The sequence below is a fragment of the Cupressus sempervirens genome, unplaced genomic scaffold, assembly GCF_028749045.1.
Source record: "Cupressus sempervirens isolate cs-2001-9-10 unplaced genomic scaffold, ASM2874904v1 CseChr00s100013_2_01, whole genome shotgun sequence".
Taxonomy (NCBI): domain Eukaryota; kingdom Viridiplantae; phylum Streptophyta; class Pinopsida; order Cupressales; family Cupressaceae; genus Cupressus; species Cupressus sempervirens.
Window position 1 is genome coordinate 1,929,429 of NW_028322208.1, and position 72,089 is coordinate 2,001,517.

Sequence of the window (72,089 nt, forward strand, 5' to 3'; positions counted from 1 at the left end):
TGCACACCACAACCAAGCTTTGAATTTTGGATGATGTAATAAATTGGATAGCACATTCTTAAAACTTCCCTTGCCAACTCTTCATATGATAATATTTTTACTTTTAAATTGCTAGAATTTTCTATTTGTTTCTTAATAATAGTTAAAGCTAGAGGATTTTCCACGGGCCTCCAATGCAACAAATAATGTGCCACACACATCCTCTTCTTTCCATGTTTTTGGATGATTCATACCTGATTCACACAAGTGGATTCTTTTTAGCATACTAGCTTATGCTTGGACAGATGTGCAGAGAGTTTAAACTACTTCATTTCTGAGGATATGTGTATGTCCTGAATGAAAAGAGATTTGGGAGTCAAACTAAACGGGTCAGAACTAGTTGAATTTACCTTTCGGGTTGATATTGTTCTTTTAATTATAGAAGGAATGATGTATTACTCCTAGAGATGATGTACTTTTGCGATAGGAAGCCTGACAAGAGAATTTTCAAACTAATCAGTCATTCGTTTGCTGAGATTCCAAATTGGTTGTGTTTGATTCATGGGTATCTTTGAAGGATTTTCTTGACTATTTATTGGAAATGAATCACTTAGCACTGCAGTATTGTGCTAATCTCAGCAAGGAAGATATCATGCAAGCTTCCTCCATAGTCTATATAGAGAAAGAAGACCACTTTATTCGGTAGTTCTAACAACATCAATACAAGTATTATCTCCATATTTCTAGAACTAAATGCAACAAACAACAGAGTAGTCTCCATTGCATGCCGCAGAGCTGAGGTCATGTTATATAGATATGGAATTTCTTTTAGGAGGAGAGGATAAAATTAGAACATTTTCTAATATATGTTTTGGTTAGCAAGATAAAACATATTTTGTAGCTCACATTTGTATGGCTTGGGTCTCTATTTTTTCTGTGATTCCTTGTTCACTATAGCACATAAACCTCCCGGCATAGCGCCTCACTTACCCTCACCTGCATCAAAGTTTCTAATTTTATTTATGTATTTAGTGTGTGCATGCATGCCCACCTATCTTTCCCTTTCTTCATGTGTGAACATGTGTTTCTATATGACTATTTTTGTACCTGTTGCTGAGTTCCCAAATCCTAAATTTTGCAGCATGTACATCTTGCCCCTTAGACGGTGGAATCTAAGCCAAAAGAAACGGTTTTATTTGTGCAGCCATGATGGACTTGTTCCATGTTGCTTTCCTAAGAACAATGTTAGAGACCCCTGCCCCAATCATATTTGACATAACTTAGTCTCCATTTAGCTTCAGAAGGTGGTAATCCCAGAAAGATAGGGGACGAACTAAATATAAAGTTGTTACATACGACATCTCTTATTCATTTTAAAAATCAAGGAATTTATCCTAATATCCAATAAGGATAGTATGTATAGGCAAGATAGGTATTGAAATGAGGGACACCTTCACATTTGGGTATTTGCTGAGGTTAAATATTGTTGTTAAACTACATATAAAAGAAATGAGTGAAACTTGGAGTTGTTCAGTGTTAAACATGCATCTCCATGGTCACCTAGAGAGCAGTTGAAGCCAATGCAAATCTGGACAATCAATCTCCATAGAGATCACAAGCTCTCCTATTATAAAATAGTTTAAACCCTCTTTGTTAAACCCGGTGTGGAGAATATCAAGCCCTAGACATCCAAGAAAGTACAATAAATTTTGAATTGAATTGCATTTAAGCTAATGAGAAAGATCAGAGACAATTGGAATCAGTGGTCCTTACACAAAAATCGCTCTATTATAAGACTTTATGGGTCAATAGTAATACTCACAGACTGCTATAAGATTGTTTCCAATAGAATTTCTTTGTGAAAGCTATATGCATGTCGTAAACCAAAAATTGCAAAGAACAACTATGTGGAGTAGCATTCTCCATAGAATTGCATATTCTAAAACATTCTTGTCTTAAACTCAGAGAAATCGTTAATGACAGGAGAAAGTGCCCCTGGCCACAAAAGAGTAGAAGCCCAATAACCTGCAGCGTGGGTTTTAAAGGTTGCCCACCTTGTTTTTACTTCTTTTAAAAGCTGCCCACCTTGATTTTTTTGTCATTGAAGCATATGCCCATGTCGTTCTACTGAAGCAGCGAAAACAGAAAAGGATAAATGGAAACCCTAGAATTAAATTCCAAATTTCTTAGCCTTCAAATTGAAGTTCGGAATTCAGAACTCGAAAACTAGAAAACTAGGCTTCGTGTGACACGTATGTTTTGGTCGTATGTGCTCATGTATTTAAGGGTGCGCTATCAATTTTGTTTTAGTGGAATTATGAAATGAGATAAGAAAATTTGTAATATTGGATATCAATAATTCATTCCGCGGTGGATTTTAGGGCAATTTTAGGGTAGAGGTATATTTCTGTGCAATTAAATCTCTTCAATGTCGATAAAAATGATTTATACTCTACTTGTTTAGAAAACTGTTGTATGAGATGCTTAGAGAATGGAGACATTGTGCATTTGCATGTTTCCATGGCATGTGGCTTAGGGTTAGAGGATATACTAAATGAAAATATGAATGCCATGGAATGGGCATTTTGTACACACGAGCTAAGGGGTTTCATTTGTGTTGCAACTTAGTGCTGAGAGGAAGTCATCTTGAAAAGATTGGTGCCACAAATTGTGCTGCTCAAATGTAAGAAGGGTTATAGTGTTCTTAAGGCATAATTGATAGTGTATTTTCACAGATTTTTTTGTGGTTTAAGGGGTATGCATACTATTTCTGCAGAGATTTTCTTTCAAGCCTCAATAACAATGGGTTGATTGTGTGAGAGGAAAGAGAATATTGTACCTCCGGACAGGTAAAATGCTAACAACGAGATAAAATGCTAACAACGAGCTAGCATATGCATATTAGCATATGTATGTATTTGGAAAAGCCCTAAGTTTGAATTTTTTCAAAAGAAGAGAAGACATTTCTACCAGCACAAGTATTTGGAAAAGCCCCAAATTTGAAGCTGTCACTTTTCCAGTTTTACAGCATCAGTGAAAGGTTAAAGTGTCAGTGTGGAGAGAAATTAATATATAATCATAAGATTTGAAATGGGGAAGAAATGCTCTTTCGGCAATAAAGCAATGAAAGAAATCATTACCTGTCAAACATCATTTACAAATTCTTCTCTTTGAGACACAACTATAAGTCTAACAACACCAATAGAATGTTCACTGCTAGTCCTTTTAGTGGTTGGTTCTGCAGGTTGGTTCTGAGACAATGGTTGAATATTATAATTTATTAATTCTTTGAAATTTACAAAATAGTCAATTTATAATTTAAATTTAATATTAAGTTATTAATTAATACAAATTAGACGCTCAATAGTTGCAACCAAAAACACCATTTACAAAGATTATGTACGAGTGTGAAGTTTGGGGCAGCAATATGTCCGAACAGAAATAGCGACAGGTAGAAAGAATTCAAAAACACTTCATTACGTGCAATCTCAAAGTCAAAACTACAGTACCCTATGAGATCGTATTGGCCGATGTGGGTTCTTTTCATTAGAAGTCATCACATTTGTAACAACCGGTTTTCCCGAGTGTAAATTAACATCTATCATACTAAAGGAATACAGTTACTACTTCGTCATAAGAAGACAGTTATATCATTCATGTTTATGTGAATAAGATTTACCGTTAAAAATAGTTATACAAAATTTCTTAATTTAAAACTTGAATTACCATCAAATGAAATTACTACAGAAATTTGAAAACCACATACCTCGGAAAACTGAGTTCGAATCAAACTAGGGATGCTTCTGCAACCACCCGGGTTAGTCCACAAATACATTATAACAATTTCATATGATAACTATCATCTAAAAACCGCTATCTTAAAATGAAATTAAATACTTCTATTATTCTAAATTAGGGCATCACATAACACTGTATCAATTAGGGCATTGTTTACCTTCGGTTCATTTAGGGCTTCTGATACCGCTATCTCACTTAGGGCTTCCAATACTACGGATTCAATTTCAGGCTTCCGCGATGATGGATTTAATCTAGGGCTTCCGCGACAACGGAATCAATTAGGCTTCAAATCTCTTGTCCTTCCGACTACTTAACTATGACAGTATCTCAAGGTTAGAAATATACTTATAATCGATATTCATTTAAATGAAGAACAAACTATGAATCTATCTCTTAGATCTAGATGTAAATAACAATAAGAATGAAATCCATTCAATTTAATCTTACCTCTTCATAAATAATAATGATTATACATGTTTCTAATAAACATAAGAATGCATAGCTTATCTCTATCTAACGCATGTCTGACATTGTGAGAGGTGAAACATTGTCAGGGGTTTTAACCACCCAACCTCGGACCACAACATATCCCCACACGATCTCTAACGAGAAAGGCCCTCCCTACCAAGAATTGGCAGGGGTCATCTTGCCATCCACTGGGCCTCCAGATAATTAACTCACTATACGACTTGACAGCAGGGGAACACAATACAGGAATATGCATGAGCTATTAATTGATTCATAATAAATGATAAATATTGAAATGTCATAACTGATACTGATTCATAATAATGATGATTACTTTCTCACACCTCTTCACCCATCTTCTTGACTACACAGCCGAGTGAGTCCCAGGTATCCGGAATTCTCAGAGCGAATGGCTCTTTTAGTTATTCATCCATCATTTCATATTCTATGATTATGTTCTTAAGAGTTCTCAAAATGTCAACATTCTTGTATTTCTTTTTAATAGGTTCATCTACACCTCCTCACCATAATCAAGCCATCAGGCCAGTGACTCCTTGGTGCCTGAACAATTATCCTTACTGTTATGTCTTGTACCTTATTCACCTTATTCTGGCTCTTAGCCTGGTGAATTTCCTTGTTACTCCATTTTTTATATTCAATTCAGATTTAAACAATATTCCATACTATATTATAACTTTTATCATAGAAGGTCGTCATTCAAAGATTTACTGATTATTACATGTTCTGTTATTATGATGATAACAGTCTTATATCTAAACAATATTATGGCAATTGATTAAACTTGAAAGATTAAGATAATCTTGAAGACTACAGTCGACGTCATCCAATAATCATGCATCAATTATAAGTATAAATTCAAACTGAAAGAATTATGTATGGCTCTATTTACTGATTTAAACAATATCTCATCTCTGTTGGATCATTAATTCCATATTTCATAGTAAATGCTATCAAGAAATTAACTCCTCCTTAAGAAAAATTCAGGGTGATTGTCCATTCAGTTATCAATCCAATTATCTGATTTGAATAACAATTAAGACTAAAGTGTTTGACTGACCTTCATCAATTTATAATGATTTTTGAAAGATTTAATATGGACATCCTCATTCTGGTTTTACAACAACAAAACAAGTCAATCTAGAAATGAAAGGATAAGTTGGAAATGAAAAGACTAACTGGTAATGAAATACGATGGGTTTATGTACAATTTGATGATGCAAAAAGACAAAAATAATTGCCAAGACGTATATGAAATCCTATACCTCTACCTACAGAGATAACTGCATATTTTAATTCAAATAAGAAAAGGAAAAGTAATCGTTGCTTTTATGGAATCCTAATGCTATCTTACGTGACTTAATTCTGTGATGATGTGGCACGGGTTCTTGAGAGAACTCTTCAACCAGCAGCAATATCCTAGCTGTATGCTCCTTATTTACTTGATGCTTCCTCTGCGACTGATTTTGGATGCTTGGTTGAAGGTTTCAAAATGAAAATATGGTTCACAGGGCTGAAAGCAATAACGAACGCCAAGGCTTGGAAAAGGACAAGGTGTCAAGTTACGTTTGAAATTCTAATAATATAGGCGTAAGCTTGTCTATACAGCTTCCATCGGTTACAAGAAAACCATCCGAATACCAATCAATCAAATTATAAAAAGAAGGAAAATAATTAAAAGATTGGAAAAGTTGAACGATTATACGATCCAAATCGCCAAATATTAAATTGATTTGCTATGCCAAGAGTTATCATTTAAGAGCAAAGAATATTAAATTGAAAAGGAATAAATTGGAAATTTGTACTTTGAAAATTATAATAGTTTTAAAGTTATTATAATTCGAATACTATTAAAATCTTATATGCACTTATAAACATCACTTAATTGATTATTAAATTATAATGGTGCTAAATGATTTTATATTTAAATGTATGTTTATAATTATTTATTAAAAACAATATAACGAAAAATAAATTAAAATACTTTAAAAAATTAAAGTCCTTAAGATACGTTTTATATTTTAACTCAATTATTTTATTTAAATTATTTATTTAAATAACTTATGCAATTCCACAAATGTATCATGTTTCAAATCGCTAGGTCCTTTACCCATCTACTAGTGATGGTGATGCCCCGCCTAATTCTTTTCTGACAATGCTTTCACCCCTTTGACAAGCTCCCTGCAAAGAATTTCTCTATAATTAAATTATAAATTATAAATAATCATATCAATTAACCTTTCACCTTAATTCCATGAATTCGCGATTAATGATTAACTAACATGTCATCTTCACTTGAAATCATAACGACTATCTATCTTACCATTTCACCAGATTATATCAAATTAAACTACCAACTGACGTCATGTGAACCTCAATGTCTATATTTCAAGCTAGGTCAAAAATTGGGATGTAACAGCATTGGTCCAGTTGCTAAGTTATTTGAAAAAAACCCCAAGGTCTAGAAGAACATTGTTGGCCCAAGCTAGTCATGCATGAAAAACTTGTTAAGCGAAAAGGCACATGGATGAAGCAAAATGACAAGTGGATGCGAAAATGGGATGTTAACATCCATACTTGTCCAGACAGTAATAAGGAAATAAAGAAGTATGTCATGGAAAAAATTTGCAATATCATATGGACAAGACACAAGGGGCGGAAAAAATCTTACTACACTAAAGAATTTAATCTCACTTCTAGTCATGATGAAAAGGTCTATATAAGGCCACCTATTAATTGGAGAGAAAGAATGTTGATAGCTCAAATCAAAACTAGTTCACACCAGCTAAGATGTGAAACAGATAGAATTTGTTTATTCTGTAGTATGGGGGTGGTAGAGACGGAGCACCACTTTGTCAAGGAATGTCCGACATATAGTGATATCAAATCGGGGTATGCAGAGTTATTAGAGAACAAAGACGAAAACTACTTATTTGAGGACAATCAAGTGAAGAGAACAGCAACTTTGACTATCAAAATTCAACGACGAAGAGACAAGTTAACCAAAAGTGTATAGCTAGATTAGTTTCTCCCCTAACTTGGAGGGTTTCTAGTGTGGGTCCCATAGGCTGCCTTAGCCTCGTGGACATTATTAAAATCTTTCATTTCATTTCATTTCAAGAGTTAAATTTAATATTTTACGTAATAACATTAATGACATACTGTCCGACAATTATGACAAGTAGACATATTTATATCTTTAGAAATTTATTGCTTTTTTTAAACAAAATATAATTTTTTCATTGTCTTTTTCCCTTTTAGCCAATAAAATTTTCAATAAATTACATTTTCTAAATTTTTTTAATATGTTAAAATATGAGAAATTTCAAAAAATTCCAAATCTTACTAGTGCCTTCAAAAAAATTATTGGGACAAGAACTAAAAATATATCATGTATTAGTAAATAATTAAGATTTACTTTTTATTTTTAAATAATTTTTAGTTTAAGTTACTTTTAAATTTAAAAATTAAAATTAATAAAGAAAAAAAAAATTTAATATCTAATATTTAATAGTTTATTTATTTTTCTAAATCATATAGTTTTAAACAACTACTAGATTATTATATATTATAGTTTTTAAAAAAGATTTTTCATGTAAATAATTCAATTAGATTAAAAATATAGTATCTTATAAATTGCAATATAAAAAGATATATTACTTAATGAAAAAAAAAGAAAATATTTTGTTACTTCTAAAATAATTTTTACACTTTTATTGTAATAAATAATTTAGATTTACAAAGGAGGGTATGTAATTCAAATAAAGTCTAATATTGACCAAGATTAAAAACAACACAGTAGCCACCCATTAACATAAAAAATAAGTACCTATCAGAGCAACAAAACAAAATAAACTAACAGTTTTAGAGTTCATAAAATAAGTTTTAATATTGGCTACGTAGAATCAGAGCTTAACCATCATAGAAACAACAAAAAGTTAACACAAAATGAGGCCAAGCCATCATTCTTTCTTTTCATTAGGAGGAGTCGGTTTCCCTAACAGAACATCCAAACAATCATTTGACAAGAACCTATAGAGTCTCTTGGCACTCTCATCATCCTCCTTGGCCTTACCTCTCGTCTTCTCTTGCTAAAGAAGTTGGAGAGTGGTTGTTGCAGAATGCATGACCTGTACAACAAACTTCGCCAAAGTAATGAACCTCTAGTTCAAATCTATTAGTAGGTTCTTCTATTTTTCTAGCTTGATCCACAGATTCTTCAATTCAGCTTCGACATATTTGAAAGTAGTTTTATCCAAATTGGGGGGTGGGAGGGGTCCTGAACAAGGGGTACACATGAGGAGTAAAAGTGGTTGAAGGGATGAACAGGGGTTTTCTCTGGGGGAGGGGGAATAGGGGAATCCTCCTTAGAGGGGGGAAGTAGCAGGCATGGGAGAGTTATCATTGGTACCCAAATTAACTTCCTTGGTTGTAAGATCAATCGTGCCCATACTAAAGCTAGTTGAAACATGGGTGTCTTTTTCCTCAAAGGTTTCTTCAATTCCATGGGAGGTCCTCCTCTTCCTCAATGTAAAGGTTCCTCCTAACTTTCTGCTTGTGCCTAACATGGGTTCTTTTTTGTCCACTCCCCTTAGGCTCAAAATCTGAATCTCTCTCTGTAATGGGCACCCCTGGATGTCCCAAAAAACTAAACCAAATTGCTGAAAGGAATTATGTCAAACAGTTTGCATTCAACTTCTTATTTCTCCGTTTAATGTTTTAAACCCCTTATAATTCCGGAAATCAAACATTTATTGTTTGTTGTGTTTCGTGCATGGAATTGGTATCATACAACATAAACAAGAAAGCAACTACAATGATATGCAAAGTGGAAATGAACTGCTGCTAATAAAATGTTATTTTCAGAATTCATAAAATCAAATACATAGCAGATTTATCAACTCACTAATTACTTCAGCAATATTGTCATAATACTCCAGCCCATGCTTACGAACTTGCTGCTACAATACTTTGTCCTCCAATCAGTCCACTACCTTCATAATACCATTCCCTCCAAGCGGCATAAGCGTCGGACAAGTAGTGAAGAAGATATGAGCAAAATATCAAATCTGCCTGTAGCCGAAAATGCAACTAAACTGCCTGATAATGAAGCCAATAAGAAAGAATTCCAAAGGCCAAACCCCAAGGGAATGACGTCTAGAATGTTACAAGAGAGGATAGACGTCCTCAAATGCCAAAAACAAAGCTGCAACTCACACACCAATTTCTTCTCATATTCAACCTACCTAATGAAGCCACAGATGCTTCCTTTTATTCTATTCCCACGGGTCCGCTCAACTCATATGGGCAATGTGGGATAAAAGATGTGTAATATAAAACATATATTAAAATACCCCTTATGTCTCCCTTGGGTACACATCACCATAAAATAAATATTAAAGTAACACTTTAATATTTTACAATTAAATTAGACATTACTTTAATAAAACTTCAGGCATTAAAATGTATTAGCAATCGAACTCCGAATAATGCGAGTGATAGCTCATCGGAAAGCTCTCACCGAGGAGTATCGAATCCAATCACCAAAATTGACCTGCACTGTGTCCTACCGACTTACTAAAAATACTAAGTATGCCTAAAACTGAGTAAATCAACTTCGTTTTGGCCCAAACTGGAAATGACTAGGCCAAAACACTCCAAGATCCCATTAAACCCTTCGTTAGCCCTCGGGACCATGTAGAACAAGGCTAACGCACACACACTTGGTCAACTGCTAAAATGGGGACATTACACTCTCTCTCAGGTTGTCATTTTTGTCCTTGCATTTTTATTTTATTTTATAAAATTCCTAATTACTTTTTACAAAATACTTTTTTTTGAATATATTAAAAGGTTTACAATTATTTTGAATTCTATCATATTATAAAATTTAACAAATAAAAAAGATATCTTTTACATAAAATTTATCAATTTTTCATTTAAGATTCAATGAAAATAAAATTGAAATGTTTTAATATACTAATAGAAAAAATAAATTAAGACATAGATTAAATAGGGGAAAAAAAAATAAGACATAGATTGTCAATCTTTTAGAAAATTGAAATCCTAAATTATAAATGTAAATTCTACATATTTCTATAAGTATGCATCTATATTCTAATATATCAGTAAATTGTATATTTATTTGAAATTAAATTATAATAATACAACAAATCTATAATAAATAAATTTTATATATATAATAGGTCGAAACTAAGATTAATTATTATTTATTATGATTAATTATTATTATTATTAGTTAAGATCAAGTAGACTCGAACCCAAGATCTCCTAGACAAGAAGCTTACAATTTACCATTATGTTGTAGGCTCTTGCCTTAATATATTTATATTATTAATAATAGACATAATAATTATAAAATATTACATGTATATTAGTAAACCTTATTTATTTGCTAACACATTGTATATATTTTTTCATTCTTGTTTCTATTAGTTTTATTTTTTCCATTTTTATTTCTATTTATTAATATTAAATTTGATTGAATCCTTTTTTTTCACTCTAGTTAAGTCCTCTTGAAGTAAACCTTATTTAAATTAAATTAGTGTAATACTTGACAAACATTACTTACAACTGTCTTGTTGGTTGCAGATGTACAATGGTATTGAAGCAGTGATGGACATAGCCCTATAACATGGGCATGGTCCAAGGCGCATATTTTTGGCTCAATAGCACATTCGCCCCCTCTAGAGGCTGAGGTTGCACAATAGTCAAATTCCTTCAAAGAGTGCTCTTGCGGTCTCGAGTACATTTTTTGATGGAGTGTTCTCTACATTATGCATTAATCTCTCTAATGGAAACTCTCATATGTTTGTCACACCTTGAGCCCCTCCATGTGCAGAGCATTATCCACTCATTGTGTGTTGTGTGATCTTGGTATCTTGTCAACTTGCGCCCCTAAGCTTGTTGCATTTGTTGAAGCTATGGGTTGTCTTGATGATTTCCACCCACCCATTTCTTTCCACATACTTCCATCTTCTTTAGACCCTTCTAGTTCTTGTCCTCTAGAAGGGATTGTCGAGGTGGAGTCGTTGACTTCTCTCCCTACTTCACCCTCTCCCACCTTGGATTCCTTGGTGCATGATCCCATTAACCCATCATCTCATGGGGTGGACCTATCTATTGATCGCCCGGACTCCCCTCCTTTGCTTTATGTGCACAATTGGGATGGCAAATTGGTGGTCAACTTATCCAATGCCACCCTTGACTCCCATTCTTTTAACTTCTAAAGTAGGCTATTAATTTTTTTGTGGCACTTCATACAATCATGTTGGTTGACTTCATCATCAAGATTGAGAGTTCTATTCACTCTCTTCCTAATGATGTTGTTGAAGAAATTAGGCAAGATTGTGTGATCGCTCTCAAGTGTGCCAAATTGCCTAGGCGCCCCTAAAGTGGAAATTCTTGCCTTCCACATTTTGATGCATCATAACGACTTAGCAATCACCAAAGATGACAAAAGTAACGATATTGTCATTATGAACAAGCAAGACTATTCGTATCAAGAAACCTGATGGCTCCCTTGGTCATCATGTGTTTCTAAAGGCTACCCATATAGACTTGTACATCCAGTCTTCCTCCCATTGCCATCCTAGCCAAAAAGTTGCCATTTGAAGACTCTTGCTTTGAGAGACCATTAAATTTTTTATGATGAAAACTTAAGCCTTGAGCTTCACAATCTCCGCTAGGTCTTCAAGCTAAATGGTTATTCTCCCAAGAAAATATCCAAAGCCATCGACGTAGCCAAGTCCCTCCACCTTTCCTTCTCTAATCCCAAACCTTCTCTATCCCCACATGTTTTGAATGCCTCCCTCCCTTTTGTAGAAGGCATTTCCCCGAAAAATCTCCAAGATCTTGTTCAAAAAAGGTCCGCGCGTAGCTTTCAAACCCCTTTCTAGGCTAAGGAATCATGTCCTTTCTATTAAAAACTCCAAAGATGTTTATGCTAACTCGAAAGTCTACAAGGTGGTTTGTTCCTATAGCACTCCTTATATTGGTGAAATGGGTTGTTCTTTCCACACCCAAATCAAAGAGCATGGTGTTGATATTAGATATGGTAGGATTTAGGAATTTGCCTTAGCAAAGCACTTGTTTTCTACTAAACATTGTATTTGTTTGGAAAACACATATAGATCCAATCTACTAAGGAAAACTATATTAAAAGAGGTTTGGAGAAGTCGAAATTAATAACCACCCCATCAACCTCAATCATGATGATGCTTGGCTATTAAGCCCCTCATGGCAACCTTTGTTAGCCACTCTTGAAAAACACCATGGTCTTGAGGGTTTACCTCTTTATCCCACTTTCCTTCTTGCTTGATTGTTCCCTGCCTGCTTGTCTTAGCCTTCATTCCCTCTTCCTCACCTCTCTGTCCCATTGTGTGCTTTTCCACTAGAATGTTAATTTTGATAGCATTAGTTTGATCATTTTTCTCTCGTGGTTTAATTCTCTTTCTTTTTCTTCTGAGTTGGGGTTGTCTCTTATGATTTTTTGGTCATTGTGCTCTAGTACACAACTTTTTGGGTGGCCTTGTTATCATTTGTGTTGCTCTTTAGTGGTCATTGTGTGGTTGGTCCTAGTTGCTTGTGTGTGATGTGCTTGTTGATGTATAGATTTTCCTTTGATGCATATATGTATATACATGTAGGCATATTTTTCACTTTTTTTTGTTCTTGGTGTTTTTTGTGTATTTGTTTTAATTCTCTTTTCTTTTGTATTTCATTTCTTAGGCTTAATAATTTTTTAAGCCATATTTCTTATTTTTAAAATTTTCCTTAAGTTACATTCGTTGATCTATTTTTATATTTCTCTATGTGCCAATTAGTTGTTTAGTCTTATAGAGTTTCTTGATTAGTTTTTTCGGGTTGTTTTGCATTTGTATTTGTCATTTACTATTTTTTGTTCTCTTATTATTTCCTTATTTTATAGTTTTTTGTTTTTTATTTATTTCTCAGCTAATGTGCTCTCTCCTTCCTTTTTTTCCCATCTTTTGAGTTGGTCCCTATTTGTAACCACTCTGGTTTGCATCTCTTGCTCTCGTTCATCTTGATAATGGATCATAAGAGTGTGATTTGAAATGTTGATCCTGAAAATAAAAACACAATCTATATCCAAAAGCTAATCAGTGTAATTATTGAGGTTATCAAGAAGGGATATTCCTTTTAACTTTTGCTGGGAGATGAAATTTGCAAAAGAGAATCAAAACCCTCAACAACTATCACAGAGAGAGGATGCAAGAGACCTAATAGACTTGAACAATCTGGACTACTCAAACTAGATACCATTACTATTTAAAGAAAGTGAAGGAAAAGACATAAACAAAGAAAATTCTGACAAACTGGATAAAGCTGAATTCAGAGCAAGTGTTTGAGTATGGCAAGAATAAAATGTTATTCAAATGCCTTCCCAAAGAAAGCTTTGCTTAAAAGAACTTCCTGGTTTGATGTACATGCTCATTCCATACCATCCTAAAGAATAATGGCGTTGCCAAAACATATCTTGCTAGGATAAACCAACTTTGTTCAGATCAAGTCACAGTTGGAAGGAGATGATTGATTCGGTTAAGCCTTTGGCTGCCATCTTGTGAAAGCTATTCAACAAGGTGATATATCTCCAATTTGCTAACCTAATGGTCTAGAATGGTAAGCTTCTACGAACAATTTTGTAAACTCCTCAAGAAAACAATTGCAACCAGAGGCTTGGTAAACTTCATTTTTTTATTATGCTTGTTAACAAAGTTTGATATCGCAATCAACCATTCAAGACAACATTTAAAGTACATACAGAGAATAACCTCTCTTAGTGCAATCTTCACATTGTCTCCAATAATGAACGAACTGTACTTAAATAGCTTACATTGAAGCCAGTGGAAAGAGATTTGCGGATATCGAAATATAGGTAAAGCATTTTGCGTATGCCAAATGTCACAACTGTAACTCCTATCAACACCTATAAGGTTTTCAATTCTAAGCCTTCAGACACACAATTACAGTTCCAAGTAATTCAGAAGACCAAGAAACAGCACTGTATCGTCTCATCCCTAGAAAACACACAATGTAACTTTCTCATTGGTCTGATATGCCATGTTGAGACCACATCACCTCGTGCAACAACAGTATTTGGCTTCTTGTGCTCTGTTATAGTTGGTCATTAAATTATCTATCCTTTCATAAAGTGCTCGAAACACATAAAACAATTATTACAACAATGCTTCACCTATAGAACCTATTGTCAGACTCGTAAATACATAAAAGATTTTTTGCCATCTCATCTGGAAAAACTGCAGCCCACATCCAAATTTTGTTTAGTTGCATCCAGATGGTCTTCTAAACTTTGGCCAGTGATAATATTTTTACAAGAAAGATTTTAATCTGATTAGCTTAAACTTATTTTATTAGAAGTTCCTAGGAGTCTTGGTTTCTATAACCAAATGAATAGATACCCTTTGCCTGCAACATAAATGTACAAGTCAATAGAAAGTGCCCTATTTGCATGCAGCTTAAAGGTACTAGTCAAAAGAATATATCCCCTCGACATGGCCTGTGACTATCCAACAAACTAAACCTCAACCTCGTATAAAGATTTACTACTAAATCTCATCTAAAGACAACCTTTAAAAAACACAAAATGACCCCTTGGTAAGGCATGTGTTTTAGTTTGCCGTTTAGATGTTTCCTTTGCATGAGTTTCCCCTTCATAAGGCATGCATTTAAATTTTCTCTTTAGATGTTTCCATTTACATGCACCTTAAAAGCATGTGTAGCAAAACTTGTTGCATACAACAGTTATAGTTTGTGCACCTGCAAGTTCAGACAGCTATAAATTCAGCTATAAATTGTTGCCACTTCAAGTTATAATATACTATTTCTTGGTACCAATAAACAGGTGCTAGTTGAAGGAAGCAGTTCCCCTCTTGATTTCAAAAGGGAACAAAATCTACTTAAGTCGAACAATGTTGGGCTTTTCAAGGATTCAAATGGCCAGAATCGGAATATAGAAAACTTGGGACGGAAACTAAATGTCACATTTCCTTCAAGTCCTCTCTCACAACACAAAGGAACTTCCTGAGCAACACAAAAAGCTTACTACATCCACACCATTTAACACATTACATGAATCTAGTTATTATTCAATATAAATGAAGAAATAAAATCATTCATGTACCGTGAGCCTAATCCCACACAAGTCGCAGTTCTAATTAAAATGCCAGTGAAATATATCAAAGCTAAGTGAAACTATTTAACATCTTGTAAAGATAACACAATTTTTTTATAATCATTCCAGAAAAACACATTTTGAGGGTCACTCACAAAATATTTATGCAAGATTGAAAATTATTTTGAAACACTTGCATGCATAAAGGCTTGCAGCCCCAATCAAAAACTTTTATTCTGTACAAATGTTTTCAATTCCTGATATTAACAAACACTTGGTTGATGCTAGCAATCCTGCATCAATTGCTTTGTCTAATATCATTGTTAGCCCTCACAATGCACAAGAGTGCTACTCATCTAAATATAGTTCCGAACTCCTGCCCATCTTTTAAACATCTTGAACCTTCTTTTTCTCTTTGATTGGTTCAGTATACTTCTTGACTGGATAAGCAACCCTGATTGGCCTGTCATATAATTCCGCATTATCTTTTTTCATGGCATTTTCCAGGGATTCATCATCAGCAAAGACTACATGTCCAAAACCACGACAGCGGTGGAGCCCTGTTTTATATGATGCTAAACTTACTGACTCTATTTTAGAGTCCTTGAAGAACTGTCTGATATCATCTTCCTTAACAACTCGAGGAAGGTTACCAATATATGCAATTTTGCATCCACTAATTTTAACTGGACTTTTTTTCTTTGGTCTAACCTTGGACAACTCAATTTTCATGGATATGTCCCTCCTGAATACAAAAGTAGAAACAAATAAGTTTTCTTTTGCATTCATTTAGTGAAAATATTTTAAACTAGATTGAACTAATAATGGTTATATTCAACTCAAAGCAAAACCCTTACAATTTTGTTCCATCAAAGCCCAAAGCTCGTTTAGCAGCATCCTCTGCCTAAAACAACAACGGAAGGTCAATATCAATTACTGCACCCTTAAGTAACTACAACGGTCAAATTATTACACTACGCATTAAAATCGGCCAAAAGCTGAATTGTTACCAGAAGAATGTGAGAAAAGGTTAATTACATTGGATTTGACAAATATAAGATGAGCTGAATATTGCATAAGCATAATCACACTGGTTTGATAAGACTTTACTAGCAAAACTCCTTTCATTGTTCATGGATGCCGAAAGATAAAAATGTGTAGAGCGCTGCTGCACCCATTACAATCAATCAAACAGACATTGATCTTCAATACTGTACCTACATAATGTATGACACCCACAGAACTAGGAATAATAAAATCTATCTTCGATTTGGCAGCAAAAAGAAAACCAGGGCCTAGCATGTGGGGAGATCTTTCAAAGATGATAGGACAGACAAACAGCTACACATTCTGTTAGGGGGATTGATACCAACAGCAAAACTTAAGCATCGGCTTTATTTCAGAGTCTGCTGATTGCTGACAGGCTGGAAAAACATCATTGTTAAAGAAGCTTTCAATCTTATGGATCCAATGAAAATACGAGGCTGTGCAGTGTGTTAAAAATTATGGCACGGGGAGGGATGCAAACCATGCATAAGCTTGAATAATCTCGCTAGTTTTCAGGAGTACCCCGTCCAATACAGTAGAGGGCAGCATCTTGAACTGGGGAGTATTTCTGCCTTGGATCCAATGAAAATATGAGGCTGTACAGTGTGTTAAACATTATGGCACGCATAAGCTTGAATATATCTCACTAGTTTTGAGGAGTACCCCATGCAATACAGTAGTGGGCAGTATTTCTGCCTTGCACCCATGATGTTAAAGAGGACTCAATCACAGGCATCGCAAAGTCTAAGGATTGAAAAGAAATTCATGTCTAGTTGGGAGATGCAGTATACAGTTGGTGCTGTTCCCTTGGTTTTATTTCTCACTCTATTGTTTTTGAGGACCTGAGGAAACATGCAGTTGCATATTAAAAAATTACCTTTCCATGCACTTGCAGATGTTTAGCCCTCTGGCAGGACTTGAGGGGATCTGTATGCAAAAGGGCCTTGTCTGGCCACATCCTAAATCAGCTGTTTACTCTCTCCTGAATTAGCTATCAACTGTCCAGCCAGTGACGGATAGGAAATATGTAGTAATATGCAAGAAACTGGGTTACACGGTCTATGTGCATATTAATCAAGAAGTCATGGATACAGTTGTTTGATCTTTGATTTATTTCGAGTTTTTAAGTAAGCTCCGTACTCTGTTCGAGCTAGATCCCTTTTGGGCACATACTTGAAAGATCCTGGCAAAGACTCGAAACTAAAAAATTGTGTTTATAAAAGTACAGTTAGAATTAGGGAACTTAGCATAGTACAATTTGTAGGTCTACATATTTGTGTAATATTTCCTTAATATTGTAAATAATGTGTCTACATTGAAAAGGGCATATTACTTGGATAATCAGAATAGTACACAAGATATATATATATATATATATATATATATATATATATATATATATATATATATATAATGAAATCGGAATTAATCATATTATATAATAATAATTGAAATCTATATGAATGTTATATTTCATATATGATTATACATATACATAATAATGATGAGAAGGATTCTTACGAATAAATATAAAATAAAAGATTTATCAAAATAAATGGTACAATACATATATATATATAATGTCCATATTCAGATAAGTTACTATTTAGTACCTGAAGAGGGGACTGAAGTGTTTCAGAGGCTTGTTTAAATCCAGCTAATAGGTTGATTCCCAAGATAAAGTGGGGAACAGCGTCCCTTTAAAACCCTGACAGCATAGTCCAAAGACAGAGTAAGGGCTTGGATCTGTAAACTTTGGGGGAACATGTTGAGATTGGTATCTAAACACAACTTGGTTTCTTGGACTGAAATGCTAATAAGGGTAGTATGGAAAATAAGGATTATAAGTAGGAAGATTGCTTAACATGTTTGGTGAATGTATAAATTTCCTTACTCTGGATAAAGGAATAGCGTAGTTGGAATCAATGTCTTCATTAATTCTATTTACGCCACAGCATATGTATAACAGCCCTAAGCATGGTAGGGGGCATTACAGAATAGAGGACATTGTGGTTAGTACCGCAATCCTATCTTTGTTCCTGAAATATTTTTCTGGTTAGTAGGCCTAGCCAATTATAGCCAGAAATCATTGTCCATTTCAATTATTTTGCCCCTTTAGCTTCTTACTTGATTGCTAGATATGAACACATCTTGGAACATTTAGGGATGTTAGTATCCCATGTGTATTTTATGTTGTATCATCTTGGGATCCATGCTCTTGACAGTGAGGCCAATAGAGCATGCTTGTACACAATCTCATTGACTTGATTTCTTGGCTTTAGTTATGTTTGCTTTGAATTTATCAATGCATTCTTGAGATGACATTCTTGAGCATAGTTGAGCTACACCTACTTGACAGGATCTCTCTAGCCCTGTACTCTTCGTCCGTGACCAATTGAGAACTTAAATTTCAATGGAAGCTTGATTTTGAGCCTTTTGTGGTCATATGGTTATTGCTGTTGATTTTGCCCTCTTGTGTTGGCATGCACCATGCTTGCGTTGAACTCTAGGGATATAGGGTAGTTGAGTTATGCGCCCAAGCCCAGGTCAGAGTGACATGTGCTCTTGGTTTGAGACCAATCATCTAGATGTATAATCAGTGATTAAAGAATTGAAGAAGATGACCAAGTTGTTTGTGGTTAAGAACCAAAGGACCTACTAATGTTAGAGGCAGTTCTAGGAGGAGAAGGTCGTCATATTCCATGGCAAGGGCATCTCAAAAATCACAAACTCTGGGATACAAATACAGATAGAAACCAAACAACAATACTCAAAGGAGACAAAACCAAGAACATCTCAAACTTGGACAACAGGTTTAAAAGAGAATATTCATATAAATACAAGACAAAAATTCATATATAACAATGAAGAATGGACCTAAGGATTGTTACGAATAAATATGAAATAAAAGGTTTATCAGGAATTGTGCCTTAAAGTGTGTAAAAGAAGGGAAATATATGTGAAAGTGTGGAGTAAATAAAATATGTGTGTAGATTTATTAATCTGTTATATATATTAAAAGGGGAAAACATGAGAAAAAAGGATAGAAATATACATATACACACATATTGAAAATCAAAACTAGATAAATTAACACATAAGGCGGATTGCTTTGCAAAGAAATTATATTCAAATTTATGAAGAGACATGTTGTGATCCATCATCAATTGAGATAGCAACGGTATCAAGGTGGAATTTTAGACTTGAGTAGGAGTTGGTGCCTACAAATTGTGGGAGTTGGAGCTTCCAATAAGTTGGTGCTCATAAACTAAGGCGTAAGTGCCTCTACTAAGTTGGTACCTACAACTATTGTAAAAAGAATTAAATAAAAGCAACTATTTGTTGTGGTATTCTTCTGCATTGGGTGTCCATGTAAAACATTCTGTTCTCATGTGCATAATTGTTAAATTCTCAAATACTGATACTTAGACAGTGGAGGCGGAAGCGGATGCATATGGGAGGCGGACGGTTGCCCTGAGTGCCACCCGGATGCATCCGGATGCCTAGCGAATGCCACCCACAGACACCCAGATGCATCTGGATGCCTGACAGGCACTCAGACACATCTGGGTGCATGTGGTTGGCACCCGCACGGCACCTGGGCACAGTTTTGAAATTCTTATATATATATATATATATGAAGAACACAAGAAATGCGAGTAAAAATAAGTTAGGCACAGTGGTAGGGATTGTATCGAAAAGAAGCAGGGAATGTTTTATCTGCTTGCCTTAGGGAATTGGTACAGGCAGAGAGATTGGAAGAAATGCAAGTGCTTTTTGAAATTCTGATTCATTGTTTGAAGTTATTGTGTCGTTGCCTTTTTATACTTGTAGTTCGGGTTCTGTGTGTAAAACTGCTAGGACTGGCTGCTTTATCTAGGCACCTGATTATTTTCTGCACCAAGAGGTTCCTTTCAATGTATATAAATTAAAATCTCCTTAGGGCCTAGGTTGACATCTTAATATTACAGCTTGATATCATCAGATATGGATTTATAAACAAAATATCTAATTAGGCCTATTATAAATAAAAATAACACTAATACCAAACTTGATAGATAAAAAGATTATCTAAGGTAATTCAGGGGATCTTTTTCTAATATTCAAATCAACAACTCTAGTAATGACTACACTGTAGATATAGAAGGCAGCACTATATGCAATAAATGTAATATCTCCCAACATAAGACTAATTTTGAATATTATGTGTCAATATCTAATCTTAAAATATAAAATAATTCAAAATTTGATCTAATCTAAAATCAATATAAAACACTATTCCCTATAGAAGGCATCTAAAATCTATAAACTGGTAGTATAAGGAAGATATCAGAGAGGAAACAAAGATTACTAGCCTATAGGCTACCTAGGTGGAGACTTTGCATGAAAAATCGTGATGTCTCACCCAAAAATAAAACTCCCACAAGCCAATTGTTTTACAATTGCTGGAATAGATACATGGTTCTTCTCACTGATAAAATGTTTTCGTTATACATACGCTGCACATTAAATGTGCTCAGCACCGCCCTCATATCCATATCCATATATATATATTTCATATTGAAATCTGAAATATCTTGAATCTTAAATCTTGATCAATGGTGAAGTACCATATGATACTATCAAATGATGTATGTTTGTATATTTCTAAGTTTCTAACTCTAAGTTCTTGTATTTATTCTTAAATTCTTTGCATCTATATAATATATATATATATATAGATGGTTCCAAACACATCCGTATCCAAGAAAAAAATCCCGCATCCTGCATCCACTTCCGAATCGGCAACTTAGGCTAAATTCAGTAATTGATGCTATTGTGATGGTTAAAGTTTAAATCGGTAAAAGAATTGTTTGAGACTTTTTCATCTGACTTTTACCAGTCAGACTCTACCTGCTTTTGTATCTACGCCCAGTTTCATTTTCCAGTCCAGCTTGCATGTCGTATGACTTGCTTATGTTTATGAGATGGTTATCTGATTATTCTCTACTGGTTTATTGATGGTTTCTTGCTGGTTTATTGATAATTAAAAGGTAAACTATCTTGTATGTATAATCATCTAGGAACATATATCTTTGGAATAAATCTATGTTACCCGGGGACGCGTTTCCACCCCTAAACCTGAAGTTTTGGAAACAGGGACGGTTTCGGGGACAGGGGGACGGCAGGGGACATTTCCCAGATGTCCCCACTTGGAGAAGAAAATAGGAAACGCATCCCCGAAACTTCGGAAACGGTCAACGAGTTTCCGAACCACGTTGACCGTTTCGGGGACTGTTTTTCCGTTTCCTAACGTCTTGGGGACTGCATAAAAGGTTTCCTATTAAAATTTATTAAACTCAAAAAAATCATTAAAAAGATGATTTTCCAGTCATCTGCAGGCCCGGACATGTAGAAGTCAATTTTTTTATAAAATATATTATAAAATGAATGATTAGGGGCAACTATCATACCATCTTTGTTTTCATTTTGAAGCTCGGGATGATACTGATAGTGACTTTGATATGGATGATTAGGGGCAGCTGCCTTAGTATCTTTTGTTTTCATTTTGACTTTGATGTTTCAGACTTGGAGTGTTCTGTCTTGACATTATAATATTATATGAATCATTGATACACTATAGTTGATACTTCAAAAGTTTAAAACTTTAAAGTTTGAGTCTTTATCTATTCAATGTTTCCATTTTATTGAGAGTTGATGTTTTTCATTCTCTTATTTGAACTCATTTCATTATGTGCTAATGGTATCTTAAGTACTTAAATGATGATGATTGAAAATGATGCTATTTAGAATTTTCTACGATAATTCAATTAGATGCTGATTGCTATGCTGTATGATCATTGATGAATCATTATTTGATGAATGAAATTGATAATTTTAAACTATGTTGCTATGATGAATATAGAATTGATGGATATATTTGAAAATTCAGATATGTATATATATATATATATATATATAGCCGTCCCCTGTTTCAGCCAAAAAAAAACCGTCCCGAAAACCCGTTTCCCCGTCCCCCCCGTCCCAGAAACTTGAGGTAACATAGGAATAAATTGAATCTCTAAGAGATGGATTGTGAGGATGGACTAGTCTCTCTATGTTTAGCCATTGGTTATTGTCGGCTTAGCCTCTTGAGATTCATGGATGTTGTTAGAATCCTTGTAAGGCAGTCTCTCAAACGTGTTCCGAATGTGTTACTGGATTGCCATGGAACCCTTGGAAGTACTTGTTTGTCTTTTGTTTGCACAATCGTAGAATGATTGATCATTGTTCTTATATTCTTGTTTATACATTATGTTTGGTATTCATGATGTTTATTCCATGTTCAAAAAAAATATTGTTATTTGAAACTTTGTTCTATGAGTTCCCTGGTGGTGTATTACAATATCAGTGTCCTAAAAAGTAAAATATCAATCACTATTGGCAGTCACATTTGACGCATACAATTCATATCTAAGTATTTGATATTTGCAATTTCTCTCTTTTACCAATTTGTCAAAGTTTCATTTAAAATGCAATTCTCATACATTTTTTTGTAACTACTTCAAGTTGTGATATTGCTATCAAAATTCAACTGTGTAGTTTTTTGAGTCAAACTCAAGTGCTATATATAGATCAGCTTTGCCATCCCCCCACAACCTCCCCAGCCATCCCCAGACTTAGGCCCTTTATCCCTCAAACCTGTCCCTATCCCCAAATGGCAGTGGAACATTGTTTCTAACATGTTGGGTATCTGCATTGATTGTGCTCCCACACTTGAATTTTATTTTTATAGGAATTGTAGCCGTTGTTGTATGTCAACAGGGTCTAAACCTAAAAAATATTGTGTTTATAATTTTATTTACCGCAGTTTGATCCAGAGATTTTATTTAACCAAAACTATCAATCCTAAACACCAAAGCCAATTGAGAAACTTAAAAAAGACACTTAAAAGGAAAATGAATAAAAACTACAAAAAATTATCACAAGTTATGTGAAATGGACAAACCCCAGGGCTGTCACCTCAATTAACTGTAACCGTAATCTCTCCATAACAATCATATTCCCTGTCTCTCATGAAGAGAGCCAAAACTTCAATAAAATTTACAGGTTGCAGACCACCCATTAAGAGACCCAACTGGACATTGTGGATAAGGACTTACAGCATAGAGTTGAATTCCCTTCATCTAATTCCCTTACAGATTTATGGGCTATGACTAACACATGTAATCATTAAAAACATGGTCAGAAAATCGGCTGGACTCGCCATGAACTAGGAATAACTTGTGAGTTTACGAGTGTGTTAAGCCAACTCACAAGTCTGTGGCGAGTCTTAAACTTGTAATGGCAAATCTTAAACTTGCACTGACGAGTCCATGGTGAGACTTAGACTTGCAATCTTAAGTCTTCAACTTGCTCTCATGAGTTTTATACTAGGAGGAGGTTGAGTTTTGATCGAGACTCCCATGTTTTCTGCAGGGACTCTAGCTACAGGTTTGTAATGCCACATGACATTAAAAGCTAATTTTATTTTTTTCATGTTTCTTATCATGTGTTGTTTGTTAGTGCTCAAAACAGGGATATAGGGTGTGGAAAAGGTAAGGAAACAACATAAAAGAAGCAAAAGAATTTTAGGCAACGGTTTTTTTTTCATTTCCATCTAATTATAAATCAAAAAATCTTGAAAAACAATGGGATATGCTGGCAAAAAAAATTATATTTCCCTTTCTTACTAGTTTCCTTGTATCTTTATCTTGTTTATTATACTATTTTTTCAAATGATCCATTATCAATCTTTTATTGATTTTCCACAAAACCCTTTTTTAATGTTAAAACAGCAATTAAAGTTCAACTCCAAGGACAGCCCAAAGGCCAAAAGCAATATCAGAAGAAAAAAAAAGCCTGGAAGTATGGGATAAACGGAAATACGAAGGGAAAGGTGACTTCCGCCGAATGTGGCAAATGGATGACAGGCAGAGTCAATAGATTAAAATACCGCCAAGCAAAAAAACTTGGACAAAATGTGCAAGGTCGCCTCAATGCAACTCCTAAGATATTCAACACACGAAAGCCCTTCTTGTTGAGTATGAATTGCAAATGGAAGAAAAGAGAAAAAACAAAAGAATTTGTGTCGGTTGCAATGATCTAAAGAGTCCACATTGGCTCCCTTTGGTCACACTTGCAAAAGTCCAAGCATCCATCAACTAAATTCATCTATTGAGGTTGAGGCTATTGAGACTCAAACTCCTCTTACATCATAACTAATTTACCTTGTTCCATGCAATGTTCCAAGAGCACAATCTTCACTTGAATTTATTAAATGGAATAGAGAAAAAAATGAACAAGCAAAGTGATGAACAATAGAGAAAGAAAAGTGATGAACCCTAGAATCAAAGGTCTAGTTGCACAAAGGATTAACAAGATCAAGGATGATGGCTAAAAGAGACAGATAATGTAAACATAATAAAGGAACAAAGAAGACACACAGGTGACATCAAGCACAAAATTGAGGAAAGAAGAAGAGCGATTTAACAAATCTAACAAGCTTAGACTGAAGCAATATCAGGTCAAGTTATCTTGTATGAATCCCTAATCAGTTTTCTACAAGGTGCATGAAATCCTTTAACAATGTAGTCTCTGAAAGAACTGTTAAGTTCATATAGGAACATTTGTAAATCCTTTAATAGGATGAATGCCATATAGGCATGATGAAATCTCTTAACAAAGTAGTCTTAATAGGCTGAAGATACAATTTGCATTGTATTAGTCACTCCTTACCGAGCGAGTCACACAGAAAGTGACAAAGCTATAAGCCCTAATCGGTAACCTTTTTCTACTACAGCAAAGAAGTCATCCCCACTGCAGTTTTTCCCTCTAACCATGGGTTTTCTACGATACCAAAAATCTTGTGTTATGGTTATCTAATTGATTGTGCATTTCTATTATTTACTTTATGCATTTGATTTTCAACATATTGGTAATATTGAGACAACTTTCAGTAAACAGGTTAGTAGTTGTTAAATTGGTTAAATGCACAAGTATTGATTCCCCCCTCCCCGAGGACTTAACCTTTCCAATTAGCACTGGTTACCACATTTACAATTGCAAGCAAGGGGTTTAAGGCCCCAACAACCAAAGACTTCAGTGGGCCATTGCTAGAGCAATCCATGAAATATAAACACAGTTTGTGTTTGATGATAGAAAAAAAATTGGAGTATGAGATGCAGCATCTTCTCCAATAGGTGGATAAATGGACAAAGATGACTCTACTCCCCATCTTGGCAGCTTCTAATGGTGCAAGTCCCCAATAACCAAAGACTTTAATGGGCCATTGCTAGAGCACTCCGGGAAAAATACACAATTTGTGTTTGATGATAGTAAAAAAAAATTGTATTACGAGATGCAACATCTCATCCAATGGGTGGATACATGGCCAAAATATGACTTTCCTCACCTTCTTGGTGGCTTCTAATGGTGCAATGTTATTCCTCAAGTCTACTAATGTCTCACATAAAATTCAAAAAACATAGACTTTATGCAAGTTGACAATATTATCCAAATTATCATGGACAAAGCAGTTGCAAATGTAGCTGCAAGTAGAATGTTTATGGAGAGGCATCCCAGAATTACATGGAATCCTTGTGTTGCACATTACTTGGACTTGTTATTGGAGGACATTGGGAAGATTGGATGGGTAAAAAGGTTGGTTGAAGATGTTAAAAGTGTCACCAAATTCACCTACAACCATACTTTGGTCCTCTTTTGATAAGAAAACACACAAATGGCAAGAAGCCTGTGTGACTAGGAATGACATAATTTGCTCGCCATTGCCTCACATTGCAAAGCATTCTTGGTGTCAATCCTCATCTTAAGCAAATGTTTTGTGTCCAATGCTTGGTAGGAGTCTACACTCTCCAAAAGAGTCAAAGCAGAGAAGATAGTAAGCATTTTTTTAATGATGAATTCAGCAAAAGTGGAGAGGAATTGATATATAAACTTTATACAAGATAATCTACTTGCTGTTTTGTTTTTGAGAGGATGATTTTGTAATAATTTCAAAAAAAAATTCATTTTCTTATTCTTTATATGGTGGATGTAGAGGGCAATGCCAATGGGTTTAGGGTTCAGCATTTAGGGCATTTATTAGGCCATAAATAGGGCAAACGAGGCCATTTCACATTACTATGGCAGAATTTCAAGAGGATGTGTAATCCTTTGGCACACCATTAGTTGCAGGTGGAAAAACCAACTCCACCAACCGATACATGTCTTGGCCTACTTCTCGAACCCAAAATTCTACTTCACTAATTCATTGAGGGATGATGAGGATCATGGCAAGTGTTGTTACATGCATTGATATGATGGCACCTGACTGCAACTTGAAAACAAGATTCTTGATGAGTTGGTGGTGAGATTTGATGTTTGCTATATCCTATTTTTTAATTTGGAAATGTTCGTTGTTGAGTCTAGACTCATTGAGTTACTATTTTAATTATGAATTTGGAAATGCTAAATGTTCAAGATCTACAAGGGTGTAGAGGGGCGACTCTTTTCTTTACAACAAGCAGTTGATAGAAGAGAGAGAAAAAAGAAAACATTTATTTTTTACTCAACAAACGTCTTTGAAACAGGCAACAAGTGATTAATGGTCCCTATGGATGTGAGTTTTGTTCTACACCAGCATACAGAACTTAAGACTTATTATTCCAACATGAAATACTGAAATTCCAACTCTATTGAAAAATGATGGTCATATGCTATACAATGTTAATGAATTATGACCAAATGACACAATCCCTAAAGTTTCTCGTTATTGTAGACTATGACTCAATTATTATGATGTAATATGTTGATTGTCACAAAGGGACTTGTCTTGTTCACTCAATGGATATTCACACTTGACTTTAACTTCTTCCAACCAACAAACTGCAAAGGATAAGGTTTTAGAGAGTCTAATCTAATCCTAGAATGCAAGAAATTATGAATGTCTTTATGACTCTACTAGACTTATTTAGACATCAACATCAACTAATCTAGTGTGATCTCCTAAGGTAAATGTGAGATAGTCAAATTGAAGAGCACACAATTATACTAAGAGAGGGGGGCGTGTGGTGAATTAGTATAACAACAAATTTGCCAATTTGAAACTTTTATCCAAACAATTAACTTCAAATGCTGAAATGAACAATTATACACATGAACACAATAACACAAGATTTACGTGGAAACCCAATGCGGGAGAAAACCACGACAACAAATGCTTTTATATAAACTTTGTTGTTTTACAATGTATTGTAGACTTTAACCTACTAGGGGCTCTGACCACTGTGTTTATGAGCACCGACTCACTGGAAGCTCAACCTCCCACATTTTGCAGGCTTCGACCTATTGGAAGCACCAATTCTCCACTGCTGTCTTTGCAAGCACCAACCCACAACACACAAATTGTTCTTCCACCTTGATGATGTTGCTCACCCAACTGATGATGGATATTTTGCTCCACAAATCTGAATGCTTTTCTTCCTTTGTCTAAAAGCTTATTATCTTCAAAGCACACTCTTCTCATACCCTCTTAATTTCCTTCTATCTCATATTTCCAATCAGATAAATAAATCTGCATTTGTCTATGTATATTTTACACCAAATATTACTCCACTTTAATTTCTCATTATTTTTTCTCCATCTCTTTCACACCGCCCATTGATTTCTTCATTTGTTCTATAATATTTCTTTTTCCATTCTTCTTAATTCTCTCCAAACTTGAATCCTTATAAATATTATGGTGAAAGGTCTCTTCAAAGTCACGTCTCTAAAGACTCATCTCTTCTTTTATATTAATTAATAATAGTAACCGTCTATAATTAATATTATTAATATCTTATACTTGTTCTATTTAACCTTTATAATCATAACGCTCGTTCGCAACTTCAAATGTTTTAATTAAGTTTTCTATCAATTCCCTATTACTCACAAAACACTTTTCTTAATTTCTTCATTCAAACCAAAGTCATTGTTTCATATCATTTTAATTTCTTCTTTGATCGCATAATGTTTTACCATGGTCTATGATAATAGTTGTTCTCCTTTTTATCTTTCGTTTTTCCTCTCGTCATCATTAATCAATTTTGCCTCTACTTTTGAGACTTTTATTCTCTTGTATCAAGCCCGTAGATGGTTGCTGCCAGATGTTCCAGATCGAGTGCAAGAACCAAGATGATCGCTGCCTTCAAAATTCATAAATAGAATCATGGACTCCTTTACTCTCGATAATTTCTTGAATAAGCCATTGTTGTAAATTAACTTGGAACTCCACTATAATTCAACGCTGACTGGGACATTTATATTAATCTTTCAATTTTGTCTTTGTTCCTTGTAGCATTTCGAACCTGAAGAAAGATAAGTACTCTTGACAGCATCTGTAATTCAACTTCCATCGCTGCTTCAGTTCTGTGGATGCACGCAACCAGTAACACAATTCATGTTTTAATTGACCAATAAAATTGAATCTCAGATTCTGTAAGGCTTGATGTTCTCATATTGCATAACCATCAATCACCGTTGTTAGAAGGTGTAATTTGAGTTAACATGTTCTTCTTTACCCATTTATTGCAAGTCAATATTCCCATTCCCAAATCTATTGCTATTTCAATTTGTCTGACATCAGTTTCTTTATATTTCTACAGATGAATGATATCTCTGCAGCATCTATGTATTCATTTAAACAAAATATATACATCTGTTCTTTCCAAGATTTTGGTAAATCATTTCTCCATGGTCACACCATATATTGTGTTGAATCACGTCACTGGCATTTGCAAGGGACTTTGACTCTGCCATAAAACCGCTGCATCATGTGTTGTTGCTGTCAATCTTCACTCTTCAGATTTTCACCAATTACTTTGTAGATATTGTCGCTGTGTAGTTTCCCTTATATGTGGTGTGGCTCCTCTGCTTGAAATCGCACATGCTTGACTTCCATTGAACTGCAACCATTGACTCATGTTGTATAACACTGATGTAGAAGATTGTCCATGTTGTCAGGTGTCATGGCATATATCACTGTTTACATTTAGTCGCTACTTTTATCATGATCTTGGTATGAAGAAAACTTTATTGCTTTGCTGCTGAAGTTTATTTCTTTATTTTATCAGACCTTGATATATTAGTCATCTTCCAATTTTCTTCTATTGAATCCAATGATATGCCTTTCTTAGAAAAAGGCGGCTTCACAAAATTAGATTTGGCATCTTCATTTTTTTATTCTTACAATATCTTTGTTCAGATATTATTAATAATTCCACATGTACTTCCTCTGATGTATATATTCTGTTTATATAATCATATCCTTCCCCTGCTGTGCTGAACTGCAACCATTGACCTATGTTGTATAACACTGATGTAGAGGATTGTCCATGTTGTTGGGTGTCATATGGCATATATCACTGTTTACATTTACTCGCTACTTTTATCATGATCTTGGTATAAAGAAAACTTTATTGCTTTCCTGCTAAAGTTTATTTCTTTATTTTATCAGACCTTGATATATTTGCCATCTTCCTATTCTCTTCTATTGAATCCAATGATATGCCTTTCTTAGAAACAGGCGGCTTCACAAAATTAGATTTGGCATCATCGTTTTTTTTATTCTTACAATATCTTTGTTCAGATATTATTAATAATTCCACATGTGCTTCCTCTGATGTATATACTCTGTTTATATAATCACATCCTTCCCCTGCTGTGCTGATATAAATTGGTCTTTACTTTTACGTAGTTATCTTTGTGCTTTCATTATGCTCAACTCTTGAATCAATGAAATGAAACTCATACTGAATTTTTGACATCAATAAAAGTACTTCTATCAGCTTATTCTATTATAGTTTTTATCTTCCTTATATAACTCTTGCCACATCCACAGATATATGTATGTATAAATTCTCTGTTATTGTTCTGCCATCTATAAACACACACACACACACATATATCAGATATAACAAATCTGAATGTAAATTCTTTAATTACCCCTAAGATTATTTATTCACATACTCCACTTCGTCTTATTGTTTTTCTTTATACACTTCTTTGTTCTGCTTTAATTTGAACTCACTGTTTTTATTTCTGTTCATTGACATGAAATCCTTTGACATCAATGACAATTATTCCATCAATCTCCCCCTTTGTCATTGATGGCAATACCACATCTTCCAAAATCTCCTCCTCTCTCTCTCTCCCCCTTTGACATCAATGGCAACGGGATAACAATCTACAAAAGCCCTCAAATGATCCCCCTATGAAATTTATCTCGTTCTCCCCCAGAGAAGAGTCCACCAATCCTCCAACAAGTTTTTAAGCTACCAACACTGCATCTATCTCTTTTAAAGATTCCTCTTTCAATCTTTGATGACAATGCGAACAATTTCATCTCTTGAAGGGAATCTTCATCAACCATCTCTCTGTTGGCAATATGGTTAAATCAGTTGAATACTTAGTCGATTTGGTGTTGTCATTTATGGCAACATATATTTTGGTATTTCATTGTGAGATTATAGACAGAAAATTGCATTAGACAATTGTAGCAGAACAAATAGATTATGTGAGTACAGATGACTGAGTCAGAATTGACGTGCGTAGTTGAGGACAGATATTTAAGAGTGTCATGATGATGTGTGTAAGTGCGCAGGTGTGTACGGGCAATATGGAATTAGTTATAGAAGATTTACCAGTACAGGAAATTAACAGAGCAGAACAGAGCATGACAGCAAAATGATAATTACGGCTTAAGGAATTATTTTGGTAATCTTTGTCCATTTCATCTTGGGAGGTCACATATAAAAGAAACAAGAGGTAGTCCATTTCTCCACCAAACTTGAGCAAATCCATATGTTTTCTGAGCAACGAATTAATCAAGGAAAAGGCAGCAACATCTCATTAAGGAGCAGCGATTTTATGAAAAATGGGAGACAATTTTAAGGAAGCTTAGAAAGTAAATTTTTCTAAATTTGTAATAAATCAGAATTGAGGTGTGTTGAAAAGGAACAAATCTGGCTAGAAAATAGTCACCTATAAAAGAAACGAGAGGTAGTCCATTTCTCCACCAAACTTGAGCAAATCCATATGTTTTCTGAGCAACGAATTAATTAAAAAAAAGGCAGCGACATCTCATTAAGGAGCAGCGATTTTATGAAAAATGGGAGACAATTTTAAGGGAGCTTAGAAAGTAAATTTTACTAAATTTGTAATAAATCAGAATTGAGGTGTGTTGAAAAGGAACAAATCTGGCTAGAAAATAGTCACCTATAAAAGAAACGAGAGGTAGTCCATTTCTCCACCAAACTTGAGCGAATCCATATGTTTTCTGAGTAAAGAATTAATTAAGGAAAAGGCAGCAACATCTCATTAAGGAGCAGCAATTTTACGAAAAATGGGAGACAATTTTAAGGGAGTTTAGAGAGTAAATTTGTAATAAATCAGAATTGAGGTGTGTTGAATAGGAACAAATCTAGCCAGAAAATCCATGATCAAAGTGCATTTTGCCTCCTTGCTTTGATGTGAATTCTTGATCAAGTTGGTTTAGTAGAAGAGAAGGTTGATTTAAATTTGATCTAGATGCAACTTCATATCATGTAAGCATTCAGATCATCTCCTTTTTTAACATACTCGTCATTTCGGGAACTTGATAAAATTTAACTTTTGTGTTTGCAAGGCAACCAAGGAGGAGCGAGGACAGAGTTGAAGATTCACTCATTGGAGCAACAGAATATCACATGGATGGCATGCAAATTGTCATGTCCCCTTTTCAAATAATTAAAAAATAATAATCTTTGCTAAGGCAGGCAGGCCCAAGAAAGTGAAGTTTCAAAAAAAGGGGGTTAATCTTTGGAAACCGTTGGACTAATAAATGAAAATTATTATTAAAATATGTTTCATTAACCTCTCTTGGACGTGAGTTACAGTTATGCCCTCTATTAAGAGGTTTGGAGGCATTTTGGGGAGATTCCAGAACTTGATTTTGCTGATTCTTTGTTATTCTTCAGAGGCTGCCAAACCTGTGGAGAAGGAGACCCAAGAACGAGAGTTTGCAGGTTTCCAGGGAGACCCAAGAATGGGAGTTTGCAGGTTTCCAAGAAGGCTAAGGACGGGAGTTTGAAGCCATTCCATGTGCATGCTCATACAGAGTTTGCCTTTGTGCTGAACAGTGCAAATTTGTGGGTTTTCGGGTGTGTTTTTTGTATGAGTTTGGTGTTTACAGTTGAGTATTTCATATCAGTTTGGGTTGCTTCTGTATTTCAGACTTTAAGGTGTTAAAATAGAGCTGAATATATGTATTGGGACGTGATTAAACTTCTGAGATAGATTATTAGTGTTTTGTGGTGTTTCCGGGCATTTTTGTGTTAATTTCGGGAGCCCGATGAGCATAGTTTTTGTCCTACATTTGTGAACTGTTGTGTAAAGGCTATACGGATCTGGAAATGTCATTTTGTAGGCTGTTATGCTGCTGAAATTTCTGTAAAAATTTTCATTTTCAGATTTATTAATAATTTGTGAAGTTGTGAAGCTTTTGGCACTATTTTCAGCATACCCGATTTGGGGTTTCTTGAGAAATTTGGTGGATCCTTGTGATATTAGTTGTTTGATCTTAAAGATCTAATTAGAGGTTGGAAATATCATGCAAAAATCAGAAAAGGGACATTTCACAAATCCTCAATCACCATGCCAACAAAAATGGATGCTACCAGATCAAATTCAAAACTTCAAGTAGGAAGGTGCTCAAAGATAAGAAAGATGAAGCTCAAAGTTGAAAATACAAATTCAAGGCAAGATCAAGATGGAGTCCAAGAAAGCAAGAAACAAGGAGAAAGGAAAATCAGAGAAAATTATCATCAACTTGATTATTGTATTGACGATAATTATATTATTACAACCTTTATGTCATCCTGAAGGAATCTGATTATAGCCACAATAACATCAACACTTCCTCTTAGCTAGGGAAGAATCCATTTAGGTTGTGTCCCAGTGACTATCCTTGAATAGACAGTTTGAATAATTCATAATAAAATAGTTGATTAATTAATTAATATATTAATGTCTCAAATAATACTTCATATTAATTGAGACATCATTGTGAATCAGATAAGTAAGGCTCTTGAAGCTACCTTCAACTCTCCCTCTTAGATAGGGAGGCTTCCATATTAGGTTAAATCATAATTTATTTATTATTAAGGATTACCAGAAAGGATCCAGCTACATGAAAGATATCATCACTTCAAGAAGATCATGGCCAAGAAAATCAAGATTTCTGAAACCAACAAGTGCAGTACAAGATTTCCAAATGAAAGATGGAGAAAACTTGAGAGGATGAAGCAATTTGGAAAAAAGCCATCACAATAGTATCAAGAGATATTTTCTCACCATCAAAGAATTGATCAAGTCTATCAAACTAGGATACTAGGGTGGCTGTTGCCCATTTGTCTTCAACCAATAAAGAGGCTCTGATTGCACGTGTTCAAGCACATTCAATCATTTTATGCCAAATGTACATCTTGTCCCTCCACCTTATCTACTATGTCATTGATTCTCAAAAGCATTATAATTTTCTTATAGGCCCACAGAGTGGTGCATTAATGTAATTGGATGATAGTGTGACAACCCTAATTAGGGTTTGTAATGGGTGTCCTTGATCTTGAAGATGTTAGCTCTTCATTGTAATTGAGCAACCATAAAAGGTCAAGGCCTTCTCATTTGTAAATCATTAAGATCAGTTTTAGAGGTAAAGTGGGAGGGAGACTTGTTGAAATTGCTGTCATAATACTATCAAAGTAATTGTTGATTCATTGTTGGTCTTCATGGTGGATTACTTGTGTTGCTTCAGAAAATTTAATGGTTTCTACAATTCCTCACTTAGAGTGGGATTTTATTTCATGTTGTTAGAAGTAGTGTTTAGTTGAATGAAAGTGATTTTGGATGCATCTTTGTTGAACTTACTTATAGGCCGAACCACTAGTTGATTGTTGATTGTAAGTTTGCCCTGCATGGTTGAATGGTATTCATATGAACTTAACTTCAATTATTGCTTGTACATTAATATGCATCGATGGATGGTGTTAGTTTGAACATCTTACATTTGCCTTAGGAGATTGCAATAGCTTGGTTGATGTTGATGGCTAAGCTAAGTTTAGTAGAGTCACAAAGATATCCACAATTTCTTGCATTCTAGGAGTAGAATAAAAGACAAAAAGAACATACTGAAAGGGGGAGGGGGTGAATCAGTATTTTAATGTTTTAACACAAGCAAAAGCCAAACAAGATAGAGACAGCAGCACAAGAATTTTTTTATCATGTGGAAAACCCTTTTGGGTAAAAAACCACGGTCCATTAATAATCAGAATGGTCTACAACCCAAATACAATAGCTGAGCTTCAACTCAGAACACATCAAAAAATAACTAAGGCTCCAACCTATATCAATGAGCACAAACTCAACTATGCAGCTTCAAACTGCTCTCTTTCACTACAAATTGAACTATAAAGGCTACAGAAATCAGAAATGGCAATAGTATTGAACACCAAGGACAGATGAGTGCTCCTAAAAGCATAAGCCTCTATTAACCATCTCTAACTGTAAAGTACATCCTCAAAACAATTTAAACATCTCTAAAGATGCTATCTTCCTTGTTCAGTATACTCAAACAAAGGTCTCTTACTGCAACTCAGACATTTTGTTGACTATCTAGTCATACTTATATACATTCCAGACCAGTTATCCACAACAGCATTGGGAACAACTACCTTCAACCTTGTTCACACACCCACAACAAAAACCCTTTTAACTAGTCTTCTTGCTCACTTGATTTTTTATCTCCACTTTAATACTCGCCTTTTTAAATCAAAACCCAGATTTAAGAAAACTTATCACAGCGTGCAGAAAGAATTCCATCTCACAAATCTCTTCAGCACATCTTTAATGCATCTACTCGCCAAAAACCAATGTCATCACCCAATACTCCCCAATGGTATGCAGGCATCAAAGTATGTATAATAACCACAATGCCAGCACACTATATTTGCACGTTTTTAATGTCTCCTTTTACAGCTGAATAAAAACCATTATTTTCACAACTCCCGCACGAGTGCTTCATCCATACAAGGAATGAGTGATCACTATAAATTTTCAATACCAACAATGTTTGTAAGTATCTTGTATTAACATGGCACCCCAACAAAATCGTACGCACTTCATTCTTTTTATCTTACAATCACCACTTTAATCCTCAAGGAAAATGGTTTGAACAGTTACCTTAGTACCATTATTAAAATGAAGAAGATGTTTTTTAAAACGCACTCAGCATTCATCTCAACCCAAACACAATACTCCTTCAGTTTTACATGTTTTAGATCTTACGCACATCTGGAATTACAGTTGTTCAATAAAAAATTGACCACTACAAGGATTTTTAGTAGAAAATGATTCCAATACCACCTATATACAAGGTAACTGCCGCTTTGTCATTCACTTATAACATGCGGAAAATGTCTTTGTTCAATCTAACCGCCAAAATAATGGGTGGGAATGCCACATACACAATAGAAGCTACCGTTTTGAAACCGTTCAAACAAAACAAAGAAAGGTGATGTATTGAGCTAACAAGGATCCAATCACCCGACTGCTCAGTGGTAGAATGTCAAGTTACACACCATGTTTAAGGCAATACACTTTTAAGAGATACCTTATCAGCCCATACGAACTCCTCAAACCAATATGTGGTGAGTGATCAAACTTGTAATCACTACACAAAATATATCACTTCATCATCGCTAAGGCATATATCAAGGATTGCAATCACAACACACAAATGCCTATTTTAGGGCTTAAGCATATACAATAAACTCAATCCAAACCTCTGAAACCATTAAGTATTAACAACAATGAAACAACCAACATATAACTCGACATCAAGGAAAAATACCAACATTGAATAACTTTCTAAATGTTTTCTCCTTTGAGGTTTATTTGGTTGGGAATGATTGAAAACATGAAAGTCAACAATAAGAAGGAACCTCAAGGTTGTCTCATTTGATCACATAATCCATATATATCGTTCAGCATATGAGCATCCTTATTCAAGAGAGAGTTGGGAATTTGGTATTTCATCTCGAAATAGTAAATATTCAATTCTACGTGTTGTAGTGGAACAAAACCCACATCAACAGATAGATGCCACATCAGCATTCTTATCTTGTAGAAGTGATCAATTCTTTGGTAATGAGAAAATATCTCTTGATACTCAACATTATCAAGCTTTCAATCGTGATGGCATATTCCTGAATTGCTTCGTCTTCTCAAATTTTCTCATTACACTTATTGGCTTTGCAAAAAATCTTGATTTTCTTGGCCATGATCTTGGTGATGAAACCTTCCATGTAGTTAGATCTTTCAAAGTAAACTTGGATTTTGAACGAAATTCAAGTTTTCACCCAAAAAAAATCACTTATAGGCTTGCAAACTTGTACTTTTGTATTTGAACTCCATCTAGTTAGTGTTCTTTGACTTTGCATTTTTACTTTTGAGCTCGACTTCGAACTATCTTGTTGCTTGAACTCTTGAACTTAACCTTGTTACCATTCCTTCAAATCTCATAGCTAACTTGCAAAAATAAAAAGAGAAATTTTATCAAGCTCACAAAATGACTAGTATAAACTGTACCATCTTAAATTGGAAGCACTTCAATTTATGATCTTTTAGCTCCTCTATAGTGTGGTTGCATTGTACACTTGCACTTGGAGCACACACATTTTTCTCTTTCTCTCTCCTAGGCGAAACTAAGGTAGAACCTAACATATTCTCCTAGATTTCCCCCTTTTCCCTCATTCAAGGACTACGGTAGGATCTAATTTCTATGCATCCTCCTCCTTCTAGGCCCTATTTCCCAATTTTGGTTTTGATTTCTCAGTCCTTGATGCACATTACACCTTGACCTTCTGCAATCTTGGGATCCTAGGATACTGCCCCAAGAGTATGGCCTCTCAGAGTATAGGTCGACCTGTATTCCAGGGGTTGGGAGTTTCGAGCGTGGGTTCTATTTCAAATTTTCAAGAGTTTTCCACTCACTATAGTCAACTACCATAGGAATAATCTCGCAAATTCACTGTAAAAGGACATCAATGGCCTCATTTGGAAGGAATGGAAGCAAGGTACAAGCACACATGGACACCCTAATATAACATAGAGCAATTGCAAGGTGTAAGCAAACGATTGGATCTAATTCATTCATTGCCAAAGATTCAAAGAGAGGTTTTCATCCATATTCTTCAATTCAAGCGTTCGAACAATACATGACATCATGGAGATGCAAGGTGATCATGACGATGAGTAGAGTACTTTAGCATTGGGGGCTTGGTATGCTTTTTATGCTATGTTCAAATCTGATCTTTGTCTCTTCATATCTTGCACACTTACAAGCTAGGGTTTCACTCGTAGAGTAGACTCTTAGCATTTTCTAGCTCTTTAGATCCTAGATCTACAATCTAGGATCCATGAGCTCACATACACACACAACAATCTTTGTAACACCTATTCGGGAGGTGGAAATCATCGAAACGGAGGTTTGACTAAAGCAAAGTCCTATATAGCCACCCATACACAAATTTTTAATAGATTTGCAAGTTATCAACATCACGACTTCAAATCTAAAAACTACCAGCCAAGGGCTTTCGGAAAAAATTGGGTCAACTTTGTTCTAATGCTCCAGGAACATGTTCATCATCTCGTAAACCTATGGGTAAATGTCACCCAAATTGACTTGTACCTGGAGATCTAAGATTTTCAAGGTTTTCTAGGTTTTCTGTTCTGATCACATATCCGCAATATGATTTTCAGCCATAGTTTCAGATCCACAGTTTTTTGAGTGAAAAAAACACTTATCCTTACATATTTTGAGGTCAGTTTTCCACCTTTCTTTTTATCTCATAGCATAGACATATTTCCATATTTTAATTATGTTGGTTGCACACATTTTGCTCCTAGATTTATTTTAATCTTCTCATTTAATCAATTGGTTCAATTTACATTCACATTGCACATCTTAAAGTCAATTAGCATTGCATAAAAGAAGACTTGTTTATGTGCTTCCTTAGAATAATTCGGATTTAGTTTGGCATGCTATCATCTTATTTGGGTTTTGCTAATCTAACTTGAGTTATTGTAACAAACGTTTTTTCATATCGAAAACAAAGATGGTTTAAACAAAAAATTTCCAACATTCATAAATAGACAACTGAAAAATCCTTTTCATATGAGATTAACTGTTTTTAACAATTAACAGAAGATAACTATATCCATAATCATCTGAAATAACTAGATTAACAATTAACTAAACATATTTGTATTCATGATCAACTGAAATATCTAATTTAACGATCAATTGAAAATAATTGTATTTATGATCAACTGAAATAACTACTTAAACGATCAACTGAAAATAACTATATTTGTGATCAACTGAAATAACTAATTAAACGATCAACTGAAAATAACTACATTTATGATCAACTGAAATAATAAGATCAACTATCCTTTCTGCATACAAGTAATGCTTAACAAGGGACGAAGTAAAGAACATACAAGATTCTTCTAGAGGATCTTTAGCTGGTTGTGCAAGCCTCGGCTTTGGTGAGAGGAGAAGCATTGACATAAACTTAACTTCTCAACCTCCAACCATACTTATCCCCACACATTCTATTAAGTTAGAAAGGCCCTCCCTACTTTGGGATCGGGTTTGGGATGTTCTTAGTCTAGCCACCTGAGCATCCTGAAGTTTAAAATGTTTGCACAGTTATGAAACGGACATGCTTGCATAATCGGCGCAACTGACATCAAGTGATCATTAGATGGCAACCATGCCTTAAACTACCTTGGCCAAGGATTTCAAATAAGTTCATTGACCTGATCACCATCGCTCGACTTGACAACAGGTTTCTTTTTCACGGATGAGCATGAGCTATTAAGTTTATTTCATTTACGATATTCATGTATGACTTCTCTTCTGCTTTCTTGTAAATTTATTCCACCTCTTCACCTTACTTGGCTACACAACCAGTGTATCCGAAGCGTTTGGAATTTCCTAAGTAATCTGCTCTATGCATAGATTCGCTACTTAGTATGCTTATCACAACTGTGACTAGAAAGATTATGTTCTTGAGACTATTTGGAAAATATCATTGAATAGTATATTTCATTCCAAATTTTATTGTACTTGGAAAAACACTTACATAAGGGTTGTATCTAATTTATTATTAAAGTAAAAAGAAGAGGACTGTTAATAAAGGACATGGAGTATGCAGCAAAAACTCATATTGTATCTTGAAATAAATCTGGAAAAGAAAAAGTCTTGTGAGCCTAACTGGCTGTTATGGAAAGCAATAAAATGATGTTGAAATAACATTACATGACCTGATGTATATTCTGACTATGTTTGAAACTTTGCAACCGAATTGGAAATTTGTCCTCCTTTAGACATTGCAGACGTATCAAATGCAAAATACTTATTTCTCAATGGCTAAGTACATACGACAGAGCTGCTGCTTGTGAATGGATGTTTAGATTGGAAAGAAAAAAAAAGGATTTCAGCACACTAGATTGTGTGAAGTCGGATGCTGAAGGTAGCAGAGAAAGTGTAAGGAAGACGTAGTGAGGAAAGGTAGTCGAGTGTATGGGATGAATATGCCCGACACTTCTCATGGCTCCCATTTAAAAGAGCAAGTCATGACTTCTTGGCTTCCACTATTTTTAAAAGATTAAATGTCAATTCAAACTGTCAATTATAAAATCGATTGAAAAGATAAGGAAAAAACAAAAAAAAGGTTGGAAGAAAGAGTTGGAAAGAATTACAATTCAATTATTATTATAATATATATTTATATACGTTCATGTGAGTATATCAATGGGGTGATATCATTTTATTAAGTTATTATAATATAATGGTGCCATTTCATTTTTATATGTATATGTGTGTCTGTATATATATATATATATATATGATGAAAGATCAATTAAAATCCCTTGAGGTATGTTTTTATATTTTAATTAAATTATTTTATGCTTTCTTAGATTATTTTATTAATAGCTCGTGTGGGTCCCACAAATGTATCCCGTGTTCAAGTCGTTGTGCCCTTTCCAAAGAAGTTTAAGGTCATACCTACCGATCCTGATTACTAAACTAAGCAAGCATCCCATTCCGATGATCCCATTTAGCAATGCCTCCCCCCTCTTCATCTTCTCCTGTAATCACCCATGAAAACACTTCCGCCATAATAACAATTTTTTAATAATTTCATATAAACATTTTAAAAGACTTTAAATTATTAATCATAATTTCAAATTAAGCAATTGTTAATCATCTAATAATAGTTAATGGTTAACGACCATCTTCATTAACAGTTAATACAACGTATATAAATAACTATCTATTTCACATGATCACAAAAGAGAAAATAATCCGTTGAATCCAACGGTTATTAACAAGTTTTAAAATTAGGTCAAAATTTTGGGATGTAACAGTTACACTGAGAGTTTTGTTTGGAAGCCCCTCTTTCTCTTGTATTGAATGATTTAGTGTGAAAATGGTTGATTAATGAATTCATCTCATCTAATTTACATTGTAAAATTCAATAATACCATTTTTCATCTAAACATAAACATTATATTACATATCTGAAAGCTTACGTTAAATTGCACCTAGATCAACTCTTCCCTCTATTAAAGAGGATTAAACAAGAATTCTCAATTTTCTAATGTCTGATTCTTTCTTGGTTCTGCCCAAATTTCTCTTTTTAGCACACTTCATTCTTATTCTTCATTATTTCCCTAGCGTGAATTTTCTCTTTTTAGCGCACTTCAATCTTGTTCTTAACATTGAGTGCTCATCATATCATGGGCAGAGGTTTGGGAAAGTTGGGATTGGAAATCCTTAGTTTGAGTAGATTCTGCCCAATGTAGGAGTTGAAGTTTTGAAAACTCAATGAAATTCATGATGTTGCGAGGATATGGTGAGCTGGTAAAAGTTGGCTCCAACTTGATTTCAGTCCATTTTGCTCACAAAGACTGGATTTTTACTCTTCAAATTTCATCAAAATTGCAGAAATACAGGATTTTTTTGTTGTACAGGACATGGAGATTGTAATCTCGTTGTCCGACATGCATCTAGGGGTCAAGTTCTTTGTCCCTCGTTTTAGTATGAGACCTGCACTCCAACCCATATCAACAGCGGGTATGGTTCTTTGGCCCTTGTTGAGAGAGCGTTTCAGGCATCATTTTCAAGACATGTAATCCAAGTTGACTCTTATGGACACTTTGATTAGACTGACGGTACCCTATGGTTATGTGGTGTGGAAGCCCTCCTTGCTTGAGGCTGATTGAGCTTCGATGGAGTGTGTTCAAACGCTTTTTCTTTGGCAACTTATCTGTTGTTGGCATGCCACTCCACATAGTATTGTCCGAGCTAAGTTTAGGGTACACAGAGCTCAGTTAGACCCCACGAGGAGGTCTCGTTGTTGGTTTCTTCAAGCTTTGGCTCTTTTGAGGTTAGTCGGGATTGACATTAACCACCTTCCTCCATTTCAGTACTCTTTAGATGCCCCAACCCATCTGTTACCCTCCCGGTTGGAGTTGAACAAACACAGGATGGATATTTATAGGCAGTACATTTTCACTACTTGGGTTAACTAGTCGAGGGGATTGAATCCAAAAATGGCATTCTACGTCACGTACTTTTTAGACATTCAGGACAAGATCATTGTTTGCCCCTCCCATCTTTCTTGCAATTGGTCTCATGTGCTTCGTATCTCTCTTGGCTCCTTTAAAGTTGGTTTCCATAGACTCTACATTTAGTCCAACCACCACCTACCAAGAGTTCATGGGATATGCCAGTTGTGTGATATACGGGTGACCAAGACAAAGACTCAATTCATCTCCTGATGCCCTATGTACTATGGGATTTGTAGGAGGTTCTATTGTTTATTTAGAAAGACTCAATATCTCCTTGCCTTCTTTGGGTACACAAATCAGAGGTGTCTTTCTCTCCACCTTCAAGAGTCTCCAAGACCACTCTTTCCAGCAGTGTTTCCACATGGGAAATCGCCAAGATCAGCTCATCGCATCATTCTTCACAAAAGTTTCCCCGCCGCAATGAACCAAGTAGCCTCTCGATCCTCCCTAGGCGACCCGAGCTGTGTATCCTTCATACAACTCCAACCCACGTCCACACCCTTTTCTAAAGGTTCTCAACAATGGCATAGGGTCTCTTCCTACCCCAAGGCCTATCCCTCGATTCTTGACTTCTTCCCAAATGTTTGGGATTGTCAGGTTGGTGGTTCGGTTTTTTTTCTTGGTTCCTAGATTTAGTTTTTGTTGTTGTTCTTGTCTCTTTTCCCAACTTTTGTTTGGTGTTCCTGCTGCTGTCTCCTCTTTGGCCTAGCTCTTGTAGTCCCTTGACCTACTTGTTGGTCTTTTGTTGGACATTAACTAACTTATCTTATTCATATTGCATACCATGTATGCAGATATGTCTATCTGAACATCATGGTAATGTATCTGGCAACTCCACTAACTAATATTAAATAAAGCAAATCCTAGGCATGCCAGGGATAGTGTTAATCTTAAGGATAGTTACGAGAATCCCTTTATGGCTTGTAAACTTCATATAGGGATTGGTACAATTAATCAGAGCCTTAGATCTGTCCCTCCTTCACTCTTACTAGCAAATCAAAGATAGACTTGTGATAACTATGGCAATCAAATTGAACTCTGACTGGTGGGTAAATGCCATTTGCTGCCTTCTCTTTTCTTCAAAAAGATCATTGCAATACATAAAGGCTTCCCTCTTCGAATCTCTCATTCTTCATTTAGCTGCTCTTATTATTATTGGCTTTTTCTCTGGGACAGGCAGATAGAAGAGATTTCCTTCAGACTAAAAAAATTGGTGCCTTTTGTACTCCATATGATTGGCTGAAATACATTTTCCACTTTCCTCACTGCTTCTCTCTTTAGGATATCAGAAATTAAACTTCAAATGCTGCTGCCTGATGGTTGAAAATGATACTTGAGAAGAGTTGTCTGCCTGGTTTATCAGTTTTGGTTCATCTCGTTTTTATCCGTTGATATTAGTTTTGCTTTGCTCAAATTTATTCTAGTCATGCTTTCACTTCATAATACATACTTAAGTGCTCCTAGAATAGGAAGGTAGCCTTACATACAGGAAGGCGTTCAGTATCATTATTCATGCTATGTTCTATGGTGTATCAGGGACAAAGATGGTGGACAGCGGGGGATGCATCTCAGGACAGCATTCTGAGAGCCATAATTTGTGGATGGCAGAATATGTACATATGTGAAATTCTGCGATCCCTGATATGGATCCCCTGCTGTCCCAGTTTTTTTATTAACTTCGAAATTTAAAAATTTATTGCCTATTTCTTGCCTATTTCTTTCTTTAAAATGTAGGCATTTGTAAAAGCACAAAAGAACTTCATATTTATACATTAAATAAAATTATATACGTGATTACCATTGTTTGATAGCCATACATTGCTCTGGACTAAGGTTTGGGAAACTTCTCCATCCAATCATACATTCTGAAAGTAAGCAAAGAATAATGAATACATATTGAAACCTATTTCTGGCTCTTCCCAAAAAATGAAACATTTCTCTAAGTAAAAACTGAACTGTGGCCTTATAAAGTCTTACATACCAGATCCGTGAACACACACACCCTGCCTCCAGATGCAGCTGCAGCTAGGTGCAGATGCAGAGGTGGGGTGCATGAAGATCCCCACAGGGAGCATGATTTTCTCCCCATGAGCATCCGGGAGTGCAAAGCAACAAAATACAAGGGATACTAATGTGAGAGAGCGAGCACCATGGATGCGTGACCCGAAGACTAGCAATTTCAATCCAGACAATCATATTGTAAAGTTCATATTGCTCAACTCAAGGAAGACATTTTGCGATGCCATTCTCTCTCCAAACTCAAACACACGCATAAATGAATTAAACAAAAAAACCCCTCCTAATCTAAAGATTCAAGTCATATTATATCACTATTAAGTTCTCATGGTATGTGGTATGAAAGAAATTACTATTGAAGTATTTATGTGAAAATTTATAGTGTTAGCAATCTTTCAGCAATACAAAAATAATGTTTCATAAATACATATAGAATATATTAGAATATTATAAATAAGTCTAATATTATTTAGAAATTTTGGTGTGTGGGTTAGGATGTACAATATATGACTAATCTTTCAACACAGTATCACTAACTCATGGATTAGATTTTTATATACTTTATTTCCAAAATGCCAATTCAATTGGTATTGGATCACTTATTTGAATATTTATGAACTATAAATTGGCATTTAATATTTAACTTTGGCATTTGGCATTGATCAATGGTGGAGTTTTATACAATCAAATGATTTAATTCTGTATATTTCTTGCATTTTTGTGCACATATATATACACATAACGTAGCCAAATGCATCCAAAAACCCCAAAGAAAAAATTCATGTATCTCTCTACATACCCGGTTCTCATACCCACGTCCAAATCCAGATTCGAACAGGTAACTTGCTATACAGTCCATGATATGCAGAGAAAGTGAGGAAGGATCAAAAAACAATGGAGAACCCAAGAGTCAAAGGCTGACCATCAGGGCTGAGTCAAGTAGGTCCATGACTGACAATGTGACAGAGTGGTCATATGGAGAAATATTCTAACTTTTAACAATTTTTAGGGGTTCTGTTAAAATCACCAGATTTCAATATAATCCCAATCAGCTCACTCACCGATTCATTGTCGCACACTACTATTCTACAGAGATGTTCCCACCACCAAATATCCAGAGCCAACTTCATTCATTGACCTTCGAAATTCACACCGCTAATAACTTCGTTAATTGACAAGCATCGCCATATAATTTTGAGGGGCCGCTGCTGTATCCGCTTGCTTATCCAAATAATATATTGTAGGGGCTGCTGCTGTATCAGCTGCTAGCTTTCCCGTAGGGTTCGCTGTCAGCTTTCCCTTAGAATAGTAGGGTTAGAAAAAGGTAGATTAATTGTTCGGCCTAAGGTTGGTCTCGAGTAAGGTCCCTCCCTATTGCTTCCTCCTTTGCTGCCCGGATAAGGGTTGGATTAATAGCCGGATTATATGAATGGATTAAGCAAGTTCCCCTATGAGTGGACTAAATGAACCACCAAATGAGTAGAGGCTAGACTAACTAAATGGGACGCAATAGACTAATCCAAGAACCCACTATTACTTCTGTATATAGATAGATATGCAATAAGTGGAACCTGAAGCTGATCCCAACTATCTTACTTTGAGGCAAGCAACATGCTCATCATCACCAACCTTTTTGGTAAGATATAGGAAGCTTGACATCAGGTATAGGGCTACACATTTGAACATAAACGATCACCCCTACTTATTGAATGTTATGCCCGAAGATTGCTATACCTAATATGCGCACCTACCACCCCCCCACCCGTTTCCGATATGCCATGTTGAGGGTGAGTATGCCACATTGTGGGAGTAAGCGAGCCTAGGAGGAAGCAAGTGATTGAACAAGTAGAACCTGCGGACTAGAGAAGGAACTCAATCTGCAAACTCATTAGTTGAGTGGGAGGCCTACCTTTATCTTCCTCCACCATAGAATAGTAAGGGCTGCCATACCCCTCCCCAGATTCAATTGTTGCCCTATTATTAGATTATTCCCCTAAACTAATCTCCGGGGCCCCCTATTATTTATCTATAAATCAATTTATGTTGAGTTTACAACATAACTCTATCTAAACCGGGCCGTAGAAACTGGGGTGGGCACTTAACCTATAAAGTCCACTTTCAGAAGACTTCACCTTCCTATTCTTTAACGACAAACTTTATAGACCCCTTGACGTCTATAAATCCTTAGGCAAAGACCCTTTTTACCTAGTAGTCCTACCTAAACACTTGGCACTCCCTGTTCACCAGCTAATGCAATTAGATAGTGATAATCCTGAGGAAATCCCATTTGTGAAACAATTGCTTGAGCTCGAACAAGTGGATAAACTCTATTCAATAATCATGCACAATAAGATAAGAGCATTGCCCTTCAAATCATTGAACACTTTGTTGATGAGCTCTGCGTGGACTGGGAAAACATTTGATGTCCAATTGTTGGGCTTGGGTGGTTGTCTACCTACCAAACTATAGTTGCAAAACTGATGGGTCAGGATAGATATAGTTCCTGCCCTAGAATGAAGTGGAGGAGACGAAGACAACATAAGTCGAGGGGTGGAAGGAGAGAGGAGGGATACGGGGACTTCATCATACTCTAACCCTATGTTTAGTACAGGTAGAAAAGAATATGATGCAAGAGTAGGGCGGGAGAATTCGAAGCTGGGAAATCCTCTATAAAATGTTCTTCGTGCATACAGAAGGTGTCTGACCTTGATTTCAAAGAGCTAATTAAAAGCTTCAACAACTCATACTTTTGTCCTTTTCACAACTTTAGGAATCTCCCAAAGTGTGACCTAAAAGCTTCAACAACTCACACTTTTGTCCTTTTCACAGCTTTAGGAATCTCCCAAATTGTGACCTCTTGCATCTATCTATAAAATATTCTAATTATAACAATTAATGCAATGTTGCGTCTCTTCTTAGTTTTCTTCAGATAGGGGGAATGACCACTAACTTACCTTTTAGATACACAAATGAATCCTTGGGTAGTGCCTTAGTGAATATATCGGGGAAGAAATCCAGTGAGCTCTGTGAGAAAAGTTCCAACAAAGTGAGAATCAATCAAAGTGTCAACCTCATGAATCCAAGATAGTAGAAAGTATGGTTTACGGAGACCTGAAAATGCATGGATCTCAAATAATTTTTTAAAACAAGCAAAATTCAATATTGTTCAGACCTGGACGTCCCTCAGACAGCTGACAGATACCTCAGATGTCTTTGGCTGTCCCTGGGATGGCAAACATCTGAGACATATTTCCTGATGTTTCAGACCATTTTGAGGACATTCTTATGCTCTAGATCAAACTGGGGAATGTCAGCTGACGTCCTCTGTCATCCCACCACTCAGAAAAATTACTGGAGATGAAGACACTAATTCAAGGCTGGAGGTGCATTCCCATGGTGCATAGGTATAATATTATCTCACTTTCAGCTCAAAAGCCTCTTTTTACTGAATAATTCAACTCTAAAATCCCTTGATTATGTGGATTTATCATTTAGCCAATGGATTATTCAGATTCTGGTTTGTTGCAGATTGATATTCATTGTTAACAGGATTAAAATATCTTCTAACAGTTCTTTAAGGTTTTGGAATTTCTCAAGACTGATTTTGATAGTTACAGCTACAACTTAATGGTATGTCTGCATTTAATATCATCAACCAAGTTTGAATAATGAACATAAATTTAGATTTATTTTGTCACAAAATGAGTGAATACTGCCATCGTTGACAATATTGGCTCTACTCTTGCCAATAAATCTGCAAGTGGACCAAGAAAAAGCACTCTCGAGAACTTCATATTAATGCCTTCAACCTCAATCCCATGAGGGAACATTTTGATCAGGTGTCTTCTGTGTGTATCCCTATTTTGTAAGCCTGCATACTAAGAGAAAATACGAGACTGAATTAATCAGGTTAAACATGTTTGCTGCATTTAATGGAACGGTGTTGATACATCTAGATGAAGCTTACACGTGGTATTTGGTGGAATAGTGTCAATACGTTGTAAGGAATCACGTGCTATTACTACCCTTGCTTTAAGATTAATTCAAGATTCACTGTTTGAACGATGGCTCAAAGTAATTTCAAGTTTGGCTAGAAGCAATTCTAAAGGATATTCTGAGCCCATGAAACAAGGAAAAGTATTGTCTTCTCCACAGTTTCTTCCTATGATGCTGGAAAGTTAACTTCAGAGATCAATTGTAACAACTGAAGTGATCTAGTCATGTTTTTATGAGGACCTTAACATCAGGCATGCTTCAATGTTGCATGCAAAAAAACTAGTGAAAACTGGCCTCATGGAAACATTTAACTTGCCTCTGCTTCTACACCCATTAATTTAATAATTTGTATCTATAAAGAAATTGGCTTTGAACTTGGAATCATTTTGTATCAAAATCTGAAATTTTCTCTTCCACTGCGACATGGCTTCAGTAAGAAGCACTTTGCTTCCGAATATGGGAGGGAGTTAAGTGTTAAACTGCTAAATAAATAAGGGCATACTAGCCTGAAAGTTAAGAAAATTCAGGGTCTGGAACTCCTTTGAGAAACCTTGGTGCAGGAAGTTCTCAATTGACCATTTTTGTCCATTGATAAATTTTGTGTTCATGTCTAAAAGATGTGCTCTTTTTACATCAGTGTAGACAATCCTTTATCCTCCAGGGCAATAAATGAATGGTTTCCTCTAATGTCATATGGAAGCATTTTTGTTGTACTTTATGGTCTACATTTCCCGTCAATATTGAGTTTATATGTTCTATGCAATTAAGAACTGCATTTCCGAATTGGATCTACTGGTACTCAGGACTCAGGTGCAAACTACTGATGCAGAGCCACACCTTGGAAAACTCAGGAGGAAAAACTCACTCAACTGAGTTGCTTCAAGGGGCATCTACAACCTTCAGGATCACACACAATATATTATAACCACCCATTGTGATTTGAACCAACTGTTCTTATCATTATTATTATTATGAAAACACAACCAGAGATACCTTAGACTCAACTCATAAGACTCCTATAACCATCCACCAGATTCAATAAACAAAACTTTGAAAATAAATCCCCCCAAAAATTTCTTCTTGCTGCCTCCGGATAGACCTGCACTCAGACATGAATAACTTTCGAACCAGAAAAGATTTACTCAATCCAACTGTTGAGATTTTGCGTAACTAGGTTTCAAACAACATATAAAAATTTTAGAAAAATCCAACGGTTCAAACCCGAGATATTGACCCTGCATCAGAGTACATTTTTCTGCAAAACATTGCTTCTTGCTATCTCTAGATAGGCCTGCACTCAGACATGAATAACTCTTGAACCAGATCAAAACTCTTCAATCGCTCTGGTGAAGATGGGCGTAATTAGGCCTATAATAACATATCCAAAGCTCATGAAAATCCAACGGTGCATTTGGGAGATATTACCCATGCACTGAGACTAATTTTCTACAAACATACCGAATTCGACCCAAAACTAAAACTTTTTAATCTTCTGCAAACTATCAACTTGTTTCCAGTGAGAAGATAAGAAAAATCCGTTCAAAACTCAGACTATCAAAAACTTGCACAAAGACAAAATAAAAAAAATTCCATATCTCTCCAAATTCGATTCGTGTCTTACATAGCCGACTGGCTCTCATTTTAAAATTGACTTTCTTTTCCTAATTCAAGGATGTGAAACGTTTTCTTCTTATTTAGAAAAGAAGAACGTCTTCTATCCAAAAAAAGGATAAGAATCTGAAACGTTTTTCTACCAATATTAGACAGTCATTTTCTAAGTCACGAATATTCCAAAAGCTGCCTACTACTTATTATTGGATTCTAAAAATCATTAAACACTCCACCTACGAACTAAAAAAAAAACTATTCTAATTTAAGATCCACACACCTGGTCCTAGGTGGCTATATCTGGAGAGCTTATCGAACTGCTACTCTAGGTATGCCACCACATGTAGGACGTTATTACAAACTTCAAAAACTAAAAGCATTTAAAACATAACATTAAATTCCTTATTACATTTTCAACAATGTTGCCTCCTATAGCGTTTCTCTTCTCTGCCACTGCAGCAACTACTACATAAGCTCATCCAAAATTTCTATCAGAGACGGAAGCTAAATTCTCACTTCCCAGAACGGGGAGAATGCAGCGGTCATTCAAACCGATGTTGGCAACTTGGGGATTCTCCAATTCACGAGTACAATCACCCCACCTCTGCAAGCGTTTAAGGCACAACACGCTCTACTTGAATTATTTGAAACCTCCCCTTTTGTCAAGACCCCGTTATCAAGTACTTTAGTCCTTATTCATATACCTGTACCATATTGTGCTTCTAATAAACGGGCAATTGGCAATTCTATAAAATGCCATCTGAATGTTGTGGGAAAATATGTGTACCATTTTTCACTAAATCCGGTACTCTATTATTTTATCTAGGATTTTGCCAAAATTTTAACATGCAATATTACTATATGACAGATGTAGAGACCTACACAAAAATCTAGCTTAATCTACTAATATATGAAGCAAGTTAAAAACGAAGTTAGTTCTAACCTCAAATTCGATGTAGACAAGCCCGGAGGTTTCTTCCCCCTTTGAAAATGTGTACATACTGATCTGAGTTATAAAACCACAACCCTTAAAGTGGTCGAATATTTTCTTCTCCTTCATATTAAAGGGCAATCCACTGACAACAAGTGTCTTACTATCGGTTGCAGCTTCAAAACCTTCTCTTATTTGATCCTCGGTCACACTTGAACCTTTTTCAACCAGATTGGCTTTGGCATTTTCATTAGCTACTGCTTGCTTTTTTTTCTGCTTCCTTTTCCTCTTCTTCCCAGCCCCATTGGAGGCAGGATCAACAACATGGTTTGCTACATTTTTCTTAGCTAATTCTTTGTCTTCAATCTGCGTCTTCACTGCCTTCTTCCTCGGACTCCCCTTGGAAGCATTATCTGAAACAGCTACAGGGCCATTGGACACATTTGCAACAGTTGAGACAGGTTCAGATTTGACTTCATCATTTTTACCTCCAACAGCTGCTTGTTGCCGCTTCACTTCTTGCCTTTTTTTCTGCTTCCTTTTTCTCTTCTTCCCAGCCCCATTGGAGGCAGGTTCAACAACATGGTCTGGTACATTTTTCTTAGCAAATTCGCTCTCTTTAATCTGCGCCTCCTCTTTCTTCTTCCTCAGACTCCCCTTGGAAGCATTATTTGAAACAGCTACAGGGCCATTGGACGCATTTGCAACAGTTGAGACAGGTTCAGATTTGACTTCATTATTTTTACCTCCAACAGCTTGTTGTTGCTGCTTCAGTTCCTGATTTTTTTTCTGCCTCCTTTTCCTCTTCTTCCCAACCCCATTGGAGACAGGTTCAACGACATGGTCTGGTACATTTTTCTTAGCTAATTCTTTCTCTTTAATCTGCGTCTTCTCTGTCTTCTTCCTCGGACTGCCCTTGGAAGCATTATCTGAAACAGCTACAGGGCCATTGAACACATTTGAGACAGTTGAAACCGGTTCAGATTTGACTTCATTATGTTTACCTCCCACAGCTTGTTGTTTCTCTTTCTTCCTCTTCTTCTTCTTCTTCTTCTTCTGCTGCTGCTGCTGCTGCTTCTGCTGCTCCTTATTGGGGGTACCGACATCTTCAGCTTTTACTTCACCTCGTTCATTTTTAACTTTGTTATAAAGATCTCCAACAGCTTGCTGTTTTTCTTGCTTCTGCTTCTTATTTTTCGACTCCGTATTGAAGATAACATCATCCTCAGCTTCTGCTTTAACTCGCTTATTTTGTTTGCCCATTATACAGATCGCTGCCGCAAACCAGTAAAATATGGTCTTGTAGATCAGACTCAAGCTTAAACCCTAAACCCAGGACATGTACAATAGGAACCATAAACCCTAAAAATCACAGTTTTGAAATCTAAAGCCTGAGTATAAATACTAACTCCTGCGTATAGAAAGTCTTTCAAACCTGCCCTAGGTTTGTCAAATAAATTAACTCGTCCTTTGGATATATAAATTAACTCGTCCTTTGGATATACTTCGGAGGTCTGGAATTTGATGGCCGTGTTTTTGCACTTTTGAACCGTATATGGAATTTGATGGCGGTATTTTACGGACGTATGAATTGATAATCTAAATTTATGGAGAAATGTCAATATACATAAATTTCATAATATGTATAATATATATATTTATATTTTCTTCTTTTTTTATGTTTAGATATATTATTTTTTTTATGATTGCATATTTATATTAATTTATAAATTTGTTGAAATAAAATATAATAGATTTTAAAATGTAACATATATGATTTTAGAAACTTGCTTTTTTTATTTTAAATTTTTGTGTATATTACTAATTATTAGTCATTTATAGACAAGAGCCTATAATACAACGGTAAATTGTCAATCAAAAAAATTATTAGTTATTTATAATAAGAAAAATTGTGTATGTTATTAATTAATATGTATTATTTTCTAATTTATAAAATATTTGAATTTAATATGGTCCTTAAATTAGTTGAAAACAAAATAAATGACCATCAATTTTTTTCTTAAAACGCTAAATGAAGGGCGTGAAAAATATTTAGTCATCATTAAAAAATCATATGACAGGCAGGGGCGGTCGTCAAATTCCAGGTTTGTTCAGAGAGCACGTCGATTGCAGTCAAAACCACTTTGTGGTCAACTAGATTAAGCCAGTCAAAGTGAGGAACAACTAAGAATATATTTTAATTTAATTATGCCAAAGACACATATTGACATATTTCTACTCATTCCAAAATCAATGCCTCAATTTACTTTACAAAGAATGTAAGACTATTGAATAGTTCATTTTTATCTATTTTGGTACATTTTAGGCTTTTTTTTAGTGCTTTTATAAATGTAAAGGATATTTTTTATAAAAATTGAATGTATTTTTTGTTTTTTTGTTTTTTCTTAAAGATAAATAGTATAAGTCTTGATACATCAAAAAGTATATAGATACATTGAGATAATTAACTTTTAGTCCAAAAAAAATGTAATGAAATGGGATGCTAGTAGAAGACGATTAATTTGGGATGTTGCAGTTAACTTGAATATTGAAGACAAATCGAATGAGGCAAGCAAGTAGACAAAAAATTTGCATGTTGATCAAGGTCTTCATTCAAAATTTGCGCTCAAACTACTTTTAATTATCGTAGTATCACCAGTTTATGCCTTCATTCATCGACTTTCAAAGCAAGTTTGGGTCGATCGATTGGCAAAAAATTAGCAATTTCTCGATATAAAGGCTACAAATTCTTAAGGTTTTACCAAAAATTTATTGGCGAAGTTTGGATTATAATTCGATGTAGCATTGGGATTCCTGAGTGGCGATCGTGAGAGGATTTATTTTCATACGTTTGATATGCTTTGAAGTTTAGTTGTACTGCAGAAAGGTTTTCTTCGTTCAAGTAATTAGCCATGAATTTCAAGAAGAGAAGGGGCACAAAAGCTGACAAGAATCTCAATCACGAGATCATCAATAATACATCGGGTGCCACTAATCAAAATTGTCTGGAGAAATACATAGAGAAGATAGGGGTTTGGTCAGTGATCAATCCAAATGGGTATATTAGCATGGTTTAGAGAATTTTGAACCAAAATGCTCTAGTTGTGAATAAGGAAAGATATAGATCTAATATCATTTTTTCTATTGATAGCCTTGACAATCAATTTCGATTTTTTAATCATATAAAATATGTTTCCCGCAAGAGATGGCCTCTATATTCCCAATAGACAAGTCTCATTGATAAATCTTGTGTGAATTCCCCCAAAACCCTTGAAGCACATCTTTGTAAGCTCGAATCCTCAAAGTTCAAACCCTTGCATAACCTTCCAAAAACATATATTCCCCCACATCGTAGGAATATTTTGCCCAATTCTCCCTCTCAATACCTTGGTCAACTTCAAAAGATTGCTCAATCCAATATTAAAGCTAAAGAACAGATACTAATCATCAGCAATCCAAATAGTGAAGAGTGGTGACATGAATGCAAGAATCTCGATGTTTTTTCACTATGGAATAGGCCAAAACAAGATATGATCAATCTAATTAATTGGCTCCAAAATTTATGTCAAAACCAGGTAAGTATATCTCACCATTCTAAAAGAGTTATGTTCATTCAGTGTAGGGATGAAAATGTCAAAAAAGATTTTCTCTTTACCTCTGTTTGCTATTTTAATGGTTATGATGTTAGATTCTTGGAATGGATACTAGATTTTATGGAAGAATTGTTAAACTTTTCCATTTTAACTTGGGTTTCAATTCATTCACTCCCATCGAAACTTTTGCATATAGAGATTCTCGGGAATATAGGTTCATCAATGGGGAAGCTGATAGGAATAGACGCTTCATACAAATATTGTAATAACATTAAATTTTTGGTTAATTGCAAGATTAATACTCCTGAATTCTAGCCTATTAAGGTAATAACCAATAGATCTATTTATAACTTAAATCCTCATAGATTTGAAGGCAAAATCTCTGAAATAATCAGATTAAATAATGAAAGAAAGATCACATTTAGATCTATGCAACCAACCTCTAAGCTTAAAGACGTATTCCCTATGATGTGTATAAGGAATAGAAAAGAATTTTAGGGGAAGTGCAATCATTTTATAGCAAGGAAAATAGTTGCAGAGTTGGAAGTTGGTAAAACAAGTAAAGAAAAAACAATAGTCATAACTAAAACCACAGATATCATAGACAAAGATTAGAAAGAAACTATAGAAAATCTACAAGAAATAGAAGAAAATGAAGTGCAAAATAAAGAAAAGGGAAAGTCTTCAATATTAGATAATAGTAAAGAAATGATTGATCAATCAAATATAAAACAAAATAAAGGCACTAATCCACAACAGGGAAATGAACCAACCTATGAAGATCAAAGTAATAAAAGCATCAACAAAAGAGATGGAGTAAAAACAGAACTTAAGACAACTTATATTAGGATGCAAAAGACAACAAACAGATATAGAAGGAATAAAAGGAAATAAAAAAAAAGCTCAGACAATGAAGGTTTAGAAGAAATGGGTTGGAAAGAAAAAAGCATCAAGGAAGGAACCCAGGTCCCAGGAAAAAAATATTTTGGATAACTTGACCAACACTCTTGGAGAAATTGAAAATGAAGGTCTCTTCTCTATTGAATCTCTTAAGAGTACTACAGATAAACACACGAAAGAAGTATTAGAGACCTCGTTGCTACAGAAAGCAGAGTCTATAAAGAAAACCATAGAAGCCAACAAAGAGGTAGTCAATAAGTGTACCAAATTTTGGCAGACACTAGATACAACACAAGAATCTCCAAATAATAATCTCAGTGGGCACATTGTAAGAAAGAATGATCAAAGTAATATAAAAGGAATACCAATACAAGATTTTCATGACTTCTTGAATAATGAGTTGTCAGTGAATGACAATCTAGAAATGTCAATGTCAGATGAAGCTCAGAAAGAAAACTTAGAACGATTAACAAATGAATTGATACAAGTTTTAACCACGATAATATTGATAAGAGCAGTGATGTACAAAAAAGGGAACTAATTCAGCAAGTTTTGAAACTAGGAGGAGATAAATACACTTTTGAAGATTTAAGAAGAGATTTGTTAATCATTGATATGAAGATAAGAATAGTAAAGCGAAACATTCAATTGAAGATAGAATACACTCAGGACAAGGAGATGTTATATATGTGGGCAAAAAAGGGAATACACTAGATTTAGTAGTTAATATGAGTACAGATGATCAGATAAATCCTGTTGATCAGATAATGATAGAATTAGAAAATGAAGAGATAGATATGAAAGAAGGTAAGCAATCAGAAAGTGTAGTAAATGCACAGGAGAACATAGAATAGTTAGGTATTCTGATGAATCAAGAAGAGATAAGCACCCCTGAATATGGCAGTCGAAAAGCTAAGAAATGAAGGAAGTCCTTAAAAGAACTAAGAGAAGCAGATGGGTGGGCAAAAGAATAACAAAAGATAAGTCAGTTACTTAAACCTGGGAAGGGGAAGAACCTTCCCCATATCAACATGAAGATCACTACCTAGAATGCTAGGGGCTCAAATGCACCTAGCAAGAAATATTTACTAATACGTAATTTAAAATAATTTAATTTTGAAATTATAATGTTACAAGAAACAAAACTAAATAAGGAATAAGGACTTAAGCCAGGAAAGAAATTAGGTAGTGTGAAGAACCTCCTTATAGCAATATCGTGAGAATGCTCGAAATAACAGAATACAAAGTGATAGCAGAACTCAGAATGAATCTACTGATCGCAGGCCACTTCGAGGGGGTAACCTCCTTTGAGCAAGCTCAATACAATAAATTCGTCCGTGCCCATCAAGGGCCTCAACCTATTCTTATATACTGGGTACGATCTAGAAAAGTAATACTACCTATGCATGTGGGATAATAAAATATACTCACGGGACGACTTACAAAGCATATGCATCCAACAACACTACTCTAACAAAATAAACAGAAGGAACACACAGGTTCCTAACATCCCCTCTCCCTTAGAAAAAAGCTTTGTCCTCAAAGCTTAAGGTGTGGAAATTGTTGTTGAATCTGAAGAAGGGGTTCCCAGGTAGCATCCTCTGGTTGCATGCCATGCCACTGAATCAAGACCTCAGAGGTGGAGCGAGAGCGAAGCTGGCGAGTGCGCTGGTCAATGATTGCCACCGGCTCCAGGATAATGGATCCTTCCGTATCCATTTCAGGGAGAGTAGTTTGTGCTCTGACAGTGGTACCCAGAACTTTCTTTAGACAAGAAACATGAAAGACTGGATGAATGCGGGAAGAAGGAGGAAGTTCCAGTTTATAAGCAACTGAACCAATCTTCTGCAGAACCTTATAAGGCCCATAAAATTTTGGGGCCAGCTTATGACGCCCTTTCAGCTTTAGGGAGGATTGTTTGTATGGCTGTAGACGAAGAAAAACCATATCCCCAACTTGAAATGAGCGCTCAGAACGGTGTTGATCTGCTTGCTGTTTCATCCGATTACGGGCCATGTGAAGATTATCCTGTAAGGTACGAAGAATCTGATCCCTGCTGCGGAGAACTATGTCAACTGCCTGGACTGGTGAGCTGTTGGGAGTGTAGGGAAGGAGCACTGGAGGTGCCTGACCATAGACTGCTTCATATGGAGTCATTTTAGAGGCAGTGTGGTAAGAGGTATTGTACCACCATTCAGCTAAAGGGAGCCACTTGGCCCACTGATGTTGCTGTTCAGAAGTGAAGCAACGAAGATAAGTTTCCAAGCATTTATTGACAATTTCAGTTTGACCATCAGTTTGTGGGTGATAGCCCGAACTCATCTTCAGTTTGGTGCCAGTTTTCTGAAACAGTTCAGTCCAAAAATGACTGGTAAAAGTTGCATCACGATCAGAGACAATGGAAGAAGGGAGTCCATGAAGACGAAATATCTGGTCCATGAAGATTTGTGCAACAGAGGAGGCAGTATAGGGGTGGCTGAGGGCACAAAAATGACTATATTTCGAGAGACGATCAACCACAACCAAGATCACTGTCTTGCCACCGAATTTAGGAAGCCCTTCAATGAAATCCATAGAAATATCAGTCCAAATCCGTGTAGGGATGGGCAATGGTTCGAGCAAGCCAGGAAGGAGGGTCGTTTCACCCTTGTGGTGTTGGCAAGTATCACATTCAGCCACCATCTGTTGAATCGTCTGTTTCATCCCTTTCCAAAAGAAGTTTCTCCTTGCTCGCTCATAAGTTTTGAGGAAGCCTGAGTGCCCTGCTGAAGGAGAAGCATGGAGTTCATAAAAAATAGCCTGATGTAGAGCTGGGTTCTGAGGAAGCACTAGCCGACCCTTGTATCGAAGAGAAGCACCATCCCAAGAGTAATGTGGTATAGCAGAAGGATTATTGGCTAGCTGGTGAATGATTTGAGATAAAGAAGAGTCACTGTCATAGCCCTGCTGAACAGACGCTAACCAATTGGGAATGGGCATAGAAATAGCGGAAAGGGAAGCTTGATTATCAAATGTGCGAGAAAGAGCATCTGCCACAATATTCTCCTTACCCTTCTTGTAGGTGATCTCATAATCATACCCCATGAGTTTGTTGACCCATTTCTATTGTGTAGGAGAGGATACCCGTTGTTCCAGGAAGTATTTTAGACTTTGGTGATCGGTTCTGATGCAAAAATGACTCCCTAAGAGGTATGGTCGCCACTTCTGTACAGCATGCAAAATAGCCATCATTTCTTTTTCATAAGTAGAGAGGGCTAGATTCTTACCAGAGAGGGCTTTGCTAGTGAACGCAATAGGATGGTCATCTTGCAGGAGAACAACACCCAATCCATTGCCGCAAGCATCACTCTCAATAGTGAAGGGTTTGGAAAAATCTGGCATCGCGAGAACAGGTGTACTGCACATAGCCTGTTTCAGTTGTTCAAATGCAGTCTCAGAAACAGGGGTCCAGGAGAAGGCATCCTTTTTTAACAGAGCTGTCAATGGTGCTGCAATTTTCCCGTAATCTTTGACAAACTTGCGGTAGTAGCCAGTCAACCCCAAAAAACCCCGAAGGCTCTTGAGAGTTTTAGGATGCGGCCAAGTTTTCATGGCATCTATTTTTGTAGGATCCACCTGCACTCCATGGTGTGCAACAATATGCCCGAGATACTCCACTTCCTCCTGGCCAAACACACATTTAGATAGTTTTGCACAGAGTTGATGATCAGAGAGAAGTTGCAAGACAAGCTCCAGATGATGGAGATGCTCAGCCCAAGTTTTGCTATATATGAGGATATCATCAAAGAAGACCAGAATGAATTTCCGGAGGTATGGTCGAAATATGTTATTCATCACTGCCTGAAATGTTGAAGGAGCATTCGTGAGGCCAAAGGGCATGACTAAAAATTCATAGTGACCATCATGTGTGCGGAAGGCAGTTTTAGGTATATCCTCCTCATTAACCCGAATTTGATGATACCCAGAACAAAGATCTAACTTGGAGAAAAAATGAGCCCCATGAAGTTCATCAAGAAGTTCATCAACAACTGGAATGGGAAACTTGTCCTTTATAGTGAGATGATTAAGTGCTCGAAAATCAATGCAGAGTCGCCATGACCCATCTTTTTTGCGAACAAGCAGAACTGGAGAAGAAAAGGAACTGGTACTAGGGCGAATAATTCCTTGCTTCAGTAAGTCACGGACAAGTATCTCGATTTCGGTCTTCTGATGAAATGGGTAGCGGTAGGGCCTGATGTTGGGCAGAACACTGCCAGGAAGGAGCTGAATACGGTGGTCCTCTGGACGAGAAGGAGGTAATCCCACAGGTTCAACAAATATACCAGAATACTTGTCCAAAATGTGTTGGAGATCGGTAGGAGTGCTAGAGACTGCTGATGGCTGCATCTGAATGGAATGGAGCTGAGCGATGACACCATGTGAATTCTTCTTAAGAAGTTTTTCCATACGGTGTGAACTGATGATGCTGAGAGACCCTGGTTGTAAGCCTTTCAAAGTGTGTTGGTGCCCCTCGGCTGAAAACTGCATCCAAAGTTCAGCAAAATCCCAGAGAATGGGGCTAAGAGTGCGTAACCATTGGGCACCCAAAACCACATCACAGCCACCTAAGGGTAAGGCAAACATGTCAGAGCGCATGTTATAATCTCCAATAGAGAGACGCACATTGCGACATTTCCCTTTACAAGGTAAAGTGCCCCCATTGGCAATCATGACTTCAAAGCTAGAGCAGGGATGGATAAAGCAATCAGCCTGTTTGGCTATTCGTGGATCAATGAAGTTATGAGTGCTACCAGAATCAATGAGTATAGTAAGAGGGATCTTCTTGAAGAAACCCTGGACCCGCATGGTTTGTGGAGTAGTGACTCCTGCCAAAGCATGGACAGATATCTCTGGTGGAGCTTCTGGTGAAGGAGGTTCAGGCTGGTGAGGCTCAACCTCATCATCCACTGTTTCCTGAGCATCTACATATTCTTCCAGTTCCGGTGGAGAATCCACATCCAAGAGATAGAGCTTTTGCTGAACACATCTATGGCCCCGAGACCATTTCTCATCACAATTATAACAAAGCCCTTTGTCTCGCCTGACTCGCATCTCTGTTTCAGACAAGTGCTTGATCGGAGTAGTTATGGGAGCTGGTATGACTGGAGGGTTGTGAGAACCTGTATTTCTGAATGGAACAAAATTAGATCTGGAGCGTTGTAGAGCACTAATCTTGTCTTCCGCTAACTTAGCCAACCCAAGGGCTTCCATCATTGTAGTAGGTCGAAACATTTTGACTTCTGAGCGAAGTGCATCCTTCAGACCACTGACAAAACAACTACGGAAGAATTCATCAGACAAGCCCTCTGTGTAATTAGCTAATTTTTCAAACTCTGTCTGGTATTCTCTTACAGTGCCTGTTTGACGTAGTTTAGTTAGTGCTCCTGTGAAATCATCAAAGGAACTAGGGCCAAAGCGCTCCAAAATGAGGGTGCACAATTCTCTCCACGTTGGGCCTACATTAGCCTTGATGTACCAACGAAACCATTGAAGAGCTTCATGTTCCAAATGAAAAGATGCAAGGGGGACTTTGTGGTTATCCAAAGTATTATGCAAGCTGAAATACTGCTCTGCCCTATAGATCCATCCAGTCGGATCAGAACCATCGAAGCGTGGAAAATCAAGCTTTGGTCCACAGAAATTGCTAGAAGAGGACCCAGTATCTCCTGAATGGTTTCGGCTCATGGCTGACTGCTGCAAGTTAAGACCCAGAATTTTGTCATCCAGATCTTGAAGTTTGGTTTTGAGGGATGCAATTTCCTCTTCCATGATTTTTGCTCCTGTACGCGTAACAACCATAAAACAAGGTTTTTTTTTTTTTTTTTGTTTTTTTTTTTGGAATGGGTAGAAGATGAGAAACAAAAACTTTTTTAGTTACGGCAAACTTGGATTTGGGTAAAACTCATATAGGAAATGGGTGTTCGACGGGTGGTGGGAGACTATCTGGGGACAAGGGAAAAAGAAAAATGAGGGTTTCAAGGGTAGGGAGGCGAAATGAGGCGAACCGTCCAAGAGGGATAAGGGAGCAAAATGAGGAATTGAATCTTGTGGCTCAGTTTGGTGGCGATTGGATGAGAGGTGAAAAAGATAGGGCAAACCCTAAAATTAGATAAATGAGGGATTTAGGGCTTTGATATGTAAAATTTGGGGTTGGGTCGCCAAGGAAGGAAGTATGCGAAATGATATTGCAGACGTTCTGCGGAAGTATGAGCAGAAACAGAAAGCAAACAAGGAAGCTACGACTAAAAAACAGAAAAATTTTTATTTTTTATTTTTTTATTTTATTTATTTATTTATTTATTTTTTCACAGACAGAACAACTGAAAAGAGTTATTGCAATAACAAGAGATATTAGAAGTGAGAGGAACCTGAAGGCCACGACAGAAAAAAAAAAAATTGATGTAATTTCCACCCAGCGAGCCCAAGAGAGTGCTCTGATACCAGATGTGAAGAACCTCCTTATAGCAATATCGTGAGAATGCTCGAAATAACAGAATACAAAGTGATAGCAGAACTCAGAATGAATCTACTGATCGCAGGCCACTTCGAGGGGGTAACCTCCTTTGAGCAAGCTCAATACAATAAATTCGTCCGTGCCCATCAAGGGCCTCAACCTATTCTTATATACTGGGTACGATCTAGAAAAGTAATACTACCTATGCATGTGGGATAATAAAATATACTCACGGGACGACTTACAAAGCATATGCGTCCAACAACACTACTCTAACAAAATAAACAGAAGGAACACACAGGTTCCTAACAGGTAGCTGGAACATCAACTTACATGAATCTAGAGGATCGTTAGGGGGATTAGAAATGATTTGGAATCTTAGGAAAGTAAATATAAATATGATAAATTCAAACAATTCATGGATGAGCAACAAAATTAAAAGCATTAAACTAACTTACAAATAATTCTAATAAACATCTATGTCCTAATCCATAACAAAGATAAAAAAATTGTTATGGGAAGAAATGAGTCTATTTTTTAAAAATCATAGCAATGAACTTATTCTAATAGGTGGAGATTTGAACACTATCATGAATATAGAGGAAAATTTTGGAGGTATCCAGCAAATTCCCCAAGCATCTTTGGAATTTATAGAATGGATAAACCTTAATAACCTAGTTGATATCCCTATTAATAATGGCAAGTACAGTTGGAATAATAGAAGGAAATATTTCTCATATATCATTGAGAAATTGGACAGGTTCTTCCTCAAAGGAGATCTTAGAGGAATAGATTTTGACAATCAAGCCTCAATCCTTCCCATAGCAAGATCAAATCACTATCTGGTCAGGATTGAATTAGTGAAGCCCATAAACCTACCAGAAACCCTTTTAGATGTGAAAAAATGTGGTTTTAAACAAAAAAATTATTGATCTCATTAGAGAATGGTGGAACCAAGGCAATTTTAAAGGTTCCAAAATGTATATATTTGCATCTAAGATGAAAATGCTTAAAGAAAATATAATGAAGTGGAACAAAGAACATTTCAACAATATATTTAAAGAAAAACTAGACATAAAAGAAAGTTTAAAGAAATTAAATACATAAGTAATTAAAGAAGGTATGAACAATGAAAACTTCTTTCTAGAAAAAGAACTCCTTGCTAAGTAGGAAAACATTCTAGCAAAGGAAGAAGTCTTTTGGAGGCAAAAATCAAGAGAGAAATGACTAGAAGGGGGAGATCATAACACAAAAAATTTCATAATAGCATGCTAATCAACAGAATTAAAAGCAAAATTAGTAAAATAAAAAACGCTTTAGGTACTATCACTAAGAATCCTGATAGTATAACACAGATTTTAGTATATCATTTTAAGAATTTATTAAATAATTTTGCAAGTTCAAACATGATAGCTCAAGTAAAAATGTTGGAAACTATACCAAAAGTGATCTGTATAGAAGATAATAAAGTATTAAACTCACCCATATCTTTGGAAGAAGTCAAAGTAGTGTTATTCAACATGAATCTAGATAGCTCTCCAAGACCAAATGGTTTCCAAGCCTTCTTTTATCAAAAATGTTGGGATATTATTGAAATTGATCTTTGGAAAGCCATTGAGGCATCAAGAAATGGTGGATCATTATTATCATAAATTAATCATACCTTTCTTATATTGATACCCAAAAAAGTTAATCTTGAAACCCCATAGGATTTTAGACCTATAGCTCTTTGCAACACCATCTATGAAATCCTATCCAAAATTTTAGCTAATCAAATGAAAGCATTTCTTCCTAAGATTATATCAAAAGAACAAATGGGTTTTGTACCAGGAAGATCAATACTAGACGGGATACTCATTATTCAGGAAACATTACACTCGACCAATAAAATAAAAGGCAAGCATGTTCATAAAACTGGATATTCATAAAGCATATGATATGGTTGACTGGAGGTTTTTATGTAAAACCTTAGAAGCTTTCAGATTCTCTTACCAATGGATAAATTTTATCTATCAATGCAAATCTTCATCTAAAACATCAATTCTCATTAGTGGGACCCTTGAAGGCTTTTTTGACAATCTAGAGGTTTAAGACAAGGAGATCCACTATCCCCTTTCCTATTCATTATCATGGCAGAAGCCTTTGGTAGAGCTATTACAAAAGCGTACTATGATGGCAAAATTAGGGGAATTATTGTCATCGAGAATGGTGCTAATATAACCCATCAACAATATGCAGATGATACCATTTTACCAGAAGAAAGCATAATAAATGAGGCCTTAAACTTTAAGATGATTATTCAACAATATATGGAAGCTTCAGGTCAAAAAGTGAATGCAGAAAAATTAGAAATATTTTTCATGAACACCAAACTTGAAATGGAAAAATATATTTGTAACATTATGGGGTATAAAAGAGGTACATTCCCATGTAAATACTTAGGAATAGAGATAGAAAAAGGCAATAACACTTTAAAAGGATGGTATAATATTCTTGATATAATGGATAAAATGATAGGAGGGTGGAAAGATAAATGGCTCACTAAAGCGGGTAAAGTTACTAAGATCAAAGTAGTTTTCTCTACCCTCCCAACATATCCCCTTTCCTGCTTACCATTATCAAAAAATATCAATAAGAAGCTTGAGGCAAAACTCAGAAGTTTTCTCTAGAATGACACTGATGAACAGAAAAAATTGGCACTTATTAAATGGGAAAATTTATGTAAGCCAAAGAATTAGGAGGCTTAGGTATCAAAAACTTAAGTTGGCAAAATGAAGCATTAGGGGCTAAACTTACTTGGCATCTCTTTGTGGAAAGGGATCATAAATGGGCTAAAATTATGTATAATAAATACCTTAATGCAAATGATCCCTATTCTATGTTTAGAATGAGGACCCTCCCTAAAGTATCTGAAAGTTGGAATTTTATAGTAAAAATCAGAGCCTTATTAATAAAAATCTCAAATGGGATGTTGGGAATGGTGATCAACTAGCATCGAAGAGAAATTAGTTAAACTCTAGGGAAGTAAGGTTAGCAATTATAAAACTAAGAAATTTGTTAATGGAATTATAAGATGGGAATGGAAATTTGTGGAGAATATAGACATGGAACCAACAATAAAAAAGGCATACAAAAAAATTATTTGGAAAAGGAAAATAAAGTAGTTAGAAAGAAATGACAAACTCATTTGTGCAGCATCAAAAGATGGTAGGTATAGTGTTAAAAATGGATATAGAGTTATCGTGCATTCCCAAGATGGGAAGAAGTGAAAATCCCACTTAAACTATGTTGGGATTCGTCTTGTCTATGAAAGGCAGGATTCTTTTTGTGGATGGCATCTCAAACTAGGATCCTAACTGTTGATAGACTCAGTAAGATGAGTATTGAGGGACCATCAAGATGTGTGCTATGTAAGCATGACAATGAAAATACTAATCATATCTTATATAGATGTCCATATATTCAATACTGTTGGGATTGGCTCAGACAGATGTTGGGTTGGAACACCCCTATGCCAGGATCCCTAGATGATTTTCTTAAGGGCTGGCCAACAAATAATAGTAATTGTATATATAGAAAATTATGGAATATGTGTCCATCTTTCCTTATGTGGGAAATATGGAAAGAAAGGAACAAAAGAATATTTCCTGACAAGGACATGACGAAAGATGAGATTATTAAAATAATTGAGGCATGTATAGTTGAAACTTTAAACGTTCACCTGAGGAAAACCCAAAAAGAGGAAGGATCAATTTCATTATGGGATGGATTAATGAAAAAGAATTGGGAAAACCAAATTAATCCTCTACTTATTTATAAAAACAAGAATAAAGAGGCAAGGGAAAAATGTAGATGGATCCCACCACCAACTGGGTGGACCAAATTAAATTTTGATGGAGCATCAAGAGGCAATCCTAGTACTATTGGAATAAGATGTATAATTAATAATGATTTTGGTAGGTGGATCACCAAAATCCATAGGATCAACCACTAACAACCATGTTGAACTAGAAGCTCTGCAAGAAGGTCTCTAAATTTGCCTAAATCTAGGTCTATCAAAACTTATTATTGAAGGAGATTCACAGATTATACTAAATGGCATTAGGAAAAGGAAGATGCGTAATTGGGTTTTAAACTCTAAACTAGAAGAAGTACTAAATATTTTGGACTGCTTTGAAGATATTCATATTCTTCATATCTTTCAAAAAGGTAAGAAAAAAGCAAATTAGCCAGCAAATAAGGGTGTTGACGGAAAAAATATTTTAATATATAAGGAATAACAATGTAAACACGAATCAAATAGCCATACTAATATAAAGGGATTAGGGAAAACTACTCTATTAGCGAAATTAGATTTGGAGGAGTAGTCAGAGATTAAGGATACATCCACATTACCTTTACATATCTATTTCAACAAGGGTACAAAGGTTGGCCCAAGAATATACATATGTAAAATCTATATATTTAGTTGAATGCAACTTATAGTCGTTGGAACATTTGACCCACATAGTTATCATAGGGATAGTGGGAGAAAATTTATAGCTACTAATCAAGAATTTGGAAGAATCAAAGGCAATCTAAAAATAATTAATCAAAAAATAAAGGTTTAAAAAAAATCAAAACAGTTAGATAATAACTCGAACATATAGAAAAGAAACTCTATTTATGAATTAGGAATTAGTAAATCATATCTATTAATTTGTATTCCTAATTTATTGCTCGGAGGTGTAGGTTTATTAATACATTCAGGGCTTTGTGTCTCTCATGCTCTTATGATCATTATGTGACACTAGGCTAAATCTTATTACAGATTTATTCGGTGTCATCTAGCTGACATCAGGTGATGATGGCAAACAATCTAGTTGCTTATGGATCCTTCGTATGAGTTTTAGTTTTCTATTTATATTGACTAGGTATTTACAGCGTATATTGTCCTGTCCATGCCGAGTTTGTTTTTGTTAGTATAGGATACTACAAACTCAATTCTAAAGTATACAAATTCATAATATGCTAATTGATCTAGCATTAAATTGACATGTAAGGGCAGGATTCTATTCGTTGTTAAGAAACTATTGATCATCAAATTGAAGCCATAGCCTTAGATCTAAGTATGAGGCTTTTAAATAAAAAAGCAATTTCAATAGGGATTCAGATTAACTAACAAGATCTTAAACTAATCAACACTGTTAGGATCAAGTTTGTAATATAGGTGGATACTATGTTAGAATTTAAGTAAGAGCATTCTTAAAATGTACTACTAAACAGTAATCTTTGACATAATGTTAAAGGAAAGAAACATAGGAATCTCCAACTAGGAATTCAGGGATATCTAAATCGATGTTTTTAATTAATAGTACTAACATTCATTTTGAGTTGCATTACTGATCAATAGGGTAGCTAGGTGTTATCATTCCATCTAGGATTGTGAAAGAAGAGTCAACTATAAAGTATATATAGATCTATTTGAAGCGGTTACGCTCATCTCAGACACTGGAGAGTTCAAATTATCGTTATAAAGATCATTGGAGCTTGTATAATTCATAGAAGGAGTCAATCATTTATATTGTACCCAACAACGGAAATTGGGAATTGGTAATTGGGGTATGCCCCTTTTAATATTGTAATAATAAAGGACTATGATCACGGGCAAGATTGGAGATTTTCTTCTCCATTCTTTCCTACCAGTGCCCGTTTGAACGAAGATACTCTGTTGTATTTTTATTTTTATTAAATTAATATAATCAAAGGCTTTGGTTGTTTACTAATCAAAAAAATTAAAATTAAAAATTAACTTTCAATCTTGAGTTACATTTTTTGTTACCTATCTTCTAGGCCATTCCTCATCATCCCCTTCTTCTTTTGCCTCCAATAAGGATCTATATATAATCTAAGTACTACATCTTGCACTTATTTTAAGCATAAAGCTTTGAAAAGTTACAAAGTATGAATACAGAAAGGGCATAGAAACAAAATGTAAAGGGATAAAAGCATTTCTTAAACAAAAATAAATATACATCTATATCATAAAAAATAAATTTAATAGAGTAGTCGTTCCTTAGCTAAGAAAACATATCTTAAGCAGTGTGATTATCAGTTTGTTACACAGAAGGGTGTTTTACCAACTTGGTTACATAAAAATGCAACAATAATAAACCTATGTTTTTGTACTAGCATAAAATGGGTGTAAAGAGGCTCCCTGTCATTTTGAATGTCCATCATATCCAAACTGGAAGATTCCATAACCTCCAAATTCACCTCAAACTCATTTTTCTAGGCTCCAATTATCCAATCATATTGTCTTAGGATGCGAGATGTAGGCACTAGGTAAATTTAAAGAAAGACCCTTAAATCTTCCCCTGAATAACGAGATATAAACTATGGTTGAAATTCTAAAAAATCTAAACCATATTTAATTTAAATGGAGTCCCTATATTGAAATTTGGACTTATTATATCTAACCTTCTTCTATACATATATTTGTTAATTCATTCACTCTTTGATTCCCTTTCTGATATATGATTGATTGTGATCTTGTCAAAGGTCTGACATAGTGAGAGGGCTCTAGATAAAATTGAGTCCAATCTCCAATTAACAAGAGATCCTTTATGTATAGCATTTATAATAATTGCAAAATCTCTTTCTATCTCTACAATCTTGTAACCAAGATTTTTACATTGTCCTAGTCCTTCAACTAAAGTCATCAATTTTGGTTAATTACTAATATGTATTACTATATATCTTTCTAAATTTGTTATCTCCATGCCTTATGAGTTATGGATACTACAACAATGTTTTCTCTACTCATATTCCCTCTTGAAGCTCTATCAAATTTGAGTTTAAACCAACCCTCCTTTGGTGGTTACCATTAACACATTTTCTTTTTGAAGTTTACCCCTTGTTCCTGTAAAGGGGGGTAATTATAGATCTATCCACTTGCCTCTCATTTTCTCATCCCAGTGAAATATTATAGCCTCCTTTTGTTTATTCAAAACCCAATTGTTGGTAAGTTCAATAATAGAAGTTTCAATTTTAATCAGAAAATATTCTACATTCATCTTCCTATCTAGAAAAATTCTTTTATTGTGTTCCTTCTAGAATTCTCATAAGACTACGGAAGGTGTAGATATCCATAAAGAGCTATAAATACTATCCTTTTGAAGGAGAGACCAAACACGTAGCATATCTGTTACAGTTCTTTGAGATGTTGGAACCCACCCTAATTGTGAACAGAGTCATTTTGAGCATTGACTTGAATAAGGGCAATGGAAAAAAAGATGGTCAATGTATTCTTCCTCTTTTTTGCATAAAGGACATCTACTTAGACCTTGGTATTCCATTTTCTTAAAACTTTCAGATGTAAGGATCTTCCTATTTAAGATTACCTAGGTGAAAAATTATGCCTTACACAGACAAGCTTTATTCCAAAATAAAGTTGTGGGAGGGAGTTCTTTGTGCTCATTTAGAGAGACCTGAGGAAATTATACCCCTTCTTCGAGTTGTGTTCTCCACTCTTGTAATGTTTATTATTTTAATTTTAATAATTGTGGTGAATTATAGCATTTAAATTTATTAGCATAATTAATTTAAATTTAAATTTGGTAAATGGGGACATTTGATTGGGAGCATTTGTTTCATCTTTTAGTTACCTCCTTTTTAGGCTATTTTTGAGCACAATCTAAAAATGTAGTAGATATTTTCTTTTATAGTTGAATGTTTATTATTTTAATTTTAATAATTGTGGTGAGGTTTAGCACTCTTATTGTATTTGAATGTAAAATACAATATGTTTGTTTACTATTGTTTTTTAATTAATAAAAATTTAATGTTTAATATCATTAATATTAAAATTAATAGCGAATATATGTAAAAACATAATTAATCATTAAAAATTACGAAGTATAAAATATATGCCCATCATTACCAGTTTAAATGCTCCTTATGCTTTGAAAGCAAAAAGTATTTTCATGTTAAGGCTATAGTTTTATGACTAGCTGCTAAATTTTAATATTAATTAACCATGGCTGATCAAGAAAATATGTTGATCTTAGATTGGTTTTGGCAATTGAGTGTCAACACACTTAAGTCATTTGCTAAGTTCATGTCAAATTAGTAATACATGCAGAGTATAATATGTAAATACAAGACAATGTCGAGTTGTAATGAGTGTCGAGTCACTCATGTGCCAAGTCACTCTAGTGCTGAGTAGATAGACCATGCCAAGTGACAAGTATCGAGTTAATAGTAGATGCTGAGCAGTTCAGATGTCAAGTTAGAAATAAAACTACAGTATGTGTTGAGCATCAGTAATTCCAAGTGCCGAGCAACACATATTGGACACACTTGTTTGTGATTGCACAAACAACTATGTAAACCATTTTTAGCCAACCAAAGGATATAATACATTCTTTTAAAGATAAGGACAAATCTATATGTGGATTCCCTATGCAATTACATGTAGCCAATCAAAAAATAGGAAGGATTAAGTGGCAAAAAGGATGAATCTTAACCATAGATTTATACCTAACCCTAAGTCTTCTAGTCTTCTTAAGGAGGATGAAACCCTAAACTTCATATGAGGGTGTAAGGAATTGAAGGAGAAGAATAGAGAAGTTTGCATGCAAAAATAGAGCATTCATGGAGACTTAGAAGTTATAGAGAGTGAATTGCAGAATCAATTGGGGGAGAACAAGAACAGAAGGATACAACAATTATCATATCAGATCAGGAAGGATCAAGAAGAACACTGTACGGATTTGATCTTTAATCAGACAACCAGAGCCAATCACAAGATCTATGCTGAAACATCCTAACAGGTGAATCTCCTAGGCAGAGTAGTCCTAATAGACTGTTGTAAATCCTTTAATAGAGTGACATTCCAAGTGGATGTTCTGAAGTCCTTTAGTTAGACACACTTCTAACAAGGTGTTGAAATCCTCTAACAAGGTGGGACTTAATAGTCCTTGTAAGCCTTTAACAGGGTAGGCCTTTCATAGGATAGATCACGTTTCATGGTCAAACCATTGTAACCTTAATTGGCTACACTTTATTGCTGCAGTAATGAAGAATTGTGGATGTCATCCCACCCCCAATTTTACCTTCTCTTTGGAGGGTTTTTAGGTAATCATATCTAGTGTCAAATGTGTGATTGCTTATATGTTTACATGATTTAGATGTATGTGCTTTACATGTTATTTCAGTTTATCTATTAAATGCATGAGATGGATGAGTGGTGAAAAGTTTCATGGGTTCATGTTTTAATTGCTGGTTCAACACCCCCCCCCAAGAAGTTTACCTTTCCTATTTGTAATTCCAACAATTGGTATCAAAGTTGAGTTCTCAGAAGAAGAAGCTTTGCAGCTTAAAGGAAAGATCTTGAAATGGAAGTCTACAAGTTGGGAAAGACCATTGAGAACTAGGAGATTGAAATATATCTCTTACTACATCAACTAAATGAAGATAGAGATACTTTGAAGAGTTCCCTGAAAACAAGGAAAGAGATTGCTATAGCAGAAAATGACGTACAATACAAAGAGATTGACACCATAAAGTTTTTTGTAGATGGTAACTTCAGTGAATTTGATGCTACAATTGTAGATCTAATGGAAAAGAATAGAGCACAAGCTGAAGAAATAAAAAATCTCAAGTTGGAACAAGAATCACAAGCTATACTGCTATGCGAGGTGACTGAACAAAAGAAGAAAGCTATAGAAGAGAAGGCCATGATTGAAGAAGACAAAAGAATTTTGGCAAATAGATTGGAAGAAAAGTCAACAAAGCTATCTAGAATCTCAAACATGCAATTGGATACTTTGAGCCAAATGATGAATGCTCATCATGAGTTGAATGTCAAGGACATTGAGATAACTACATTAAAGTTGCAGAATGAACAACTGCAAAATGACCTGAAAAGAGAAAAGGAATTTGCTAAAAGTTTCAACAAGCCAAATGAAGCCAACAATACCAACAACCAAGGCAAGCACAAGGGCCACTACCAAAAGGCCAAAGAGCAAGCCAAAGAAAAGACAAAGGCTGCTAAACAAAAGCGCCCAGAGTAGAAGAAGTAAAGGAGAAAATGTATTGCATAACCATAGACTGATGATGAAAGGACAAAATTTGAAGGTACAAGCCAGTTTAGAGTGGTGAGTCACACACCAAAATCTTATCTTGAAAATATCTATGAGAATGTTAAGAATAATGTAGATTTGACAGGTTTGAAAAATATTGATTTTGGGAAACTTGGTAGAGAAGAACAAAATTTGATTGAGGAATCAATATATACAATGATGTCTGAATTCAAGAACACTCTAGTCGAATTAGATAATACAATGC

General features: G+C 35.3%; 1 protein-coding gene across 1 annotated transcript; it reads right to left on the reverse strand.

Moving 5' to 3' along the window:
• Window positions 1-15,531: 15,531 nt before the first annotated feature.
• LOC149527815 (uncharacterized) lies at window positions 15,532-52,225 on the reverse strand. The gene is made up of 3 exons (XM_089812107.1): window positions 50,787-52,225; window positions 16,297-16,343; window positions 15,532-16,184 (listed from the first exon to the last, which is right to left on the reverse strand). Exons 1-3 carry the CDS (start codon window positions 52,035-52,037, stop codon window positions 15,827-15,829), a joined length of 1,656 nt encoding a protein of 551 aa, XP_089668233.1. The 5' UTR covers window positions 52,038-52,225; the 3' UTR covers window positions 15,532-15,826.
• Window positions 52,226-72,089: the final 19,864 nt, after the last annotated feature.

Coding starts and splice junctions, on each gene's coding strand:
- LOC149527815 (XM_089812107.1), bottom strand. CDS start 52,037: ATGGGCAAACAAAATAAGCGAGTTAAAGCAGAAGCTGAGGATGATGTT. Junction 16,344..50,786: donor TTGTCTACATCGAATTTGAG/GTTAGAACTAAC, acceptor TTGTTGTTTTAG/GCAGAGGATGCTGCTAAACG. Junction 16,185..16,296: donor GGCTTTGATGGAACAAAATT/GTAAGGGTTTTG, acceptor TTTTGTATTCAG/GAGGGACATATCCATGAAAA.